The 60948-nt window shown below is 38.2% G+C and overlaps 1 protein-coding gene, 2 long non-coding RNA genes and 1 pseudogene across 3 annotated transcripts; 2 read left to right on the top strand and 2 right to left on the bottom strand.

Annotated features, from left to right (window-relative positions):
- Nucleotides 1–746: 746 nt before the first annotated feature.
- Nucleotides 747–34331, bottom strand: LOC149503565 (uncharacterized). Its single transcript, XR_016324119.1, has 10 exons — nt 33618–34331; nt 33368–33534; nt 31434–33105; nt 30733–31364; nt 30333–30490; nt 29406–29593; nt 29020–29123; nt 24557–24810; nt 1054–1114; nt 747–927 (listed from the first exon to the last, which is right to left on the bottom strand). It is a non-coding gene; the product is annotated as an uncharacterized LOC149503565 (long non-coding RNA).
- On the top strand, nt 10510–15424 carry LOC114252422 (uncharacterized). Its single transcript, XM_089727809.1, has 3 exons — nt 10510–11164; nt 11390–11572; nt 15280–15424. The coding sequence occupies exons 1-3, from the start codon at nt 10510–10512 to the stop codon at nt 15321–15323; spliced, it is 882 nt and encodes a 293-aa protein (XP_089583935.1). The 3' UTR covers nt 15324–15424.
- On the bottom strand, nt 25255–28705 carry LOC114241601 (uncharacterized). The gene is made up of 2 exons (XR_016324169.1): nt 26848–28705; nt 25255–26514 (listed from the first exon to the last, which is right to left on the bottom strand). It is a non-coding gene; the product is annotated as an uncharacterized LOC114241601 (long non-coding RNA).
- Nucleotides 34332–59721: 25390 nt separating the features above from the next.
- Nucleotides 59722–60948, top strand: part of LOC149503564 (uncharacterized) — a 1744-nt pseudogene continuing 517 nt past the window's right edge.

Genomic DNA, 60948 nt, shown 5'->3' with positions numbered 1-60948 from the left:
ATGGATACACTTTGTTTATTTCAATGTCATATATATTTTACTATTGGACGTCATCACTACATAGTATAAAACAAAGTAGCTTTTTCTGTCCCTATATCCCTATGTATGCTTAAATCTTTAAAACTACGCAACGGATCTTGATGCGGTTTTTTTTCATAGATAGAGTGATTGAAGAGGAAGGTTTATATTCTGTAGAATGACATCCATTAAATAGGGGAGAAATCAATAATAAACTACAGTTTCCGAAGCGAAGCGAGGGCGGGTCGTTAGTATTATTATAATATTGAAAGACAAAAACATTCTGATAGCATAAAAAATCGAAATGCTTGGAAGAAATTTTGTGCAGCGTTGTAAATGCAGAATAATCTCTCACAGGTTGTTGATTGATGATTTACCTACCTATGTATGTTTTAACATTGATTTAAACAATATTTACTATGGTCACATGACTAAAGGGATTACTAAGTTTAGGTACTGTTGTTTTTATGTGTTATTACTTATAATGTTGTCTATCTATACTAATATTATAAAGAGGAAAGATTTGTTTGTTTGTTTGTTTCGAATAGGCTCCGAAACTACTGGACCGATTTGAAAAATTCTTTTTCCATTAGAAGCCGACATTGTCCCTGATGAACATAGGCTACTTTTTTTATTATTTTTTTTATTATTTTTTTTGTTTCATGTGTGTTTTAATGTTTCCGAAGCGAAGCGAGGGCGGGTCGCTAGTAATATAATAAATGAAAGACTTTAATTTTATTTATTTATTAAAAAACTCTTATGCATAACTTGATTGCTATGGAAATGCTCCTGCATAGTAATGTAGTAAGTGCGTGAAGTAGAAAAATTGTCACGAATATCATATGGAGAGATATTTCGCGTTTCGCAAGTTCGATTATAGCGTGAAATGGTCATCCGATATTGTTTTACCTGAAATAAAGAGAGGGGTTAATTCAGAAACCGAAAGAAGAAAAAGTATGGGCTCCAGTAACTACTTAACACCAGGTGAGCTGTGAGCTCGTCCACATGTCTAAGTAATAAATAAAAAAAGCTTACTTTCGGCAGCATCAAGTTTGCTCGTTTCCTAAAGAAATCGCCAGTATCCTGAAAAGAAGAACTAACACAAATAAACTGGCAAGTTTGAATCCCTTTTTACAAATTTCAGATTACAGGCGTCCCTCGTATCCCGCGGGAGTTGCTGGACTTCGACCGGGTGGGTCCGTAGGTGCGGATAACGGGCTTCTGGGCACTACTCCCAGGGAAATCGTGTGGTCTCGCGTTGCAACACAACGAGAGAGGCCGAACGACGTGGACCAAAACCAGCACCGGGGGATCCAAGTCCTCCACATGTCGAAGGGTGGTCCTCCTGGAGATACGTGGGTCACTACTTTTTTTCCTTTTCCTTTGGACTATTTTGTTGTTTTTATTTACTGTCTTTTCGTTATTTTAATTTAGTTTATAATAGGGGTTAAGTATGAAATTGAAGATTTATTGTAACTAGAGGTCCCGCAGTAGTCGAAATTCGACTATAATTAATTGGAATTGTAAGTTTGTACACTATTGTGATTGTATTTTATACTTCTATAATCACAAATTTCGCCAAGACTACACTATAAAAAATATTAACAAAGACAAACCATATTTAATCTATTCTCAATTTGACAACAGACGTCAAGAATAAAAGTTTGGCAATAAATAGTATGCATGCGTGTGTGCGTCAAATACATGGTATGTAGTGTGTGTGATGTCGAGGCGATTGGCCAACCCCACGTGGGGGCTACGGACCGTCGAGGCGGTTTACCCGGTCTTTGATGACTGGGTGAATCGTGGCGAGGGACGTCTCACCTTTCGTCTGGTGCAGGTGCTGACCGGGCACGGATGCTTCGGGAAGTACCTGCGCCGGATAGGGGCTGAGCCGACGACGAGGTGTCACCATTGTGGACACGACCTGGACACGGCGGAGCATACGCTCGCTGTCTGCCCCGCTTGGGAGGTGCAGCGCCGTGTCCTGGTCGCAAAGATAGGACCTGACTTGTCGCTGCCTGGCGTCGTGGCGTCGATGCTTGGCAGCGATGAGTCATGGAAGGCTATGCTCGACTTCTGCGAGTGCACCATCTCGCAGAAGGAGGCGGCGGGGCGAGTGAGGGAAAGCTCTCCTCACTACGCAGAAACCCGCCGCCGCCGAGCAGGGGGTCGGGACCGGGGTCGTATCCGTGACCTGGCCCCCTAAGAGCTAGGGGTCCCACCCGTTTTGTGCGGGGAGAGACCCAGACGTGGGGTGGCGTGCTTTGCACGCTCACCCGCAATAGGAAGCCGGGTGATGGTAGACCGCGTTCCCCCGACGGCTCTGGGGGAAGGTGTAACGCGGCGCCATCAAAGCGGGCTCTCAGCCCGCTGAACGAGGGAACCGGTGGTCGTGTCGCTGGCGGCCACCGGTCCGGCGTCCGTGGGACGGTGGGATGGATGTAATGTGCTCTGCGTCAACCCTGTCCCGCCGTTTCAACAGCCCCGACTGGGCTCCGGCCCGGTCCGAGGTAGGGCGCCGGCTGTGAGCGGCAGGAGTTTTTAGTGAGGTTCAACTCCCACATACCCCACCTGCCGCGCGGGTGGGGATCCGGCGATTTTCTCCTGTGGAAAAAAAAAAATGTTGTGTGTGTGATGTTTTCTTTATGGATTTAAAGTATCTTTTATGCATTATTTTAAAAAAATATTAGCATTGTGCACTTCTTCTCTATATTCTCTATAAGTGTGGGAAATTTCATACTCCTCTGACCGCGCAATTTTCGTAAAAAAGGATACAAAGTTTTTGCTTCACGTATTAATATATAGATAGGTACTTCGAATTGACATAGAACATTCATCGTTTGGGATTTTTGAATGAATCTTTTATCAAATGGTACCTCCTGTGAGGTTCTTCTTTTAAAAAATGCGCAACATTGATTTATCGACTTTCAGTTGTTTTTTTATTCAGCTTACATAAGAAAGATGGATACTTCGAAAATTCGAGTGATTTTATAATACGAGTTCCGACGCGGAATACCAATGTTGCGTTTGGAGAGGGGACTGCTAATGAACGTACCGTGCGATTTTGGTTTAAACGCTTTCGTGATGGAAATTTCGATTTGAAGAATGAAAGCACGTGGAATAATAATGAATTGAAAGAGATGGTGGAAGGCGATTCGAGTCAAACTACCCAGGAATTAGCGGCATGGTTTAACGTTACCTTACCAACAATATTGACTCATTTGCGTCAAATCAATAAAATAAAATAAACCTCATGATTTGACTGGTCTACAGAAAGAAACGCGTGTTGAAACTTGTATTACCTTGTTGAATCGATATAGAAATGAAGGAATATTGGATCGAATTGTGACATGTGATGAAAAGTGGATTCTTTACGATAACCGTAAGCGAAAAATGCAATGGCTGACCCCAGGTCGAACGCCACAACAGTGTCCTAAAGCAAAGCTTACCAATAAAAAGGTAATGGTAACGGTTTGGTGATCTCACTCAGCATGGTGTTATTCACTATAGCTCTGTATATACTGTATTATATGTACTGTTTTAGGGTCTGTTCCTAGCACATGTAAAGAACAAGAACCCTGCAAAGGCCCTAATGACCTTAATTCACAGAGATCCATAATTCTATGAAAACAGCCGAACATTTAATTAAAAATAGATTTGAGCGGTATTTAAGAAAGGAAAAAACACTACCACCTGAACAACTTGGTCTCTGTAGCTGCTTTATCACAATATTGCGCAAAATTCATTCTCGCTCACGACTCGGTCGTGTGTGGACGAAGATTCGGCTACTAACATAGTGATTTATTATTTGAAAACTACTCCTTAACATATTTTTTAAGCAAGTACGATTTGTAAGTTTGTTTATGTTTTATAGGTGGTGAACTGGATCAAGAGCTAGATCAACCTGTGGTGGAAGTGGAAAGAAACAATAACTTGGATAATGTAGGCCCACATGATTCAAATTTAACGGATTGTGAACATTTGGGTACTAACATAGTGATTTTTATTATTTGAAAACTTCTTTTATTTTTTTTATGACAGTACGATTTGTAAAAATTGATTTAAAAGTGTCTAAGTTTAATAGGTGGTGAATTGGATCAAGAGCTAGAACAATCTGATTTGAATACCAATAATAAAAGATCGAGAAAGAGGAAGAGTCAGCCAGAAAAATGGCAAAAACATGTGAAAAAAAGTTTGACGAACACAGGAAAGTCTCATCAAACCCTTAAAGGACGCAAAATACCAGCTAAAAAACTAAAAACTCCATGTTCAACCAATTGTCGATTGAAGTGTACTGAAAATTTTATTGAAGAAAAAAGATTAAATATTTTCAACGATTTCTGGGGCATTGGTGATCTCGAAAGACAGCGCTACTTTGTTGCTAATTGTTTGGAAGTTGTTAAGCCAAAGTATGCGGCTACACAAAGAAGATAGTAAGCGATCCCTGAATGTGTCATACAATTTTACAATTAACTCCTTCCTTCACGTCAACGTTGGACATAGGACATTATTTTTTATCTACAGTGAATAAAAAGAAAGCAGAAGCAACGGGCGTTATAGCTGAAGATCTTAGAGGACGTCATGGTAATATCGGTAGATGTTTAACACAGGCGGACAAAGATGGTGCAAGGGAACATATAAATTCTTATCTGAGAAAAGAGTCGCATTACTGTCGGGCAAGCTCTACAAAAGATTATCTGGATGGTGACTTAAACTTGACTATGATGTACCGACAGTATAAGGAATGGTGCCATTAGAATAGTAAATCTATTATCAAGCATGGAACCTATGAATATATTTTTCGAAACGAGTTTAACATTGCATTTCACAAGCCCAAGAAGGATCAGTGTTCAATTTTTTTGTCGTATCAAAATGCTGTTGGCGATGATAAGTTACAACTGATGCACAATTATGAGAAACATTTAAAAGAAAGAGATTTGTGCAGATCGGAAAAGAAAGCTGACATAGAAACATGCAGGAATGATCCTAATAAGATAATTTGTTGTTTTGACATGCAGGCAGTTCTTCAGACACCATGCGGGAACGATTCTCCCTTTTTTTATAAAAGAAGACTTAATGTGTACAACTGCACTGCACCGTATATGACGTTGTATCAAAAGCTGCGTATTGCTACCTTTGGAATGAATCGTTAGGGTGTAACGTAATGTTACAACTGAAATCGTCTGCAAAATAAAAAAAATAAAAAAAATAAAAAAAAAACTTAAAAAAACTTCAGAGGTGTCAAGGGACACCCGGATGGAACGAAGTTCCTTTCGATTAATTAGTGAAGGAATTGTAATTTTTTTTTTAGTTATAATAATAAATTACGGCATTATGAAGAAGAAGAAAAACAATACTATGAACTAAATTACTATTGTTGAAACGCTATCTCGAGAAACTGTACTCATTACGCGGACCGATCGGATACGAGCAATGTCACGCGATAAGCGCCTACACGTTGATTGGTCAGAATGACGGATCTAAAAAGTGTCGTGACAAGTTTTCGTAAGAATTTTTTCCGTCCAGCCCCCTTTCACAACGCCCGATAAGGAACTTCGTTCCAACAAAAGTATTTATGTTCAAAGCAGTTATTTTACCGATTGTACCGCTGAGGTGAGAACAATAGTTCCCACCTCCACCCGAGACGTAGGTTCGGCTGGCGCAGACACTGCGCAGCCGCCGGCAGTCGTCACTAGACTTCCTTGTTAGTCTTACGTTTGTATTCGAATTCAGTTAAAGTTCGTTTTCAAACCAGACGACTTACCTACAAATAATTTATTTAATTTTTATTTATTTAGTACAGCATATCGTGTGCTTTGCTTAATATTAACGCTATTAAAATAACCGGATTCGACCCCGCTTTTAGGGTGAGTTGGAAATGGCATATTATATATTTTTTAACGCATTACTTCTTTTTTTTTTATATTTTGCTAATCATGCACAGCTATACTTCACTTGTTTTTTTTTGCTTTCATTTTTTATTGTGCATTTACTCCGTCCTGGTTGACTACTATACTAACTATTCTGGTTGAATCTCGCCACAAGATGTGGGTACCTTGCTCGAGTTCTCGTTGGTCAACCAGATCGGAAGGTAGATAAACAAGTTTGTGAAATTGGTCTTATCGCTTCCAGGGTTCATGCCTTGCTGCTTTTTCACGCTTCCTGCTTCTTGCTTCACCCGATAACTGCGTCTGTGCTGAAAAAGTCATCTCCGCCCAGTAACCCGTACCCTGGTGATCTAGCTAGCCCAGGAGACCTCCAGGAGTCCAGGCGTGGTGCTTCAGCGGGTCAAGCCACGTCCGTTGGCTGCCGGAATTCAGGAGGGTAACCTACAGAGGGAGCGTCAGATCGGCCGTACAACCACACCCTACAAATTTGTGTGCTCAACTGCTTGTTTTTTTTTGTAACATATTTTTTTACTGAGAAACTAGTGTTTTGTTTTTTTTCTTAAGGGAAAGACTAAGCAGTTATCGCAAGGGGGAACAGGTTGCGATGAAGTTGGGACGTGCATTTACAATTTTTTTAAAGACCACTGTGTTGGAAAAAAATTTCTTTTCTACACTGACAATTGTTCTGCACAGAATAAAAATAAATATTTACTAAGTCTCTACCACTATGCTATTAAAGTTTTGGGTGTTGTGTCAATAACACACAAATACTTAGTTGTTGGACACACCCAGAACGAAGGTGACAGCGCGCATAGCACAATTGAACGGGAGAAGACACAAATACTGAAAAATGGATCAATTTTTGTACCAACAAAGCGGAAATCGGTAATACAATGCGCCAAGAACACCGGAACTCCATACGCAGTACATGAATTAAACTTCAGTGATATATATTCTCGATCTAAAGGACCTCGTAACGCAGTTTGGTAAAAACTTCACGGTAAATAATGACGGTGATCGTGTTGTGTGGAATGACATCAAAAAAATCTTCATGCAAGCGTCTTCTCCATACTTAATTTTTTATAACGACACCTATGATCAAAATGCAACGATGAAGTGCTTAAATGTGCGCAACAAAATGAGAGGCAGAGGTGGTGTAAATGTTGAACTTAATTTACGATATAAGTACCACCAGCAGCCAAAGATATCAACCCTAAAGAAAAAAGATTTGCTTGCTTTGCGACTCAAATGTTATTCCAAGAGTATACCGAGATTATTACTCAAGTTTGGAGGCTGGAGACAATCATATTGAACCCGATGAGCATAACGAAAATTATTAATTTGACGCACCTAATTATTATAAGATTTAACTGATTTCTTTTATTTTTTTAAATATTAATAAACCATTAAGGTTTCTAAATTGATTGGTTGTTTAATTTCATTACTGGCTTATTTAGAAATATTCCAAATAGTCCTTAGATTTTCAGGAAAATTTTAATTCATTATTGGAACATTTTAAAAAAATACTGATAGCTCATTAATTACAAATTATATCTTGAATCTTAGTAATACACAATAAACTTGGCTATAATCTGCATATTATTCAATTAAAAAAATATTACTAAATGGTCTCTAGATAAAATAAAATGACACTGGAATATTTTCAAAATCTTTAAAACTTAATTACTCAGAACAGCTGAAGTGGCAGTGGGCTGGCCATATATGCCGTAGGACTGACGATCGCTGGAGCAGACGGGTCCTCGAGTGGAGACCGCGCAGCGGAAGACGTAACGTGGGACGCCCCCTAGCTAGATGGTGCGATGACCTCCGCACGGTGGCCGGCAAGAAGTGGATGAGGAGAGCAGCAGACCGGGCTCAGTGGTGTAGATTGGGAGAGGCCTATGTCCAGCAGTGGACGACTGTGGGCTGTTGATGATGATGATGATACTCAGAACAGGCCATTTTGAAATGTTCCATTAGTGTTTCCGACCGACGATTTTTAAAAATTGTTTTTACCCGGAATTTGGAACCGGTCATAAAAATCCACTATTTATACGTGAGTATCAACATTGGGGGCAAGCGCAAAGCCGACGACTCACATCAAGATGTCGAAAGTGCCGACTCAGATACTTCGACCGATACTACCGATAAGTATGCCATTTCTAAACGGGAAAATGACTGCCGTCAGTATCCAGAAGATGGTGGTAGCTTTGAAATTATTGTAATTTTGAAAGCTCCAAAACCAGGCCGATACGAGACAGAGACCTCCCTCGGCGCTTCGTTGAAACGAGGTAACATGGGCATCAAAAGATTTAAAAGAATTAACAAACATAAAATTTGAGCTTTATTCGAGCGACCAGGGTTAGCTAATAGTGCCCTTATATAATATTAAAACTTTAAAGGACCTTCACCTAAAATCATCAATACTCGTGTAGTGACTTACACACGTGATTGCGTAGTTCGCAAGTGGTAGTGTGAACAGCGCGAGGTGCGCCATCACAGCTTCCCGCGCTAGTCGTCCGCAGACCTCTGACCGTCAGTTACTTGGATACACCTGTCTCGATCGATTAAGATTATATTTAGTGCTTAATGTATACAGTGTATATCTTCCTCTGTGCCTGGACTCTCTTCTATTGTTGCTGTGAACTATCCACCTGTACTTGCTTGTTGCTTTTCTCCTTCTAATCGTTTGTAAAAGTATTTGTGTAATAAATCGATGTGTTTGTGAAATTGGACATAGTCATTACGGTGACAGACTTAAACCCCTTATTGTCTGAACCAAGACTCACGCAGCAGACCCCATAACTAGTGACCCCGAGAAGAACATTATAGCAAAATGAGCAGTGAGGATAGTGACAACTTTTTCGCAAACTACCCCACGAAAAAATTATCGAAAATGAAGTGCCTGTTTCTGTTGATCCATCTGGTAATCCAGCGGAACTTTTTCGGGTTGGTGTAAGGATACCGCCTTTCTGGTCGAAAGACCATCAATATCGTTTGGAGCCTCTGGGTCTGCGGAGGGACTTCGGTTCCCTCTGTATTTTATACCGTATGTTCCATGGGGAGTGCTCTGAGGAATTGTTCGAGATGATACCAGCATCTCGTTTTTACCATCGCACCGCCCGCCACCGGAGTAGAGTTCATCCATACTACCTGGAGCCGCTGCGGTCATCCACAGTGCGTTTCCAGAGATCTTTTTTGCCACGTACCATCCGGCTATGGAATGAGCTCCCCTCCACGGTGTTTCCCGAGCGCTATGACATGTCCTTCTTCAAACGAGGCTCTGCCCCTTGCATTGCTGAAGTCCATGGGCGACGGTAACCACTCACCATCAGGTGGGCCGTATGCCCGTCTGCCTACAAAGGCAATAAAAAAAAAAAAAAAAAAAAAAAAATATGGTTTTGTCAAATAGAAGGTTAATTTAACATGACAAAAATAACTGACGATTTAACAAAATTTCACTACGTGCTTTCAAACTTGGACCGGCAGTTGTAACGTAATGTTACAACTGAAATCGTCTGCCACTCAAACTTTTAAAATAGACGCAAGTTTGAACAAAAACCTTAAAATAAATGTGTGCAACAATGGGCGGCCTTATCGCTTAGAGCGATTTCTTCCAGGCAACCATGAAAAGTATTTATGTCTAAGCAGTTATTTTATCGATTGTATCGCTGAGGTGAGAACAATAGTTCCCACCTCCCCCCGAGACGTAGGTTCGGCTCGTGCAGACACTGCGCAGCGGCAGTCGTCACTAGACTTCCTTGTTAGTCTTATGTTTGTTTTTGAGTTCAGTTTAAAGTTCGCTTTCAAACTAGACGACTTACCCAGCAAATAATTTATAAAATTATTATAATAAAATTATTAAAAAATATTTAACTTATTTTAATTTAGTACAGCAATATCGTGTGCTGTGTTTAATATTAACACTAGTAAAATAACCGGATTCGACCCCGCTTTTCTACCCGATGATATGTAGGCGAAGTAAAATGTCCCTTAGAAATAAGGTGACACTACAAAACTTGCATACGCCCCGTCATGACCTATGCAAGTGTAGTGTTCGCTCACGCGGCCCGCACTCACTTAAAATCCTTTAAAATTATTCAATCCCGTTTTTGCAGGATAGCCGTCGGAGTAATATATATGTCAGAGGAAGCAATGAGTCGAGTTGATTCTTGTTTACATGCTTAATGTTTATTATTATTAGTTTTACGTTGTAATTACTTTTATAATTCCTAATTTTATTTTATCTTGTTTGTTACGTTTTTCTATAACTTTAAAACCTTTCATAAAAATAAACTGTAATAAAAGGTACCATAACTGTAAATCACGTAGGCAGCGACCAATCAGAGCAGAGCGTCTTGTCTCGAGCGTGGTCGGGGCGCCATCTTCACTTTGGAGAAAGCTTGTATGGTCGTGTGACGTATTTTGTGAGCATAAAAACGTATCGAGTTGGATCGTTGGATATAGTTAAAGTAAGATTGGTGTACCGAACTCGCTGCTCGGTCTAAACTGTTGTATTCCTACAATATTACCTGTATAAACTGAATTAAACTACTGATAAAACGGCATCCATTGTGTTTTGTGCTCGCATTTCATCCCAATGAAGCCCACTAAGCCCACAGCCACTAATGACGATGTCAACGAAGAGAGCCTTTCCCCGACATCAGAAGTGGGATCGGTGCAGGCACAAAACGTGAACGGACAGATAACGGCAAATGATGGGTGGCGTGCGTTATTTGAAGCACAACAAACTAGCATGAAGCTACTCGTGGAGGCTTTGACTAAACCACCGAATCTTGAGGATAAAAACATCACGCTGCCTAAGTTTCAACCGGATGATGCAAACACTGACGCCCTGGCCTGGCTGGCCACGGCGGACATTTGCTTATCGGATCGTGAGATACAGGGAAGTAAATTAATTCTCATTCTTAGTAAGGCTCTGAAAGGGTCGGCTGCAACATGGTTTTCTCAAATAGTTTTTCCTAATATGAAATGGGTAGAATTTAAGGAAATTTTTATTTCTCGATTTGTTACGTTAGAAATATGTGCAGCGACGTTATTGAAGATGCTTACTGGTAAACCACAAGAAGGTGAATGTCTTGCTGCATATGCAAGCCGTTTATTTACCTTACTCATGTCACGATGGAGTAATTTAGAAAAGGAAGAAATGGTGGTGTCTTTAATACTTGCACACATGGGACAAATTGAGCCACGGTTACAACGCAATATTTTTGCGGAAGAAATAACAACCCGCTGTAAAATGCAACGCGAACTAATGGCTTTTTCTTATCGCAAACGGAGCTACCAAGAGATGACAAAAGCCGTTGCAAGCAATACGCACGATAACAAACTTCCTAAATTAAGTTCTGGTTCCACAAAATGTTACGCTTGTGGATAGCTTGGCCATAAATCTAATGAATGTTTCAGTCGATCGCATGAAAAACAGCAAACAGCTCCGATATTTGAACACCCTGACACAGCTGAGGGTAAGCGTGCCCCTGTGACTTGCTACAAGTGTGGTGTTGAAGGTCATGTGGCATCGCGGTGCTCAAAAACATGGACAGTTACAAGTAATAATGCACAACCAACCGTCGCACCCAGCATCGTGAAGCGAGTGAACGTGTGTGGTATGAAGCCTATCACCGGGATAATTACACAATTTGGTGAGCAGTTCCCATTTTGTTTTGATTCTGGTGCTGACTGTTCCTTAATTAAAGAGAGCGTCTCTCGTAAGCTTGTCGGTACATTACAGCACGCTATTGCTACATTGTGTAACATATAACTCACAAAAGGGAATGCCCATTTTAGGCCCAAAGCGGACAATAGATTATAGAAAAAATACTTAGTGCATTAATTTTGTCATAAATAAATATGTATTTACTTTCTTGCAAATAAGCGCCACTATAGTTTACAATAAGTAGTTTTAAAAAAGTAACTCTATTGAAAAAACAAGGATTTTTATTTTTGCGGGAAAAATATTGCCAGCTTCAAAACCTTTTACGTATGAAGTAAATATTTTGAGTATATAAATAAAACATATAAATAAATCATTTCAAGTATTATCATTAATCAATCGATTTTAATGGATTTTATGCACATAAAATAACATCGAAGACATACCCATTGGACTTTAACTTGTAACTATACTTGAGACCTTAGAACTTATATCTCAAGGTGGGTGGCGCATTTACGTTGTAGAAGTATGTGGGCTCGAGTAACCACTTAGCAACACCAGGGTGGCTGTGAGCTCGTCCACCCATCTAAGCAATAAAAAAAACTTTACTAGTATTTTTATTTAAATATGTACAACTAAAACAAAAACATAAAAAATAATGTATACTCGTAAAAAAAAGATTAAGATAAAAATCAATAATCGGTTATTTAAAAAAACAATCGATATATGAATTTCATGTAATTATTTTACTTTATACTGACAACACTGAATTTAATCTGACTGACTGACAGTTGACACTTCGCTTGCTGCTTGTGGTGTTGTGCTTGCGTACAAAATGGATGTGTTTTGATTTTTCTTCGATTTATATTACTTTTATCAATAACGTTTCATCCTCCTCCTCGCGTCGTTTTCCTCATTACTGAGGGTCGTGACTCTCCCGCTGCATCAGTTTCTTCCGTACGATTTCCCTCCATCTTCTACGATCCTTAGCTTTGTGGAAGGCATTGTGAAAGTTGATGTCCAGAGAAGATCGTATTTGGTCCGACCATCTCTTGCGTCCTCTGGGACCTTTGCCATCTACCTTTCCTGTCACCATCAGCTGTTCAAGATTATGACCCTCTTTACGAGCAATATGTCCGAAGAATTCCAGCACCCTACGAAGGCATATAGTGGAAAGTCTGGCTTTGACATGAAGCTTTCTCAGAATAGACACGTTGGTGCGAAAGGCGGTCCATGGCATCTGTAGCATTTTTCTCCAGCACCACATTTCAAAAGCGTCTATTCGGTCTCTGTCGGCCTTCTTCATTGTCCAGGTCTCCGCGCCATAACTGAATATGGAGAAAACTAGCGAACTCACCAATTTGGTTTTAGTTTTTCGCGTGATGTTACGGTCTCTCCATATCTTATGCAGCTGGGACATTGCATTTTTGGCCATCCCTATACGTCTCCTTATCTCTTTTTCGCATGATCCTGTGTTATTAATGTTAGACCCTAGGTAGACGCATTCGCTCACGACGTCAAGGTTCAGCGTTCCCGTTAGTTCAAGGCTGTTGGTTCGATCCACAATCATCACTTTGGTCTTGCTGTGATTGACTTTTAGACCCAACAGCAAACTGATGTTCTCAATTCGAGCAAGGAGGTTCACCATCTCGATTTCACCTGCAGCAAGAAGTGTGGTGTCATCTGCGTAGCGGAGGTTGGTTATTTTAGTGCCACCTATTGTGACTCCGCCCTCCCAAACTTCACATGCCCGCCTGATTATGTACTCTCCATAGGTGTTAAGAAGAATAGGGGACAGGATAAATCCCTGTCTTACCCCTTTACCGAAACCAAAAAGCTCTGATGTGCAGTTCTCGACCTTTACCATTCCTTTATTGTCCAGGTATAGAGAGCGGATGAGGGCAACGAGGTGTAGAGGTACTCCCAGTTCACTATGTACCTTCCATAGGTCCGTCCACACAACACAGTCAAAGGCTTTACTGTAGTCGATAAAGCAAAAGATGGTGGGTGTGTTGAACTCCTAGGCCTTTTCGATCAATTGGCGAATGTTTAGAATTTGCTCACGGGTTCCTTTGCCCCTCACAAAACCCGCCTGCTCCTGTGGTATTTTCCAGTTCAGATAGTATCAAATCCTGTTATTGATGATATGTAACATCACTTTGCTGGCATGTGATATCAGTGCAAGGGTTCTATAATTATCGCACTTAGAAGTGGATCCCTTTTTGTGAAGAGGTAATATGATCGACTTAGTCCAGTCTGAAGGCCATCTTCCAGTTCGCCAGATGTTGTCGCAAATTCTGTGTAGGACTTTTACGGCTTTAGGACCCATGGCTTTTATTATTTCCGATATAACACGATCTGGACCAGGGGCTTTCCTGTATTTAAGCGCGTCTATAGCGGCGGTGATCTCTGATTCAAGGATGGGTGGTTCCAGCGTTAACTCGCACCAATTTGTTGTATCTTGTGGTGAGTTGCATTCACGTGAGATTCTATAAAGATTCTCGCAGTAGTAGCGCTATCTCCTCGTCACTGCCTCTAAGTCTTGCAAAGGCGTACCATCTTCATCTTCTACCAGCCATGATCTAGGTTTGAACTGTTTTGTCAGTAGTTTTAACTTCTTGAAGACGTCCGAGCTTTGCGATCTGAACGCATGCTCCTCTACCTCTTCACACATTGTCTTTGGATCATTCTAGAAAGCTCCGAGTACTTTACTGTCTGCTGGATCTGATAACCCACGGCTTCTAAGCTCCTTCCTATCCTGTATGAGTTTCAAGGTCTTAACTGACATCCAGGTCTGTTTAGGGCAGGGTGTAAGAGGGTGCTTGTTGCCAACCTTTTCGAATGTCTCATTGATCTGGTCCTTTAGGTGTCTCCATTGTTCGTCTGAGTCCGCGTTTGCTAATGGAGATGTTTGAACAATCGCTGCGTCAAGTGCACATTGGAACTGCTTTGCACATTATATATACACGTTGTAATAACGTTTCATACTACGACTAAAAAACATTGTGTGAATTGTGGTTTTACCCTGACCGAGATTTAAAACCGTGTATATGCTCTCTTTTGCTATTTTTAGATGATACTAATTGTGTATGAAGATGAAGAAAATATAGATATTTAAAGAATTAAGTGTGTTTTTTATACCCTATTGGATAAAAATACATTAGGAACATCTTAAACATTAAGAAAAGAAAAGTTCTTGAAGTATCTCACAATCCGACACTTATTTATATAGAAAATTAACCTCAAAACGAGTTTTTATTTTTATTATATTTTTTATAATAGTGGCGTCAATTTCAATATATTTTTTAGATATCCAATACATTCAAGAATTTGAATCAGTACATTTTTATAGTAATATTTGATGTCCATCTTGGGCCTAGCATACTATGGAGAGTGGACATTCCCCTTTGGATAGGATGGCGAGGTGGCCATAGGATGGCGAGGTGGCCAAAGGATGGCGAGGTGGCCATAGGATGGCGAGGTGGCCATTTTATTGCTATTAGTCTGTTAACGGCGAAGTGGCTGCTTAGATACTATGGAATTAATTTAGAATGTAGCGTGGAATCTATTAGGACTCAGATCGGAATACGAAACAGAAATGGAGTTATTGCATAAAGGATCAAACGTAAGGATCCTGTAATGTCCTGGGTCAGGAGTGGCCGAGACGTACAAAAATAAAGATTCTTTTTTTTGCAGATAGCGATGATGCACGGCCTTCAACATCACACGAGGACGTGTGATATGTCAGGACGGCCGTGTCAGAGGAAGCAATGAGTCGAGTTGATTCTTGTTTACATGCTTAATGTTTATTATTATTAGTTTTACGTTGTAATTACTTTTATAATTCCTATTTTTATTTTATCTTGTTTGTTACGTTTTTCTATAACTTAAAAACCTTTCATAAAAATAAACTGTAATAAAAGGTACCATAACTGTAAATCACGTAGGCAGCGACCAATCAGAGCAGAGCGTCTTGTCTCGAGCGTGGTCGAGGCGCCATCTTCACTTTGGAGAAAGCTTGTATGGACGTGTGACGTATTTTGTGAGCATAAAAACGTATCGAGTTGGATCGTTGGATATAGTTAAAGTGAGATTGGTGCACCGAACTCGCTGCTCGGTCTAAACTGTTGTATTCCTACAATATTACCGTGGAATAACGAAATATTGTATAAACTGAATTAAACTACTGATAAAACGGCATCCATTGTGTTTTGTGCTCGCATTTCATCCCAATGAAGCCCACTAAGCCCACAGCCACTAATGACGATGTCAACGAAGAGAGCCTTTCCCCGATATATATATAACTAGTCAGGTCATAAGTATTGTCACACAGTAAAAACTTTTCTTTTAGAATGCTGGCCACAAAAAAGTTTATTGAATTCGAATTTCGAATTGTTCATGAAAATAAAAATGTATACTTTTAGGATTTTACTCATTTTTAAATATGGAGTGGACGCTTAAAGAAGACCGTGTTGCAGTTATTGCGTTGCATCGTTGCGGTTACGCGCCAATTCAAATTTTTAACATACTGAAAAATTTGAATATAACCAAAAGATTCGTTTATAGTACCATCAAACGATACAATGAAGACTCTAGTGTAGATGACAGGTCAAGAAGTGGTCGCCCTCGGTCTGTTAGGACTCCAGCAGTGATAAAAGCTGTGAAGGCGCGAATTCAAAGAAATCCCAAACGTAAGCAGAAACTGTTGGCCCTTCAGATGGGGTTAAGCAGAACCACGGTGAAATTAAGACTTAGGGCTTCGGGCATATCGAAGAAAAACAGGACATCGTTTGAATGCTCGTCTAGTGGACCTGAGACTGAAGAGATGCCGCGCTTTGTTGAAGCGGTACGCGGGAAAAAAATATCGGGAAATTCTTTTTTCGGATGAAAAAATTTTTACCGTAGAAGAGAGCTACAACAAACAAAATGATAAGGTGTACGCACACAGTAGTGAAGAAGCGAGCAACTGTATTCCGCGTGTCCAACGAGGTCATTTTCCATCCTCGCTCATGGTATGATTGGGAGTTTCTTATTGGGGCTTAACAGAGATACATTTTTGTGAGAAAGGTGTAAAAACGAATGCAGTTGTGTATCAAAATACAGTCCTGACGAACCTTGTGGAACCTGTTTCTCATACCATGTTCAATAACAGGCACTGGGTATTCCAACAAGATTCGGCGCCAGCTCATAGAGCGAAGAGCAGACAAGACTGGCTGGCGGCGCGTGAAATCGATTTCATCCGGCACGAAGACTGGCCCTCCTCCAGTCCAGATTTGAATCCGTTAGATTACAAGATATGGCAACGCTTGGAGGAAAAGACGTGCTCAAAGCCTCATCCCAATTTGGAGTCACTCAAGACATCCTTGATTAAGGCAGCCGCCGATATTGACATGGACCTCGTTCGTGCTGCGATAGACGACTGGCCGCGCAGATTGAAGGCCTGTATTCAAAATCACGGAGGTCATTTTAAATAAACTTTAGTGTCATAAGAATCTATGTTTTGTTAAGTTCATTTTGGTATATGAATGATTACATAATGAATAAACTTGTTTCAATTATTTTACATTAAACATGTGACAGAATTTATGACCTGACTAGGTATATATATTTTACTTGAGACACTAGTGTTTTGTTTTTTTTTTAAAGGAAAGAACAGGTATTTGTCGCACAGTACGCGGTTGAAGTAGAAGACGTCATCACTTCACCACCGGCTATAAAAAAATATGAGTACCTTAAAAGTGAACTGATCAAGTGGCTCTCCGTGTCTAAAGAAAAAAAGTTAAAACAGCTTTTACAATCGAAGAGTTAGGTGACCGTAAGCCTTCACAATTCTTACGACATTTACGATAGCTAGCTGAAGCTACCATATCAGACGACTTTCTTCGGTCCATATGGGCAAGCCGTCTACGTAATTTTGTGTGGCGCTTTACGGTAACTGATGTAACTAAAGCTATCATTGGCGTAGATTTTCTGTTTCATTTTAACCTTATCGTAGATATACGTAATAAGTTTTTAATTGATGCTAGTACCAAATTGACAACTGTAATTGCTTCTGCTGTTATTAATATTGTTTATTAATATTATTAATATTGTTATTATTATTATTTTATTGTTAATTAATATTGTTTTTTCAGCGCATGGTTCTGGTTGTGTATATTTAACAATACAACATAAGATTATAATATCCTAATTCTATTGTACTTCATATATTTTTAACAGACGTCACCACACAAAGCGAGCAGAAAGAAAGTCAAATAAAAAAAAGAAAATTAGAAGATGTAGGTGATTTTTGTATTTTTAACGCCATCTACTTATAGCACCACTTTTAACGATTGGTTAATAAGTATTCATGTAATTTTTTTGTTTTAGATCTTACACCACGGAAAAGGAGGCTCTTAAGTGAATTGAGAAAAACAAAGTGCACATTGGCATCTTTAAAAAAGAATGCGAAACTAATGGACAATTTAACGTCAGAATTTCTGAAAGAAATTGTCACGTCCGCGTTGAAAAATCAAAAGCGTAAGTAACAAGGTAAACGCTGGACTATTAAAGATAAAATATCAGCATTAGCCATCTTCAAGCGTTCACCAAAAGCTTACAGATAGATATCTGCGATATCTCGCACCATTTCCGAGTATCAAAACATTGCAAATATTAATGAAAAAAATACCTGTTGAGCCAGGTTTAAATACAGCTGTACTTGACCACCTGAAAAATCTAGCTTCAATTTTTTTTAAAATAAGGGCAAAATTATGCTCGCTAGCTTTGACGAAATAGTGTTAAAAAAAGATTAACTTATAGTGAAGCTACAGATAAAGTGTAAGGGTTTATCGATTATGGATATGAGAGGAAAAATGAGCTAGCAAACCTAAATGCCTTAGTCTTCATGTTACAAGGTATTGGGAGAAAAATTAAACAACCGCTGGCATTCTATCTCGTAAGAGGCACAGTATCTTCAGAAAATATAGCAGTTTTAATAAAAGATTTAATTAAAGGAATTAATAACACGGGATTTCAAGTTTTATCAACAATATACGATCAAGGGCCCACCAATATGGGAGCGTTAAGATTGTTAAAGGAGTGAAACAATGGTGGACATAATTATTTCGAATTTGAAAATAAGAAAAATTCTATAATTTATGATATTCCACATTTATTAAAATCACTGAGAAATTACTTTTTAAAACAAGGATTTCTGAAAATGGAAGAATTGAAAGATCAATGAAGCCATTTAGTTGAGGTAGAGGAACGATATAGATTTTTTTATATCTTAGCAAACTCAAATCAACTCAAGTACAACCAAAGTTCAGAGCTAAGATGAAAGTTAAATATGCCGTACAAATATTTAGCCAAACAGTGGCTGCTGTTCTTAAATTATTAGCCACAAATGTGGAAAATATTCACTGATCAGATGAAATCTTACAGACTGGTTTGTTAATTGAAAAATTCAATAAACTTTTTAATTATACAAATAGACCATCAGGAGATGCTGACGTGAAAAAAGGTATACAGGAAAACGCATCTGCTAAAACTGACCATTTAGCTGTTTGGACAGAGTTTAGAAAGCAACTGTCTACTTTAACATTTTTCAACCACAATGGTGTGGTAGCAAAAAATGTAAAATGTGTTCAAGGTTACATCATATCATTATAATCGCTGCGTGATATTTGACTCGAAGTTCAGGGTTTAGGATATAAATATTTGAATCTACGGCAGTTAAACCAGGATGCGTTAGAAAATTTATTTGTTTTAAAAGACAGCATGGTCAAACAAACAAGCGTCCGACGTGTTCTACATTTATAGCTGCTATGAAAACCTCTATAATATCAGGACATACCGCCCCTCACAACAAAAACTCCAATTGTGAAGAGGACAAAAAGAAACTCATGACAGATTTTCTTTAGTTTTCGGGTTTGAAAATGAAGATGATCAAGGTCAACATATTAATGAGTTTTCTAGTCAAGTTTCCACAGAAAATGAAAATGAGGAAGACAACCCAGTTCTCAGTATACCTGAAGAAGAAGAATATAATGAAATAGTATATGACTAGCAAAAATTTCAAATGAACCAGTGGTCTATATAAGTGGATATTTAGCTTATGTTAATCAAAAAAAAAAAATGGCAGGTCTGTAGAGAAACTTTGACGGTTGCAGATCCAGAGGAAAATAAAATATATGATTTAATTAAATTAAGGGAGTGGTGGCAAGATAAAAAATGTTTGACATATCATATCCATCATTGCAGTTGTGTCAAACTGTACACATTGCGTTTACAATTTTTGAACAGTTTTGTATACCTAACCTACATAATAACAATATTTGCCAGTGGACAATTACTATATTTTATTCAAATTGTAATACAGAGTGGTTATGCATTAATCATCGTCAGCAAATGTCAGACTTATTGTTTACAAAATTGGCTCTAATGCTGATTCGGCGACACTGCCAGATAATTAATTTAAATCAAGTTTAAAAAAAAGAGGATTTGGCGGACGCGTACAAAAGGAGTCAACAATATGGTGTTTCAAAATAATTACATAATTAGTTTGTTGCGGACCCCTTTGCTATTTTGATAGTTGATGTAGTTTTTTATTCTCTTTTTTTACGTCGTCTCTTCATTTTACCTATTTCTTTCTGTTTGCTTGATTTTCTATTTTTTATTAAAAAATAATCATACTTCAACTTGTAATCATTTGTTTTATCATTTGCAGAGATTAATTTGGTTTGCTCATTTCATTTAGGTACTTCGAGCCGGATAATTTTCCAGCATACCTATTTTTCATTACGTAACTTTAGTTATTCATTCATTTCGTAGTATTTGTTTTCATTTTCACTGCTTTATTTTATTTTTATTTCTCACTTAATGATCACCCGCAGTAAAAGTAAAATCATGCCGACAAACCCTGCGACTAGTACTGGTGTGCAAGATAATATTATGCAACCTAGTACTTCTCATGTAGACAGCGTTGCCCCGAGTGAGACGTCTAAGTCAAAATCATCGTTCGTCGTCCACAATTAAAGCTCAAAAGGCCGCCGTAGAAGCCCTCGCCCTGCGCCGACGTCTTGAGCACGAGCAGCTCGCTGAAAGTCAAAGGCAACGTGATCTATAGCTGGCCGAACGCGAGAGGCAACGTGAAAGTTGACTGGCAGCATTCCGTCAGCAGGTAGAGGAGGGCGAACTGCAGGCCGAACTTGCCGCTCTCGACGCGGAAGCCGCGGCAAGTCGCTGCAGTCGCAGTGGTTCTGCCAGGGTAAGCGTAGAAAGAACAGAAAGATGGGTACAAAGTTTAGGACAGCCAGCCGCGGCCAAGGCGCTTGCTACTTCGCACCGTCATAAACATAAGCTCGAATTGTTTCCTTTCGACGGAGACGCCTTAACATGTCTACATTTTAAACATATTTTTGATTTAACCAAAAGCAATTTTTCAGATATTGAAAAGATTAGTCGGCCGGAAATTATAGTATTTAAGGAAGTCTCCGCTCTAAAAAATCTACCACGTTTGGGAAATGACTTGAAAGAGTTAATTACAATAACGACTAACGTACGTAATTCTATATCTTTTTTTAAAATACTAAAACAAGTTGAGTACTTGCACTCTCCAGAACTATTTCAGGCCGTCTTAGGAAAATTAAACCCGGTTACTAAATTAAGATGGAAGGACTTTGCTATGCAAGATACTACAGGGCGTCCTAAATTAGAGATTATGTCCGATTTTTTGAGGCGCGAGTTAGATCAACTTATTCGGTTCAGTTTATCACCGGAATCTTGCTCGATCTAACATTCATCACAAAACTTTCAACTAAACAAACCGTATAAACGGGAAAATATTCACTTAGTTACACACTCTTAACCAAATTCTAAGGTGGTGTCTACACAAAAGCTTAAAAATGCGCGTTTTGCAAAAAAGATTACAATATTAAGTTATGTTCTGAGTTCAAAGCCTTATCTGTTTATGAAAGGTGGGTCTGGCTGCGTGAGGTAAAAGCGTGTTATAGATGTCTCAGGCGTAGTTCACATCAGTGGAAAAAATGTACAGTTAACCCTTGTGGTGTTGATGGGTGTCTAATACATCATCACCCGTTACTGCATGGTAAATAACCTGCCTCTTCTGTCAATACTACGTACGACACACAATCCACCGAAAACGATCATGCGACTACGCACCACGAACCTGCATCGGTCGAAAAGGTAATAGTGTCTACCACTTCTACAGGTGTTCAAGAACCCAGCTCTATTTTAACTCTATGCCCACGTGTATTTCTGAAAATCTAACCCATTACTGTCTCTGGTTCCTCAGGAAGTTGCAATGTTTACGCACTTCTCGATGACGGTAGCACTGCTACGCTCATTGACTCAAGTATTGCTGTTCAAATCGGTGCGACAGGGCCTCATCAGAAAATAATGGTCAAGGTTATAGGCGGTCTTAGTAGAAACGCTACGATATCGTATGTAGATTTTCACATTAAAGGTAGGCACACACGAGACATATTTTTAGTGAAAAATGCGAGAGCTATGGAGTCTTTGTCTCTGCGTCCTCAAACAATTAGGCAGGAAACTATTACTTATTTCGCACATTTAGCGGATTTACCTTGCAAAGTAACTTACGAAGATGCTATTCCAACAGTTTTAATTGGGGCAGAACATTGGCATTTGTCAATCAGCAGCGAGGTAAGGTCTGGTGGTAAGAGTGAACCCGTTGCCTGTTTAGCTGCCTTAGGCTGGGAATCGCGACCAGTAAAACTAAATTAGTGGACTTTGTTAAACACTTTGTGTGTATCAAACCTTCCGATGGGGAGAAATTAGACTCTTATTAGGGAACAATACAAAATTGACTCGTTAGGTATTTCTAAAAAAGAAACTCTACATTCTAGGTCAGATAAACGTGCAGTCAAGATTTTAGATAAAACTGCTAGAGGTCTATCCATTTCTGGTTGATTTGAGGTTGGTATGCCGTGGCGTGACGATATACAGTGCATTCCCGACAGCTACGCTCAAGCCATGTCACGATTTTTAAGTCTAGAAAGGCGCATGGCTAAAGACGCTAACTTTGTAAAAGCATATAACGTGTTCATTTCAAATATGATCGCTAAAGGTTATGTAGAAGAATGTGCTCCTGAGAACGCCAACCACACTAAAAATAAACAATCTTCTTTTGTGAGGCTCTATTTACCCCATTTTGGCGTTTAGCACCCTCAGAAACATAAGCTTCGTGTAGTTCACGACGCGGCAGCCACGAATGAGGGCGTCAGCCTAAACTCTTTGTTGCTACCTGGTCCAGACCTGCTTCAGACCTTGTTAGATATTTTACTTCGGTTTCGCGGGTGCCGTATTGATCTCACTGCTGATATCCAGGAAATGTTCCCTCAAGTAAGGGCTAGGGAACAAGATATGGACGCCCTCCGGTATCTCTGGAGGTCAAGCAGAGACCAACCTATAAAGGAGTTTAGGATGACAGCCATCGTTTTCGGTGCGTGCCGCAGCCCATTTATCAAAAATAAAAACGCTCGTGAGCACGAAGTTTTACTTCCTAAAGCAGCTCATGCTATTTTGTACAATCATTATATAGACGATTATATTGACTCTCTCGATGACATTCAGTCATCGAAGAGGCAGCACAACTGGCGGCAAATATTGTTGGGTTCACAATGATGCCTGCTTCGAGCTGCTGGTCTGGATTTCCAACGACCCATCAGCGCTAAAATTTATTCGTGCTAATCTTAGGGCCACTCAACTGTCGTCGGAAATCAATCTTGGCAGCTGCTCTGCAAACAATATTAGAGCGTTAGGAGTATTGTGGAATCCCACAATACAATAATCTTTAGTTTATTGTCAAAGTCTGTGTTCAAATTGAGAATAGATTAATATTGTTTGTCTTTAATATTTATTTGTCTATTGTGTAACATTGGCGAAATCTGTGATTATAGAAATGTGACAATAGAACCATAATACTCGTAATGTTCAAGCTTATAATTTAAATTAATTACGGTCGCATTACGACCACCGGGCGATCACTAGTGTTGTGAAAAGATTTGTAACGATAGAACATAGAACCTCTTGAGATTCCGCGCGGGTAGGTACCACCACCCTTTTTTTTTTTTTTAACGCTGGGGAATCCATTTACGGATACCCGGTCGAGGGGGGTAACGGACCGGGTTATGTCGGACTCCGGCGCCTCCTGAGAGGAAGAAGGGGAGAAGAGAAGGGCCGAGGTCCTTCACCTCCCCCAATTTCTCACAGGAGACTACGCATTGATAAAGGCGCGCGAAGCACTTGCCCCGCAGAACGACTACCGACTAAACCCCATCGAGCTCCACCACACCGACTACACGAAACTTACGGTACCTCGTCTCGGGAGACACACCGTGAGCGGCACACAGGACCCACCTTGCACCGCTTCACCACCGGACCAACAGTCGAGTGCCGGGCGCCCCCGCACCCGGCACTCGATAGTCCCTACGAGGGCTGAGCAGCGGCCTCTCGCACGCGCCGTCAGGTACCACCACCATGCCTATTTCTACCGTGAAGCAGTAATGCTCGGTTTGAAGGGTGGGGCAGCCGTTGTAACTATACTTGAGACCTTATAACTTATATCTCAAGGTGGGTGGCGCATTTACGTTGTGGATGTCTATGGGTTCCAGTAACCACTTAACACCAGGTGGGCTGTAAACTCGATCACCCATATAAGCAATAAAAAAAAACAATTTGTCAGCGGCGTGGTTTAATATAAAATTATAACAAAAGAAGGGTAAGAAGGGTTATTTTGATAATATTCTGAAAAGCACTCCACGCTTTTTTTACAATAAAATCTATACTAATATATATCTTTACAATATATATACAATGTAACATATACAAGAATTGCTCGTTTAAAGATATAAGATATATAACAAATTTATTTCTAGTCAGTTGTTAGGGTCCGCCGAAATCTACTCCAAGCTTTAATAAGGCAAAATTTAAAAACTTAAAAGTATACCTAGTCCAATGATAGTAGCTGGTGACTTTAATGCACACCATACGGTGTGGGGTTGTGGTAGTATTGATTCTCGTGCCAGAGACATTGATGTTATGGAGGAGAATAGCTTAGTGCTCTTGAATGACAGAAATCCAACTACAAAAGGCTCTAATCGTTGGAGGCCAAATGGTCTTGACCTATGGTCTCATCATCCTTGGTCCTTTCTTGCGAATGGCAGGTCTGTGAATCACCTCTTGGCAATTATCATTTTCCCACTGTAACAAAATATTCTTTCTCATCAGTCAATTATATCCCTATAGCTAATTCTAGTAGTGATGTTTAACATATAAATCCTAATTTTATAGATTGGGCTAAATATATCGCACCCTTAAAATATAAATGACACTATACGAAAATGTTAATTTTACAGTATGGCCGTTTTAAGTTTTTTTAAGTATTGTATGGGTGATATGGAACTTAAAAAATGTAAATAAAGCTTCGTGATCGGCTTAAAATAACAGTTTAACTAACGCTGTTTCAGAATCCAGTGGCATACCATAAAATTATTGATTATTTATCAATGGAGAAGCATTTAAAAAAAAAGTTTTGTATAGTGTCGGTTATAGTTTGATAGTTATTCAATAATTTTTGCTTAATGACCTCTAAGTCGTTATTTTACCTACATTGTAATGATAAAAAAGAGAAATAAAACAATATAATTACTGAAATATTAAAGAATACTATTTATTTGACACACGCTCACAGTTTTAGGTCAAAACTACCGCAAATAATCATAATAAAAAATCTGTCTAAATCTAGACAAAGGTATTGTCAAAAAAACAGAAACTTAGGATTTGTGTTTGAATAAAATTCGTAATTTTATCATAATTAACATTATATTAGAATCTTGTTCTTACTACTTACTAATAGAGGTATTCCAAATTAAATACCAAGGTTAAAAGTCTTTCAAAGTAGGAACTGTAAAAGTTACGTATAAATAAGTGTATTAAAGGCTTAATCACAAGAGTCAGCAAAAATATTATTTATTATAACTTACAGTAGGTACTTAACTTAAAAATATTGTTTTTCACATTATGTAGGTAGATACATCCAGAAAATCTTGTAAAACTGAATTTAAAACTGAATTATGTAAGAACCTGTCGTCTTTTAGCAATTCGGTCTTTAAACATCAAGTTCTAGAACCGAGAAAAATATTAATAAAGTGACAGTAACTTAAAAACATTTCCGTAAAAAAATCCGTAAAATAGATCACAAAAAAACACCTATCAAAAACCTCTTCCTACAAATAATAATTAATCAACTACATTTTTAAAGGGTGGACACTACCCACCTAGTTCAAAACTCTGTCAAAGTAGGAATTGTAAAAGTTGGGTATCAAACCAGCATCTAGAAGGCTTTTCACGTCACTCTTCTTTCTTTCGGATAAATCTAACTTTTGGTTATACAGATGTTGCAATTCTTCAGTCCTCTGGTTCCTTGCACTGGCTCTTTTAGATCCCAGGTTAAGTTCTTTGAAATCATCAACGTAGGATGTTTTGTAATAACATTTTACCTTATTATCTTCAACTTTCACCACTTTGATGACTTTTATATCAGACACCTTTACAAGCTCACTTTCAACGCTTTTGTTCAGTCTAGGAAAGGGCAGTTGTTTGATGTCAATGAAATCGTTATAAGCTATTTCGTTTACTTTGAATGGTGTGCCATGTTTTTTTGCACTTCTGATGTCGGTTACGTACTGGGAAGGCACATAAATGGGTCCAGATTTAAGTATTATTTTTATTTGTTGCTCAATCGTTGAATGTGCTGCATCTCCTTCGTTCTGTGTGTGTCCACGGATTTAAAACTTGTGTGTTATAGATGTTACTTTTCAGTTAAGTGCACATCATCGGTATGTACATCTATGCAAGATGTACATACCGATGATGAATTGATTTTTTGCTGGCCGCAGCAGTTATCTGTATAGAAAACAAATCTATGTTTTTTGTCAGCTAAATCGGATTTTTTTGCAAGTATTTCAAGACACAACTGCCTATTTCATTTGCTCCACGGTTACCTTGCGATTCGTCCGAGAAAAACATTCAGTGTTATGTCTTGCAAGCTCAGAGATGGTAAAATTCAAACAATTTATCTTTGACTTGTAGAAGACAGAAAACAAAATCCTAATTAAAGTTATTAAATAACTGACGTTAAACTCAAACTGCCACTTATGCACTTACTCAGTGTAAATATTCGAAAGTATATTTATTTAAAAGGTGACACTTAACGAAATGTGCCAGTTTTTTACTCACCTCGACAAGGGATCCCTCCGGTGACTTGTCGCGATCTGGCATAGTGCCGATTTATTAATTACCGACCGTGCAAGTTGTTACAAATTCATAAGTGACACTAGCAACATCTAGCGAAAATTAAGCGCATTAGAGCTACAGGGGTCTTTGCATTAGGCGCGTTTCGTCTTACGCATTTTGACACTATACTTAACTAAAAAATAGCATTTTTTGTATAGTGCCATTTATGTTTTAAGGGTGCGATATATAATATGTTAATAACAAGCTATACAAATTTGTAATTTCATCTGATCTTATAGAGCAGCGGTAGGGGAACTGGGATAAATTACTCCAAATGGGGTAAAATGAAATTTTGGGGGGTAAAAATGAAACTTTTGTGAGTAAAAAGTATAAATTGAAGTGAAACTTCTTTAGAATCGTTGTGATTTCAAACTCGATGCAACGAAATGAAACGATGCGAAAAAATAAGTCTATAGAGACACAAACATAAATGTATAGGATTCAGCCGGCGAGAGAATGAGATAGAACACATTATTTGAAAGCACAAAGTTCGTAATTGACCCAGGTATTTTATTGTAAGAGAGGAAAGAGACGTGCTGGGCGAAGAAAGAAATCATGGCTCCGGAATATCCGGGAGTGGACCGGTATTGCCTCCGTCGAACAGCTGTTCCGGCTGGCTGCAGATAAAAACGAATATAGAAAGCTAACGGCCAACCTTCAGGATTGAAGAGGCACTGGAAGAAGAAGAAGAAGAATTTTATTGTAGACATCGTGTGCCGCGATTGGCTTGCCGAAACGGCTCCGAGCGGCGCCGACAAATCACGAAGCGCTCTCCACATGGTCTCGCGTCCCCGACTAGTTCAGTGTGTTGTTGACTCCCAAAAAAAAATGATTTAAATTAAAAAAGCTTTTTTATGGGGGCTATATGTAAAATTTAAACTAGTTTTTTCGTCTAATAATCCAAGAAAAATATCATAATATGAATTATAAAATAACAAGAAAGTATCATTTACTTAATTTTTCTGTGGGTGCTATTTTTTTCCTCAACTCTATATTACATATTATATTACTATTATTACCGTTATGTATTACTAGGTATTACATTGATAAATTGAATAAATGATGTTTAAATTAAATTTTTAGTTATTGTTTTCTTTTCAAAATTATCATGGGAGCTATAATATGAAAGATGCTAAAAAGAAGAGATTTGGTTTATTTTTCTTCGCCATGGGGTTATATCTACTTACACAAAAATATTTTGGGGTAATAATTAAAATAGTTCCCCGACCGCTGCTATAGAGTTGTAATAGGTTTTGCCTAGTCTTATATTGTGCAGTCGATTTTTCTGTATTTCACAAAACTATTGTAAATAATAATCAAGGCAATAGGTTTTATCGTCGTCGTGGCCTAAAGGATAAGACGTCCGGTGCATTCGTTGTTGCGATGCGTCGGTGTTCGAATCCCGCAGGCGGGTACCAATTTTTCGAATGAAATACGTACTTAACAAATGTTCACGATTGACTTCCACGGTGAAGGAATAACATCGTGTAATAAAAATCAAACCCGCAAAATTATAATTTGCGTAATCACTGGTGGTAGGCCCTCTTGTGAGTCCGCACGGGTAGGTACCACTGCCCTGCCTATTTCTGCCGTGAAGCAGTAATGCGTTTCGGTTTGAAGGGTGGGGTAGCCGTTGTAACTATACTGAGACCTTAGAACTTATATCTCAAGGTGGGTGGCGCATTTACGTTATAGATGTCTATGGGCTCCAGTAACCACTTAACACCAGGTGGGCTGTGAGCTCGTCCACCCATCTAAGCAATAAAAAAAAAAAAGGTTTGAACAAGGTAAAGGTAAGAAAAAAAAATTCACCTCTGCCTTGGTGAAATGAGAAATGTTCTAAAGTTGTTGAAAATTGCAAACAGGCTTATTTGTCTTTCAAAATAACTCCTTTAGAAAATTACATAGCATTCAAAAAAGCTCAAGCTGTAAAAAAGATTACGATTAGAAATGAATGTCGCTCAGCCTGGGAAGAATTCTGTTCCTCTTTAAATCGTTTAGTCCCCATGAAACATATTTGGGAAAAAATGAGAAAGTTTAATAGGACATATAACTACAATAACAAAAAAATTCTCAATAGTACATGGTTACATGACTTTCTGCATAAATACACACCTGATGCTGTAGAATATGATCTTCCTTACTTTTGTTCTTTGAACTTCACATCTGTTAACACATATTTTATTGATAACTTCACCATAGCACAACTCAAATCTGCCCTGAAATCAAGAAAAAATTCTACTACTGGACTTGATAACTTAACTTTTAGATCTTGCTAATTTACAGATTTTTTTGAGTATTCTGAATAGCTTGTGGGAATGTAATTTAATACCAAAAGAATGGAAAACTGACTGCTTAGTTCCAATCCTTAAACCTGGAAAATATCCTAATTTTGCTGACTCTTATCACCCAATTATTCTCAAGCTCTTGTGTAGGAAAAATTTTTAAGCAATTAATCAAATAAAGATTGGAATTCTTTATTGAACACAATCACATCTTACCTACTAATCAATTTGGTTTCGATCGTGGCCGTTTTGCACCGGAGTCTGCCTAAGTAATTTGTTTCTTGACATTGATGGTGCTCTGCATGAGGATAAAATTGTAGCTGCCGTCTTTTTAGATATAGTTGGTCCTTTAAACAATGTAAATTTACACATACTCTCTTCAATTTTATATCCTATGCCTTTACCTGAAAGTTAATAAATTGGACCTTCAACATTCTACATGGCAGAGAGCTGTTTGTAAAATATAATAATAAACTGTTTGGACCTCGGCTATCTTATAAAAGTGTTAGTCATTAAGTTCAATGTTGTTTATACTTTATATTAATCAGTTTAATATGGTTCTTGGTTCTGATGTCAGCAATCTTGTATTTGCTGATGACTCGTCTGTTGTACAGGTTTTAGCTTATTTTATTTATTACTATTTTATTTTTATTTTTAGCTCTCAAGAAATTAATTATAAACTTACAGCACTTTAAAGTCGGTGATCTTATTTTGACTCTCTTAACTTGGACGTCAGTCATGAAAAGAGTAAAACAATGGTTTTTCATGCAAATTTAACCAGGTCTATAAATATATATTATAATCACAATCTAATACCATTAGTATCTTTCACAAAGTTTTTAGGAGTACTGTTCCCAAATAATTTCAAATGGAAAAAATATGTTGATTTATTATCAGATAGAGTTTTAAAAGCATGTAATATCTTCAAGTCCTTAGCAGATACCTAATGGGGTTGTGATCCCAAAATATTATTAATTTTATATAAAAGTATAGTAAGACGTCACTTTGAATGTTTTTTTTGCTACTATCATAAAAATAATTTAGTAGATGTATTGAATAAGATACAAAACAGATGCTTGCAGGTTATAATGGGTACTATGATATCAACCCCCATTATTCCCATGCATATTGAAGCTAACTTACCTCCTTTACTGCTCTGTTTTAAATTTCTTCTCATAAATTCCTTCTGAAACTTTCTTCTTTAACTAATCATTCTCTAGTCGCCAAGTTACAGTATGCTTCAGAGTATAATGCTTCCTCATTTCTTGCTCACTAACTTCTGGAAACAATAGAACTGAAAACTAATTGTGTCATTTATGAGGGTAATACTTTGGCCTGTTATAGTGGCTCCTTCTTTAGCAAATTTTGCTACATGATTACTATAATTAACAACTCGTTAAAGTTTAAACAAGATGTTTATAATGAATGAATTCATAGGTTTAAGGTTATTATCATACGTACACTGATGGTGCGATAAATAATGAAGCAGTTGCTATGTCGATTTATGATTTAAAATTGAGAAGAGGTGTGTGCTATAAATTACCTAGAGCTGCTAGCATTTTTACAGCAGAATCTTCAGCGATTTTGGCTGCACTTGATTATATTCAGCTACATAATTATGATAAATGGATCATAGTCACAGATAGTATGAGTGTCATGAAAGCTTTGGATAATCCTAAATATGATGCTAAATCCAACTATATTATTCATCTCATTAGAGAGAAGTATTTTCAGTAAGCTCAATTATAAACCTTAATTTTTTTTTTAATCCATTCGCATGTCAGAATTTTTGGAAATGACTTTTTTTTTAAGCCCAATGGTTACAAGACCTTATGGCCTATCTTAAATTAATTTTCACGCAAGCAGTAGATTTACAAGTGGTTATAAACAAAACAGCATCAAATTGAAGTATTTTCAATTGGTGCTTAACATTATTCGTTTGTTTTTAAATATTTCCTATTGTGTTAACAATATATCTATAAATTGGTTTGAAATGCAATGGGTTTGATAAAATTACTTGTAAGTCCATCCTTACGCCTGTTTATAAAGGCGAATCACCCTTATAAGCATCGTCCAGCTCAAACGCTAAAATTAATCTATTTACATAACATAAATTTATGATATTTCATTTCATTAAGTTTCTACTATATAGGTCTATGGTTTCAGATCAGCGACCTCATTGACATGGCCTTTGGCTTAAAGGTCTAGATACCAGGCCATAAACTCCACAAAAAAAAAAAAGACCTCATTGACACGAAATTGACAGTTTTTGTCCGTTGCTAAACGTTTAAACTTTAAACAAATGAGCAGGAGATTGAAAAAAAGCGCGGGAAGCATAAAATTTGGCAGTCGTGTTTTTTATTTAATTTTTTTTTTTATTATCGTATAGTTGGATTAGGATAAGTTTCTACATATTTTTATATATATTTAATTTTTCTTTATTTAGTGTATTTAATTTCGTCGTCGGGTAAGTCTTTTTGACCTTGTTTCGTAAAATGGACCCCCCGGGAGATCCCGGGGACTCTTGCTTCTAATAGTTTTAATATTTTACAAGTAAATGACGAATGTGACTTATCGTCAGTGCCCGCAGTGGCGCATAATGTTGTTGTCGAGCATGACGATTCTACTGTAGATACCGATTACTCCGGACATCAAACATCTGTAAATCGCAAACGTGCATCTCGCAGAATTTGTAGACACTGCAATAGGAAAAGGAGCAAGTGTGACTCGAAAGGCAACACCGTCTGCCAGTGCCAATGTGAGGAAAGTGGTCCTATTAAAGCCTTAAAGATTAATAGCTCTGTTCATGATCCAGTGTCTACTAATATATTTCCTAATTATCCGACTCAAATGGAAAGTAATTATGCCACTGCTAGATTTATAGGAAGACATAAATATTGTGACTCGGATGCGGCTCCTTACGTCATTCATATTCAAAAACAAATACAGGCATCTAATGACAATACCATTTTACACCCAATTTCTTTTGGTGAGTTTTTGAAAAAATATTCTATTAAAAAGAGAATTGGTAGAAACAGGCTATCACTAGCATTTGAAAATTTTAATGCGGCTAACATAGATTTAGATATTTTAGAGAAGAATAAATATAAAGCATTCATTCCTACCTTTCAAGTTACTCGCACGGGTATCGTTAGAAATATTCCTACAGAATGGTCTGAAGAAGAAATAATTAATAACATCAGTGTTCCGTTAGGTTGCGGAAAAATCCTAAAAATTAGGAGATTAAGAAGAAAAAGCACTGTAAATGATAATAAAACTTTTATTGACACGGAATCCGTGGTAATAACATTTGGACAGGTTTTACCTAAAAGAGTATAAATGTGTTTTACATCATTACCAGTTGATTTGTACATTTATCCTACAGTTCAATGTTTTAATTGCTGTAGATTCGGTCATGTTAGAGCTCAGTGTAGATCGAAACCGCGTTGTTTTAAATGTGGTCAAGATCATACAGGAGATTCTTGTAATGTAGAGGAGGAACATGTTTCCTGTTGCCTTTGTAACGGCTTACACTTTGCTATAAATAAGAAATGTCCAGAATTTGAAAGACAAAGGGCCATAAAGCAGACAATGGCGAACAGTTGTGTGTCATACTTGGAAGCATGTAAACTTCATCCTCCAGTGTATAAATCGTATGCTGATGTTCTTTCTTCAATTCCATCGGATTGTAAGAATCATTCAACGTTTCATGAATCTATTGCCCCCAGCCCAGTAATTGCCAGTAAAAGTCCATCGTCATATAAAAAAACAGTTTTTATGAAACCTCGATCTCCCTTTAAAGGTGATAAAGGTTTTGATCAAAGGGCCCATAGAAATCTTACAAAAGATTACGATGCTCCATCTCCTTCTAATGACTGTGCTTTAAAATTTAATGAAAATTCTGAATCTCCTGTGGCTGAAATAATTATTGCTCTTATTAATTTACTTGCTCCTAATAATGCTACACCGTCCAACGCAGCTGATATCATAAGACAAATTTTAAACAAAACATACAATGGCTCCACAAATAAAAAAGATAATTCAGTGGAACTGTCAAAGTATTCTAAGTAAAAAGTCTGATCTCATAAATTTAATAAATAAACACTTTCCAATCATAGTTTCTTTACAGGAAACATGGTTGAAAATTATATATATCCTTTCAAAATCAAAGGATATACCTGTATCCGTGAAGATCGTATTGACGAGTACAGCGGTGTTGCTCTTCTTGTAAATAGTGTTCTTAATTTTAAACTTATAGATATACCTGATCATAGTTTTGGTTTATCCATTATTGCGGTCATTGTAAATAATATATGTATAGTTAGTGTATATATTCCCCACCCTTCTGTAGAGATTAACAAAGAGTTTATAACTATTATTTTAAATCTTCCTAGACCAATCATAATAATGGGTGATTTTAATGCTCACCATCAGACATGGGGAAGCTCAATATCTAATGAATTTGGAGATATAATTCTTGATTTTGTTAATGAACAGAATTTGTGTATTTTAAATTCTGGAAGTCCAACCCGTAGAACTGGTCCTGATCAAATTGTTAGTGCTCCTGATATATCTATTTCCTCCCCATCTCTGGTGCCGTCTTTGACCTGGGAAACATTAAAATTAAGTTATGGAAGTGACCACTATCCTATTATTATTTCATTTTCACACAATAACATAGTAATTAAGGATCATTCTAAACATAAGTCTACAATAAAGTACAATCTATCTCAAGTAACAGATGAGGATTGGATAACGTTTCAATCGCGTTTGGATATTAAACTTGCCAACTGTGAAAATATTAATAACTTAGATTCCGATGCACAAGCAAAAATTTTAGCTTCTGCTTTTATAGAAACAGCTGATGAAGTTTTCCCTTCTAAAAGCCCTTCTGGTATTTTTATTCCTTCTCCTCCTTGGTGGGACAGGGAGTGCACTCAGGCGGTAAAGGAGAGAAAAGCAGCCGAGTTATTATATTTAGAAGAAACTATTACAGCAAAAATTGATATTCTAACAGAAAGCATCAATAGTACTCGGAATCTTTTATTAAAAATAAACGAGAAGATTTTAAAAAATGTTGTGCTTTGATTTGTCCTAATATCTCACTTTCTGAAGTATGGAACCAAATAAGAAGATTTAGATCTGCATATAAAGAAAATACAGTCAAAGTCTTGTCTTATGATCTGGCTGACAAGTTTCTTGATAAATTAGCTCCCCCTTATGTTCCAGAAGAATGTTTAGTTCTTATCCCGTCTGTCCTTCCTTTCTCATGTTCAGATCCAGTTTCAGATTTTGATTTACCTTTTTCATTTAATGAACTGAAGGGGGTAATCTCGAATCTTAAGGACTCTGCTCCAGGTGATGATAAGATTCCTTATTCTTTCTTTGCCCATTTGAGTGATTCTAGTCTCACATATTACCTAAACCTTATAAATTCTATGTTCATTACATTCTCAAACCTGGTAAATCTTCATCAGATGTATTGTCGTACAGACCCATAGCTCTCTCATCTGTAATGTTGAAAATTTTAGAACATTTAATTAAAATTAGACTAGAATGGTTTGTGGAAAGTAACAGTTTACTCAGTGGCAGTCAAAACGGATTTAGAAGGGGTAAAAGCACAATGGACAATCTTGCTCTCTTTATAGCGGATATTTTGGTAGCTTTCTTCCTCAACAGTTTTAACCTAAAATTATAATTATATATATTATTTATTCTTCCTAATTATATTAATCCTAATCCAATTTTCCTGCCTAAACCTTATCTAACTTATATTTTCTGATTTGCTTTTTGCTTCCTAACCTTTATTTTGAAAGTGGCAAATAGCACTTGGTGTTGGGTCTAAAAAGGAAAAAAAAAATGAGCAGGAATTCTGCAATGGGCAATGACCCAATCTTAGTCCATTATTGGTGGTAATGAATTGTCTGGAATTAGCTTCTTTAAATATGATAAACCAAGGTACATGTGGCGGGGTATTCTGTATCTTTGTATACCGTTTCCCTTTTTCTTGACTTATAGACTTCCAGTGTTCATACCACAGGGTTCTAGCATTTTCCGATATTTTCTGCTGAAAGTCAGTAAACGCTACTTTTGTTACATTAGTGTGGTCTTCATCACATGTACCTCGTACTGTACAGTCTACAGCTTCATTGCCAAAAATACCACAATGAGCAGGTACCCATTTAAATTGGACATTCTTTCCTCTTTCATTTAATTTTGCCAATATTTCTTTTATTCTATAAATAATATAGTTCATATTAAATCTAAAAGGATGACTTTCTAGTGCTAACAATGAACTTTTGCTATTAGTTAAAATTAAAAAGTCAGAATTATTTGCATTATTAATATGGAAAGTGCTGTATAGTAAGCGTAGCATTCAGCAGTAAAAATACTGCAGTGACTGTCTAGCTTGAAGCATCATCTAGCTAGATCTATCTTGTCGTGGATCTTGAATCATCTTCCGTTGTGGATCATAATATGCTGAAGCTACTCTACTTCTCTACTAATTTTGATCCATCTGTATATAATTTATAAATATTTATGTCAGGTAAATTGTTAATATACTCCAAAAATACAATTTTAATCCCAATTTTTTGGCAATCTGTTTCTACAGCCATATTTACAGTGGTATAATTGTTGATTTCATATATAGGCAAAAGGTTAGATGAGTATATATTTTTGAATGTATTTTTAATGCTAAGAGAAATTTGGAGCATCTCTGGTCAGGGACGTCTTAAACTAGGATGGGGCCCTTGGGCACATGAGAATTTGAGGCCCTTTTGGAAAGAAACCTTTTGAAAAAAAACCGAATTATAATAACATTTTTTTACTGATTAAGACCATTTATTATAGGTAATCAAATAGAATATAATATGTCATTAATGATATTAGAATGCTGCTGGTTTTTTGGTTACGATTTCGATAACGGTTTCTTTTGGGATTTCTGTTGAGCAAAATCTTCTATTATAGGCATAGTATATGCCTTGTAAATACCTTCTGATTACTGATTTGTGAAAAAAGTGTAATGTGCCCGACAAAAATGTTTTGAGAATAAACGTGTGAGAGAAATTGTCGGTCTTTCGGGGCCCTGAGTACGGGCCCTGTGTGCCCTTATGGTAAAGACGGTATTGTCTCTGGTAAATGATCAGACATAAAACTGCTCATATTGATATTAGAAATGCCCATAAAATCAATAGGCAAATCTTTAGGTATTATCCTGTCAATAACAAAAACATGGTCAGTGGCCAATAGCTTCAGACAAAATCTCTGTGCGATCTGAAGACGCCTAAATTTTAATGGCATAATGCATGCTTCAGATTCCATGGCATTAATTGGAGTTGAGCACATTGCTCCTGTAATAATTCTTAGTGCTTTGTTGTAGATTACATCAAGTTTTCGTAGATATCTAAGATTTGCATTCTTGTAAGCTAATGAACTATAATCAAAATTATTCCTGACAATGCTTTTATATAACAGAGACAAAACCTTAGGGGCAGAACCCTAATGAACTCCAGCCAGAGATCTCAGAATATTTAGTCCTTTGCAGGCATTTCCAATAGTGTTATTAATGTGTGTTTCAAATGTCAGTCTTGTATCTAACCAAACACCCAAGATTTTTTTATGTAACAACAAAGACAATGGACTATTGTTGTATAGTATAAGTGATATCTCATTTAGGTTGACAACCTTTTTACTGTATAACATTGCCCCACTTTTATTTACACTTATATTTAAATTTAAGCTATTGTAAAAACATTGAATTTGAGACAATCCATTATTCAAATTTCTAATGGCCCTATTAACTTCTTTATTTACACTATATACAAAAATATCATCAGCAAACAACAGGCATTTAACAGAGGGGTCTACTAAATATCTGTTTATAATAAAGAAGAGATTATAGTACCTTGCATTGTGCCTATCTAGGTCCATGTAGGATATTGTTATATTTGACATACATTAACCATTTATATAAAAATTTAAATATCCAATTACAGACTTTGCCAGGGACATCAATATCACTAGTATCTGTATAAGTAAAGAGGGATTGACATTTTGAAATGCGCCACTTATATCAAGGAAAGTGCAAGCTGTGTATGAATGGCTGTGAAAAGAATTTTTAATATCTGTAACCAGAGACATATAGTTTTCTGCTGCACTTTTACCTCTATTGAAACCAAATTGCTGTTCAGTTAAAAGTTTATATTTTCCACTATAAAATTCTAATCTCAATTTGAGCATGCATTCAAATAGTTTGCCTACGCAGGATGATAGGTCTATAAGAATTGTAATTATTTTCAGGTTTATCAGGTTTTAGTACTGGAATAACACACTGTGTTTTCCATGAATCTGGAATCTTTTGAGAGGACCTTAATAAATTATATATCTTTAATACAGTCATATGGGCATTAGGGTGCAAGTTACAAATCAATTTATAAGGGATGTCATCGAGACCAGGAGTACTATCATTTCTAGATTTTAAAGCTATTTTAAACTCATTAATACTAAAAGGGTTTGACAAAAAACAGCGTTCAATGTGTCCAGGTGAATTAAAAACTTCATTTAACTCAGTCATGTCTATATACTTCTCCGGTGGAGATATTGGAGCTAGTTTATCTAAATAAGAGGTGATGCATTCATCATTCTAGGTCTATTTTTTAATCCTATCCTTTTAAATTTCCGCATGTAGTTCCAAATAATAGTAACAGGAGCGTATCTATTAAAATTCTCTCATAATAATTTCCAACCACTCTTTTTTTCATTTAGTAGCTTTTTCTTAATTGCATCAATTCTTTTGTATTGAATGTAATTGTCTATTGAGGGGTGGACTCTAGTTTTTTAGAGCTAATCTGGAATTGTTAATAGACTTGAGACAGTCATTGTCCCACCAGGGAGCTGGACTTTTTCGTTTATAAGGAACCTTATTTATAATTTTAGGTATATTTTCTGAATTTATTCTATACAATATGTTACAAAATTCATTATAAGTTTCTAGGGGATTGTCAGATTGAAATTTTAATTAAGAAATGACTTTTCACTTGAAGAATGGTATGTTAACCAATTGGTCTTTGTATATATGAAGTGCTCTGATGGCTTACCTGTTATATATTTTTCTATGGAAGTCTAGATATGTTTGATTGTAGGGAAATGATAACTCCCCATAGGATCGCTATGCACTGTCCATTCACATAAAGGTGCAACATTTGGACTAACACACATTATGTCAATTGCAGATGGGTTGTGATGAACTGTACCTATGGTGGTTGGAGATCCAGAATTTAGAATGCAAAGATTACATTCATCTAACAGATTGAATACATCGTTGCCTCTGGAATTTGATGAAGCACAACCAAATGCAACATGATGTGCATTCAAGTCGCTGGCGAGGAATACTGGTTTTGGCAGCTTATTGATAATAGTTTTTAAAGTTTTGTATTTAACCCGTCCACCTCTAGAAAGCCTATATGCACACAACAAGAACAAATTTGCATTCTTGGTTTTTAAAACAACTGCAGCTGTTTGTAAATATTTATGGCAAGGTGTACAAATCACCTGATATTTAAATGTGTCTTTTAATAAAATTGCCACACCATGACTGTTGGGTCCATTTTGAAGAACAATTTTGTATTCAGGTATATTGAAGGGACTGTTTTCTCTCAGCCATGTTTCATTTAGCATACAGATATCAATATCATACTCAGAAAGAAAGTTAATCAATATAGGTTTTTTGTTACATACACTTTGAATATATAAATTTGAATATGAATAAATAAATAAATGTTAAATTGATGAAAATTGTTAGAAAGGGTTTAAAGTTACTCTGTAAATTGTTAAAACTAAAGTTTGCCATTGTTTAGACTAGGTTTTTTAAAAATAACTCCTTTATTTTATTAATTATTATACATCATTAGATGAGTTCGCTAAAGTAACTATTGATCTTACAATAGAGTTTAATATAATGTCATTGTTGGCAATTTGTTCTTTGTTCATTATAATATTATAGAGCAAGAGCCCGCGATAGCCAGACTTTCGTTATTTTATAAAAGCTGAAAGTTTCTCTGTGTATGAACACATTTTAGTTTTCACTTTTTAGTATGCATTAACTGTAATGTGGGACATCTAGCGGTCTTCCGTGACTGCCCCATAAAAAAGAAAAAAATAGAGTTAAAACGTTCACAAATTCACAAACAAAACAGTACATTTGCCTCAGTAACAAATAATGATAAAAACTTTCCATCTTTAAAATCTAAGAAAAACATCTATTGTAAATAACAATAGCAATTCTACTCATGTTTCATTTAACAAGAAAGATAATAGCCCAAGTGCCCGCGACAGCCAGTCCTTCGTTATTTTATAAAAGCTGAAAGTTTTCTGTGTATGTCTCCAACACAGGTAATAGTTTCGATTGTGGTTACTTGGGCAAGTAACAGGCAGTAAAGGTATATAAAATAGTAGCTTAAATTTTAACAGACATCAAAGCGCGCGAACCGCGATCCTTCGAATAGTCTCCCACACATTCGTCATTCGTGGGACCAGTTGCGCCCACGATTGCGAAGGCAACGGACGTTTCGCTATTTTCATAGATCGTGACGTCTACTGTGTAGCGTATCTTCATCAAAATAAATCCCATAAAAACAGCATGGTTGTTAATGATGTCTGGGAAAGAATTTTGAAGAGAAAAAGGGAAAGAACGTTGAAGAGAAAAAACTCTTTTTCTCTTCAACGTTCTATTGACGAATTAAAAAGGAGGAGAAATTCGTGAGACATTCGTAAACAAGTGTAGCAAGCGCAAACGGGTTCGCAAATTGAGTACCGAACCCATTTGCACAGCCGCTAAGTTTGCGAATGAATGTTTGACGGCCCTCCACATGCGCGCAAATATTCATACATTGTACGAATGTTTGCGCGCATGTGAGTAGCCGGCATTACCATCTTGCCAGACACATTAAAAGCCCGCTGTAGGTGCGAGCGCGAGGTAGCAACTGTTGAAGAGGTTGTGAGTGAGATAGAGTGCTTAGTCTAGATTTCTAGATGATTAAATTTGAAACACTTTATTAGAGGTGAAATATATGCCTGTACTTCGCAGCGAAACAAGTTGAGATACAAATAACGGGGTAATGGAGTTGTAGAAAAAGTTATAGCGGCAGAGCTCATAGGGATTAACTTCTTGTCTGCATGTCTTTTCATAAACCTCTTAACAGATATGATTTCAGGATCGCTACTAATATTTTTATAGATGTCTTCGTTAGATAAGTCTGTAGGCCCAAATTTAATCACACCCACCTCTACTAAGTGAGCAGGTATAAAGGCGCGAAATTTGTGCTTTCTGAGCAAGTTGCCAAGTTTGATAAAGCTATTAGCGTCTGTAGCTTTTTGGAAATTCACACCAATTTTATATGCATTAATTCGTGAAACACATGTAATGCCTTTGACATTTTCATTTAAATTTCCGAGTTTTTCTTTTTCCTTTGACTCCACATAAAGGGTATAGTTTGCAGTCGTTTTCCAAGAACTATCTAGTGTAATTCGTTTTAAAATAGATTTTATATTTCTCTTCTTCAAAACTACTACTTACATCTTTGGATCAATAATTGGAAAATTTTGCGTGGGGAAAAGTTGTCCAAGTGGGCGTAAATTGAAAAGTATAAATAAAGATCCACCTTAGTCTTTGTCCTACTTCCAGCCAACAGATTTGTGTACAGTTTAAAAACCACTCGAAAAAGTGACTGTCCAGATTAGTGCAGAAAAATATCTGACAGGCAGCCTTGTTATAATTTTTAACAGATTATTACTTAATGTATATGTTGAAAAAATATCACAATAAAACATTACATTTTGATGCTATAGCCGATAGCAATAGGACTTTACGCGGCTGAACCACAATACTCAATAATATAGGCACAAATTTCAGGGTAGCTACTTTTCTCGACCCACGTTTCAAAACGGCATTTTTAGTGACAGCCGAAGCATCAAAAAAAAGGTAGTTGAATTGACGGTTATTGAAATTAACAAAGAAAGTGCTAGGCAGGAGTCATCTTCGTTAACTTTGTCAATACCAACACCAACACTGACTACGTCATCCTTCAGACCAAAAGATAAGACTTAAACGTATATCGATATTTGGGAAGATATTTATGTTCAAGAGGTTTCCACATTAGAGTCGACTAATGACAAAAAGCTACCTAGAAATGCATATCCCAACTTTAGCAAAGTATTTAAACAGCACTGTTGTGTACTAGCCACCTCAATACAGAGTGAGAGGATTTTTTAAAAATCTGGTGAACTCATTTCTGACGGACGTGCCCGTCTTTCGGCAGAAAAAGTAAAAAAAATCTGATGTTAATGACCGCTAGGAAAGAATTTAATTTTTTTTTCTCTTCTATGTTCTATTGACCAATTAAAAAACAAGAGAAATTCCCTAATGGCCGCTTATAGAGAGCACTTAAAAAAACTCAAATATTCTTACACCACTGGTTCAAGTACAGATGATGTACCAGCCAACATGGTTTGCATTTGTGGCAATGCACAGTTTCTTGGGGCCAGTGTACGAATACAACAACACCAGAAATACTGAGATAAGCACTAAATAAAAGTTATTTAAGTTGATACAACTTAATGACAAACTTTAAAAGATGACTTAGGACTTGCAGCCTATAAGAGACGTACTGGTCATTTCTTAACTGATAATTGAAACGAGAATAGGGTGGTAAAATCGAAACAACGACTGAAGCGGTACGCAGGTGACTGAGCAGTCAATGATGAAAGCAATGAAGACAAATGGTGGTATTGCTCGAGGGAGAAGTACGAAAGAGAGTGTCATAAGTAAATTATATATATAGTATTATAGTATGCATGCTATGAATACAGTTTGTGAAAGGTTAGAAGATCTCGTAATGTTAGAATGGATACGACCGAGCAGCATGTTGACGCCAATGATTCACGAGCAAAAAAGATGCTAAAGATTTACGGAAACTTCTTGAATGGTTCTCCACGCATGATCCTTTTCCAGAGGTTGATAAAATTGTATCTATTGCAAGTGGTATCGTTGGTGATAGTAAAATTAATTGTTATAAAGCTCGTGAAGTTGGGCTTAACTCTATGTCAAAAATAACAGGACTAACATTTAATAATATCAAATTAAAACGTGCTGACAAAGTAGTCCCTCTTTTAGCAATGAATAGCACCATAAAAGTTCACGATGAAAAAGTACCAGTTATACCTGTATTATTGTTCCAACGAATGAGTATTACTGCGGCATTTCAAGATTAAATTGAAAAATATTTTGAGTATGAACTGGCTCCTTACCCTTTAACATTGTTTGATGACATTGGGATGCGTAAAACACAAAAGTCTGCCATTTACGATTGATATTAACAAAATAAATGCGACATACATCATTGATGGAGGATATTTATTACACCGCGTTGTGTGGGATAGCGAAGAAACATTCAGCGTTATCTTGGATAAATACATTCAGTATGTACGTCGACATTTTGGTCCCAGAGTTACTGTCGTATTTGATGGGTACAATGACTTTACGAGAAATATTTAAGCCGCAGAACAACGTCGTAGAACTTCAGCAACATCTTCATCTTCTGATATTTTATTTGATCAATCTATGACAATTTCTACCAGTCAACAAAAAATTCTTGCGAATATCCACAATAAATCTCGATTCATTTCAATGTTGAAAGAAAAAATTACTGCTGAAAATATATTGGTAAAACAAGCCAATAATGATGCTGATGTGATGATAATTGAAATAGCAATAGAGCAATTCAATTCAACAAATACAACTATTGTTGTAGGTGAAGATTAGACTTACTCGTGTTACTCACTACTCGAACTCCAATCGAAAAAACGTTTTTTTTCTTAAAACCTGGAAAAGCTCAACAACAATCTGTAATATATTCATCAAACAGTTTTGCAAAGTAGTCAAAATCACGCACTATTTTTACATGCAATAACTGGTTGTGATTCAACATCTGCATTTCTCAGGAGAGGTAAAACAACTGTTTTTAAAATGTTTGAAAAACAAAATTTAGTTCAGTGTGTAAAAAAGATGTTTTCCCGATGGATACCGCATTCGCTCTGTGAAGAGCAAAAAGCGGCTCGCGTTACTTGGTGCGTCAGAACTCTCGAAAGATTCCACGCAGGATCCTCAAATGCTGTATACAACATTGTATCAGGTGACGAATCCTGGATATACGCGTACGAACCCGAAAGAAAAAACCAGTCACGAGTTTGGGTGTTCGAAAATGAGTTAAAGCCAACAAAAATTGTTCGTTCACGGAGTGTTGCAAAAAAAATGGTGGCCACGTTTGTCTCCAAAACCGGCCATGTTACGACTATTCCTCTTGAGGGACAAAGAACGGTTAATGCAGAATGGTATGCTAGCATGTGTTTGCCACAGGTCGTTTCTGAATTCCGTAAAGAGAACTGCAACCGCCGCATCATCCTCCATCACGACAATGCGAGTTCTCACACCGCGCATAGCACAAAAGAGTTTTTAGAGCAAGAAAACAAAGAATTATTAGACCATCCGCCGTACAGCCCCGACTTAAGCCCTAATGATTTCTATACTTTCCCTAAAATAAAGAATAAATTGCGTGGACAGAGATTTTCATCACCTGAAGAAGCTGTGGACGCCTACAAAACGGCCATTTTGGAGACCCCAACTTCCGATTGGAATGGTTGCTTCAATGATTGGTTCCATCGTATGGAAAAATGTGTCAAATTTCGCGGAGAATACTTCGAAAAGCAATAAATACATTTTTAAATAGTAATGTTGTGTCACTTCGTTAATTCCCGAAATTTTCAGTGCCGCCCTCGTACTGGGTCAAGATGGCGACCAGGCCGAACTATCTTCGTGTCGTTCAGGTAAATAATTTCTTTGAAATAGTTTAATATACATAAAATGTGAAAAATACTATGTAAATCAGTTGACGTATATGTAAATTGTGTTTTAATTTATTTTTCAAGTGTTCAAATCATAAAGAAAAGCTATGACAGACTTCAGACAAAAGTGTTAAGTCCACTCAACAAAGATCGATTATAGGTAAACAAAGCTTCGATTAGCTTGTGTTGAGTATCCTCAACATAGTTGCTTGATGTGGATTTTACTTTTTCTTTTTTCTTGAGTTTGGATATTTTTTTTATGTCTGCTTCTCATACTTTTAAGCATTATATAACTACGTCATTATTTATTTATTTGTTTTAGAGTGATAATTTTATACAAAACTGTCTATCAACTATCTTATTACCCCTTCCTATGGCAGACGCCATCGGAAAAAATGTGCCATGGTGGCAGCCTCCCGCTCCGGCCATGATAAAATAAACGCTTAGCTGGCAGGCGACCGGAACGGTCAGTAATTTGATGCCGCTGTTTTCATTCGAAAAGCGCACTTTAAAACACGTTCTGCACTGTTCTAACGCATACAACTGCTAGAACGTTAAACAAAGACAGAATATAGACGCTTTCTTAGGTAAACTTACATATGTTTTTAAGAAAAAAAAACTCATTGTTCCGGACTTGCTAACGCGGAGTAGTTGGAAGTGTTTGTGCGTCTATTTTCAAGTGTTTTAAGTGGTTGACGACAGTATAACGAGATAAAGTTATGAAAAAGCGATGGAAAGGTATGTAATAAGCATATTTCTTTGTTTTTGTACGTGTTGTGACACGCTTTTCGTGGTAGAACATTGATATCTAACACCTACTCAGGCTTATCACACGCTTATGTCGGCCAAACAAACCATTCATTTAGCACCAAATATTGGTAGATTTGTGTAATTTATGGAAACAATGAAATAATTACTTAACTATTAACCTTTTCCAAATTGTAAATTTATTCAAATCTTTCATTAATTAGTGAAATATCGAATAAAAAACCACGCGTCCCTCCACTGACCGGACCGGGACGATGACAGTTAGGTTATTTCGGGCAACGCGGCCATTTTGTTCGCTCGCTATCATAATATGGATAAGACTTTTGGATCTACTTTTATATGGTGTTTGGTTTACTTTGAAAAATAATTTTGAAAAACTTTTTTTTTATTTGCATATTTGCATTTTTTATTTGGGCATGAGTCGCAGACGGGGTATTTATGGCGATTTAAAATCCATGCCCATAAGGCTTCGCCTACAGTCTCAGAGGCTGATCCATTCACAGCGCCGGTGTACGGCGTTGGTTCTTAACCTTATCAAAGGTTTAGAACACAAAGGGTACACGTTGTGGATGGATAACTTCTACAATTCCCCAGCACTTGCCCGAAAACTCAAGTCGATTGGGTTTGATTGTGTCGGTACGTTGCGAACAAACCGCAAGTATGTCCCGACGGAACTGACCAATCTGAAAAAATCTCAGATGAAGCCCGGGCAAGTAGTAGGCTATACCAGTGGAGATGTCGATTGTATAATATGGAGAGATCAGAATCGCGTAGCGACGATCTCAACGTACCATGGCAATGCCGTCTCCACTAAAAACGGAGTAACAAAACTTATTTTGATACGTGACTACAACATCTGCATGGGTGGCGTGGATAAAAAAGATCAGATGTTGGCTGCATTCCCAATTGAACGCAAGAGGACACAAATTTGGTACAAGAAATTGTTTAAAAGGTTACTTAATGTTTCTGTGTTGAATGCCTATATCGTACATAAACAGACCGCCACGGAGGTCCTGGACCACAGGGGCTTTAGAAAAAACCTGGTAGAATCCCTTTTGCGTAGGCATTCAATGAAAATGCAGCCATATGTCTTTTCTGCCAGGATACAAGATACCATTTTCGAGGTGAGCCGCCATCACCCCGCCGAATATCCGCGGCTAACTTCATTAAACAGCCCAAATCGCCATCGCCACCCATGTAAAGTGTGCGGCAAGCGCACGGTAACGTATTGCGTAGGGTGCGACAAACCTGTGTGGTATTCACATGTTTTGTGAAACTTCACAATTAATATAATAATAGGGTAAGGCCAAATAATTTTATGTACCTATGTTAATTATTATTTCTTCTCAATTGTAAGTAGCCTTTTTTTTTTTTTTTTTCGGGTAGAGGGCCGAACCTCCTACGAGGTCCCCGCGCAAGAGGGGCGCGCGGGGTATGTGAGAATCAACGATCTGCATGGTGTTGTGAGCAGACCAAGGATTTTAGGACCCACCCACTAAACGACTCCCCTGCACTCTTACACCCGACGTCCGATCCCCTCCGAGGTCAGAACCCGGATGAGGTAGGGGGGGCTACCGCGGTCAACACTACGACCAGACGGCGCGGCTCACCCCAAGGACGCCCAGCCGACGGAGCCTTCGAGGCGAATCGAAGGCTCTGAAACGTCGGCCGTCTCGGTACGGCAGCCCGTCGGGCCGCCCAGACGGTGCCGCTGGTGTCCCGGAATACCCCGCTGGACCAGAACCAGCCTGCTGGGTCGGGACGCGATACACCGTCGACCGGTCGCTCTATTCACTCCACGGCAGCGCGCTAGAGTGCTGGTAGCGCGCCGCGCGGCCTCACCCCCTCAGGTCGCCCCTTGACCTTCACCAGGGGGAGGCCGCCACCTACAGGGGCCGGGACGTACGGGCGTATTCCCGCCTCCGGCCCCCGGCTCGACGGCGACGGATCGGTGCGGAAAGGGAAGAGCTCTCCCTCTCTCGCTCCGCCGCCTCCTTCTGCGAGATGGTGGACTCGCAGAAGTCGAGCATCGCCTTCCAGGACGCGTCGCTGCCGAGCATCGTAGCCACGACGCGCGGCAGCGAGAGGTCCTCTCCAATGACCGCGACGAGGGCGGCGCGTTGCTCGTCGAATCCAGAGCAACGCGCCAGCGTGTGTTCCGCTGTATCTTCCTCGTCGCGGTCCGCGCAGTGGTGGCACTGCGCCGTCGGTTCCCTTCCGGCTATCTTAAAGAGGTACCGGCCAAAACACCCATGGCCGGTCAACATCTGCGTCAGCCGGAAGGTGAGGCATCCGCGGTCGCGGCCCACCCAGTCCGCGAGAACCGGGCGGACCGCCTCGACGGTACGGAGGCCGGCCGACGGGTCCGCCAAGCGGCGAGACCACGCCTCCAGCACGGACCGCCGAGATTGGAGCCTCCGCGCTCGAACTACTCCTTCGCTGGGGCGCCCTTCCCCCCTAGAGCGGAGGTCGCTACGTCACCGGTAATCGGCAGCGAGCGCCTCCGCCTCCAGATCCCAGGGTGGCGCCCCGGCGAGCAAGCACGCCGCCTCGAAGGAGACGGTGCGGTATCCTCGGATCGCCCTGACCGCGATCGCGCGCTGCGGACGTCGCAGCGCCGCGACGTTCTCGCGGGTCAGGGCGTGGCACCATACGGGAGCGCCGTATAGTGCCATCGACCGCACCACCCCCATGTAGAGGCGGCGCGCCACCTGATCGGGACCCCCGACGTTTGGAAGAAGCCGGCTCAGAGAGCCGGCCGTCGCCATCAGCCGAGGGCCCAATTTTTCGAAGTGAGCGCGGAAGCTCCACCGACCGTCCAGTTCGAGGCCGAGGTACCGAAGACCGGTCACCCCGACCCCGACGCGGACGCCTCCGATCACGAATTGTAAGTAGCCTACATGTTAACTTTTTTTAAGACTATCAAAACATTGTTGACATATTTCAAGAGTTTATTTTTTGTCTGATTTTTTGTCTTAAAATTTTTCGTCTTAAGTTCTTAAGAGTATTTTTTTGTCTGATTGTATGTACATTTTTTGTAAGAGTAAATTTGATTTAGAGAGAGAATTTGAATTTGATTTTTGATTAAATAATCTGAAAAAAAAAACTTTTTATACATTTTTTTTTCTAAGAACAAATAAATAATATTCTGAAACAACAGAAATAATATAAATAAAGTAACTGACCGGACCCGGTCATTCGCCAGACGGAGGGTAAAAAGTCGCATCCATGTTAAGACAGCCGTTTTCGCGTGCCATCTTAGTAAATAATTGTTGTTTTATTTCATCATTTTCTAATAAATGTTGTATGAAAACACCATCTTTATATCTTACAAGCCTTTTGCAAATTTATTCATGTTTTAGGAAATACATTATTAACTCATAAAAATAATTGAATACTACAGTACAGATCATTGTTTGAATATATGATATATGAACCTATTTTTTCTTAGTTTACACAGGTTTTATTTGAATCTTAATATCTTTATAATCTTACATATTTCAGACGTAAATATTTAACACAATTGAGATTATGAACCAAACATCAATAGAAACATACATTTCAATCTCACTTGATCAATATATTTCTCAGATCTAAGCTTGTAACATGAGCTATTTTCAACATCCGGCGCAAGATCTACCACTGCGGCCGATTTTTTGTAAACGTTCTACTGATATTTTTTTGTATAGAATGATGTGTAATTCTTAGGATTATGTTTTGAAATAGTGTTTGTCAAAGCAAATTAAATACAAATATGATCGCTTAAACTAAAAATTATAATTCGATTCCACATTTGACATTAGCTACTGTCATTTTGTAAAATAATGATACCACATATAATAGCGTAGTGATGAACACAAAAATCGATAAACAATCGCGATTTATGTTTATGTAATCTTAATATTGGTGTGCCAATTAAAGACAATTTATATATTTTTTTATTTAAATAGATACATAATTATTGATAATAATTATTTATTAATGGTAATCGCTGCTCTATTTTATAAAAAGTTTATATTTTTGATTTAATATTAAAAACAAAACTTATACATAATAAAATAGCCTAGATAGTTTTCTGTATTGGCGGCTGCCGGTAGCTGCACGTACGCGCTCGTGCAGCTACCGCCATTTTGTTTATCTTGTCATTCGGCTTCATTCTCCCAGTCTGACTGCACGAATATCTTATTTCATTGCGAATCGATATTTTGTTGGGTTTTTGTTAAAGTGTTGTTACGTTTATAGTTTTTTGTGAACTTTGAGTGAATCTGTTTGTTTTGGTTTTCCATCAAAATGGATCCTCAGCCAAGTACATCACAAAAAGACGTGGACGTTTTCTTGTCCCCAAGAAAAAAACGTGTACGAAAAGCTTTCACTGTTACTGAAAAAGTAATGATCCGCAACGCCTACAAATACGTGAAAAATGAAATTTCTGCGCAATTGGAGGCCTTTGAAGTTGTGGAAGAAAATGAATGTATGAGCAAAGTTGCTGACATATTGGGAATAACCTCACGCTCTGTTTGTAACGTTTTGAAGGAAGTAAATAAAGGTGCGCCGCCAACTCCTCCTAAAAAAACTGGACCAAAGCGAAGTTTCAAAGATAAAATTGATGAATTTACATTCTCTGCAATACGAAGAATTGTTCATCAGTTCTTTTACCGAAATGAACCTCCAACCATTGCAAAGGTTAGTCAATCAATCAGAGTATTATTTTATACCTACATCTTATATATAACTAGTCAGGTCATAAGTATTGTCACACAGTAAAAACTTTTCTTTTAGAATGCTGGCCACAAAAAAGTTTATTGAATTCGAATTTCGAATTGTTCATGAAAATAAAAAAGTATACTTTTAGAATTTTACTCATTTTTAAATATGGAGTGGACGCTTAAAGAAGACCGTGTTGCAGTTATTGCGTTGCATCGTTGCGGTTACGCGCCAATTCAAATTTTTAACATACTGAAAAATTTGAATATAACCAAAAGATTCGTTTATCGTACCATCAAACGATACAATGAAGACTCTAGTGTAAATGACAGGTCAAGAAGTGGTCGCCCTCGGTCTGTTAGGACTCCAGCAGTGATAAAAGCTGTGAAGGCGCGAATTCAAAGAAATCCCAAACGTAAGCAGAAACTGTTGGCCCTTCAGATGGGGTTAAGCAGAACCACAGTGAAAAGGGTGTTAAATGAAGACTTAGGGCTTCGGGCATATCGAAGAAAAACAGGACATCATTTGAATGCTCGTCTAATGGACCTGAGACTGAAGAGATGCCGCGCTTTGTTGAAGCGGTACGCGGGAAAAAAATATCGGGAAATTCTTTTTTCGGATGAAAAAATTTTTACCGTAGAAGAGAGCTACAACAAACAAAATGATAAAGTGTACGCACACAGTAGTGAAGAAGCGAGCAACCGTATTCCGCGTGTCCAACGAGGTCATTTTCCATCCTCGCTCATGGTATGGTTGGGAGTTTCTTATTGGGGCTTAACAGAGGTACATTTTTGTGAGAAAGGTGTAAAAACGAATGCAGTTGTGTATCAAAATACAGTCCTGACGAACCTTGTGGAACCTGTTTCTCATACCATGTTCAATAACAGGCACTGGGTATTCCAACAAGATTCGGCGCCAGCTCATAGAGCGAAGATCACACAAGACTGGCTGGCGGCGCGTGAAATCGACTTCATCCGGCACGAAGACTGGCCCTCCTCCAGTCCAGATTTGAATCCGTTAGATTACAAGATATGGCAACACTTGGAGGAAAAGGCGTGCTCAAAGCCTCATCCCAATTTGGAGTCACTCAAGACATCCTTGATTAAGGCAGCCGCCGATATTGACATGGACCTCGTTCGTGCTGCGATAGACGACTGGCCGCGCAGATTGAAGGCCTGTATTCAAAATCACGGAGGTCATTTTGAATAAACTTTAGTGTCATAAGAATCTATGTTTTGTTAAGTTCATTTTGGTATATGAATGGTTACATAATGAATAAACTTGTTTCAATTATTTTACATTAAACATGTGACAGAATTTATGACCTGACTAGGTATAAGTAATGATTCCAAGCTATTATAAAATTTACTATTTTAGATTTTACAAGTGATGAACGATGATCCAGAAATGCCCAAGATTTCCAAAAACACCCTCAGTAAATTTTTGAAGCATATTAATTTTAAATTTGTTGCACGGTCACGCAAGAGCACACTTATTGATCGATATAATATAATAACATGGCGCCAGCGTTACTTGCGATCTATATATCAGTTTCGACGAGAAGGGACACATATATATTATCAAGATGAAACTTGGATTAACGCAGGTAAGGCTAACATTTATACATAAAATGAATTTATATACATTTAAACATTAAATTTTATAGTAATATTGAATGTTCATGTACTATATTTATTTTAAGGTCATACTGTAGAAAAAACTTGGGTGGACAAGAAAGTCACATCATCTCGACAAGCGTTTTTGGAGGGACTGACCACTGGATTAAAAAATCCATCTGGAAAAGGCAAACGTTTTATAATTAGCCATATAGGTAGTGAAGAAGGCTTCCTGGAAGAGGGGCTCATGATTTTTGAAGCAAAGAAAAATTGTGAAGATTACCATGATGAGATGAATGCAGTTTGTTTTGAAGAGTGGTTCGCTGCAGTCTTACCAAAATTAACACGTTATACGCCGATAGAAAAAAATAAAAATCGTAAAAATACTTTTGGTCGTAATTTGTTTATTATGTTACGATACGTATAGAAAATAAGTTTTATTCAATTCTGTACATGGGTTACATAGTTACAGTCAAATACATAGCTGAGGTCACCGGTGCACCCCATGGCGCACAAATACAGAAAATATATTTTCCGGTACCCGGCGTCGCGCCGGCCACCCGCTACACCAGTAGTGCGCTCGCGCTTACGGTGATAGAACGTGTGTTACTAGATCAATTACGTTCGTACTATCTTAGCTGTCATCATTTTCTTATTGAATAGTTAATGTGCGAGCCTTTAGATATGGATTTAGCTATGGAGGACTTCGAATTTACGCAGGATGAATGGAAGCAAGTCAACGCGTTAGAAATTTCTTTTTCGATCGCTTCTATAAACAATGACGCTCTCGTAGAATCGGATAGTGAACCCATGCAATTACCGAAAAAGAAAAGACATTTGGTTATCGCAAGTGATAGTGATAGTGACAGTGAGTCGGCTGAAAATTTTGTTGCCGCCAATATATCGCAAAATGACCGTATTTCCTCAAAATGGTCGAGGCCAAAAAGACGACAGCCATCAGTGATTTCTTTCACCGAGTTCGATATTCTAATTTGCTGAAAGAAGCTGGCCCTGACCAGTATTATGATCTATTGGTGCCTGAAGAAATTCTTGAAATGATTGCTGAGCAGACAAATTTGTTCGCAAGTCAAAACATCACAGCCAGGCAAACAAAGCCTGAATCAAGGTCTCATTCATGGAAGCCAACAAACAAGACAGAAATAAAAGTTTCTTGGGCTGGTCTTGTTTATGGGCGTAGTAAAGCTGCCGAAATTAGCTTATTATTGGAGCAAAGACAAGATACTTGGACAAACTTTTCCAGCCACCGTTATGAGTAGGAACCGCTTCGAGTTACTACTGCAATACCTACACTTTAGCGACAATTTATCTGTCGACAGAAACGATCGTATTGCCAAAATAAGACCTTTAATCGATGCTCTCAATGCTACTTTCCAGAAATATTATTCGCCTAAAGAAGATGTTTGTGTGGATGAAAGCCAAGTACCTTTCAGAGGTCGAATAATATTCAGGCAATACAATAAAAGTAAGCGACACAAGTATGGCATGAAGCTATTTAAGTTATGTACTGTTCCCGGATATACTTGCAAACTTAATTTGTATAGTGGGAAAAACATTGACGCAATAAATACTACGCCAACAAATTTGGTGATGGCACTATGTGAAAATATATTTGACAAAGGACACACGCTAGCAACTGATAATTGGTACACTAGCTTGCAACTGGCTTATCGGTTATTGGAGAAGCAAACCCATTTAATTGGCACATTGCGAAAAAACAGAAGAGGATTGCCTAAGGCTGTTGTTGATTCGAAACTGCAAAAAGGTGAAACAATGGCTATGGAGAATGAAGATGGAGTAACAGTGCTTAAATGGAAAGATAAGAGGGACGTGCTTATGCTGTCGACAAAGCATTCCGACAAAATTGCTGTGGTGGTGAAAAAAGGCAAACAGATTCGTAAACCAAAAGTTATTTTGGATTATAATAAATCGAAAGGGTCTGTAGACATGAGTGACCAGATGGGTGCCTATTCTTCGCCATTGCGGAAAACCGTAAAATGGTATAGAAAATTGGCAATAGAACTACTTCTAAATACGGCAGTTTTTTTTTTTTTTTATGATTGAAGGATTACTGGTGGCCCGGAGGCCTTTCCAGTTTCACCAGGACAGGTGGGCGAGCAAAGGCTCAGCCAGGAGGGGTGGGATTTGCTAACAGCTACCCGAGCGCCTCCGAAGGAGACCTAACAACTCAAGAGTAGCTGCTTCGCGAATGAATCTACTACCGGATCGGAATCGCGACCCGCTGAGAAGATCCGGCCAGAAACTCAGCGAGCTGATTCATGGGTTAGGTTGCACGGCGAACTCTTTGTCGAGTTCGACGAGTACGGTTACCGAGGTCCCTAAGCCTGCTCCTAGAGCTGAAGGCGTCTAGTGCAAACGTTATTGGATCTGAGGGATCCGTAAGGACGTGTCTAGGGCGTCGACGGTGACTGGCTCCTGCATGATCAGGATTCGGGGAGTAGTCAGCGGCGGCTACGATAAGGCGATTATCATGACGCATAGCCTTATCGAAGTACCGTTCCGACGCTGACTTCATGTATTTCTGGATAGATTCGAGGCCCAGGTCGTCGTGTAGGTCAACGTTCCTCACGAACCACGGAGCTCCGACGGCTAACCTGCAAAAGCGGGATTGTAGAGATTGAAGGGTGTCTATGTGTGTGCGGGCCGCGTGAGCGAACACCACACTCGCGTAAGTCATGACGGGCCTTATGCAAGTTTTGTAAAGTGTCACCTTGTTCCGAAGGGACATTTTACTCCGCTTACAGATCATGGGGTAGAGTCTACCGAGAATAAACGCGGCACGGTCACGGACTGATTTTATATGCGGGCGGAATGTCATCGATGCATCCAGGGTAACGCCCAGGTACTTGACCTTCCTGGCCCAGGGTATGGATTGACTAAAGAGAGTAATCGGGGGTGTGAGATTCCTCCTCCTAATACGGGAGGAAATCCGTGTGGAGCTTACCCTCTGAAATAGCACCGCAGTACTTTTCGCTGGGTTGATGTCTATGCGCCATTTTCGGAACCACTGTCCTAGGGCTAGGGCTGCGCTCTGAAGCTTCTTCGCGATTAGGGACTTGTTTCTACTGGAATAGTAAACAGTCGTGTCGTCGGCGAATAAAGCTAAATGGGTCGGCGGCGACCGGGGAATATCGTTAACGAATAAGCTAAATAGGAGGGGTGAGAGGACAGAGCCTTGCGGGACTCCAGCTGTGAGAGGTCGTGGGGAGGAGCGGGTTCCCTCGACTCGATATCGAAAAGAGCGGTTCGACAAGAAGTCCCGTATGATGAGCACGAGACTATCCGGCACGCCCATGTTGAATAGTTTGAAAATCAAACCGTTGTGCCAGACTTTGTCGAACGCTTTTGCGACGTCGAAGAAGAGAGCTCCCGTGTATAACGGTTTTGGTCGATTAAGCCCCACAAGAATGTGCTCCGTGAGGCGGTGCACCTGTTGAACGCATGAGTGATTTGTACGGAATCCGAATTGTTCATCGATGAGAATGCCCTTGGATAAGACGAAGTCTCTGAGGCGTTTGTAGAGCAGACGCTCATACAGTTTGCCTAAAGACATGAGGAGGCTAATCGGGCGGTAGCTCGTCGGATGATTTTTTGGTTTACCGGGTTTATGTATGCCGATAACGTCCGCTTCTTTCCACACCGCGGGAAAGATACAGTTCGCCATAGCGGCATTGAAAATAGATGCCAACATCACGATGAGTTGGACGGGTAGAAGTTTAATAACGCGGTTGGATATACCGTCGGAACCGGGAGCCTTGCGAGGACGTAGGTCTTTGATCAAGTCTTTAACTTCCATCGGGGTGACGGGTGGTAACGCGTCCGAGGGTGGCAAGGAGACTCTGCGTTCTACCTCACTGTCTACTAATTCTACATGAACAGGGTCCACGGATTGAGTGCTGGGCGTGCACTGGGTTTGCAATGTATCGGCCAGCAGCTCTGCTTTTTCATCATCATCGAACGCCGCGAGTCGGCCTGTGGGGCCTACGAGGGGGGGCATAGTTACTACCGTATCCGATTTGAGAGTACGAGCTAAGCGGTAGTAAGACCTTTGAGAGGGCGCGAGTCTTTCTAAGAAATCAGACCATCTGGCATCTCGGACTTCGGCGATGCGAGACTTTACGTCGCGTTGTAGGGCACGCATTCGAATTCGATTTTCCGCGGTAGGATACCTGTCGTAGGCGCGTATCGAGGCGTTCTTAGCTCTAAGACGGCAGTTGTAAATGCTTGGGTCATGTACAATGAAAATAAGCAGAGCAAATCTTCAATTGTCGACTTCAGGAGGGCTCTCATAAATTATTTGACTCGGCCAGCAGATTCCCAAGAAATAATTATCAATGAAAGACCTAAAAGACTCAAGCATATTCTAAAATTAAAGGAAGGAAAAGTAAGAGACGCGTCGTTTTTGCGTGCAATGTTATAAAGATTCAGTACAGGAATTTGGTCGTAAAGTAGCTAAGAATAAAGCTAAGAAAGTGAGTACGTACTGTGTGCAATGTAAGGGGGAGCCTCACTTTTGTCTAAAATGTTTCAATTATGTCCATCGCTAATATGTTGATGCTATAAAAGGTTTCTTATCTCATATTTTACAGCATGTTTTGTCAAATATTATGGCTAATTATTTATATTTCTAATGGTTGTTTGTAATTATGCTTACTAATGAGAACTTTATTTTATTTTTCAGTAAAACTGATTTTTATGTTTGTATTTCATTAAAAAATAAAGACTGCTAATTTTCGTTTAAATAATAAAGACTAATTTGAATTATATATCCTGAATTTTTATTTAGGTTACTTTTTTCGCTATCTTTCATTTTTTCAATTCCTTACAAGGTATGTTTGTCCCACTGCGCAGTATAGTTCTACAGCGCCGTGCCGGTCACGGAGTACGAATAAAGTAACAGTCAGTATGGCCGGCGGCGAGAAAAAGTAGTTTGAATATGACTATACGTTGAGGTCACCGGTGACCCCCATGGCGCTATGATAAAGGAAGGGTGAGGTCACCGGTGACCCCATGGCGTTTAGCGTGTTAAGACCAAACTCAATTGTGGTGATGGATAATGCACCTTACTACTCCCGAAAATTGGAAACGGCACCAAAAATGAGCTGGAAAAAAGCTGCCATTCAATATTGGCTTTTAAATAAAAATATTCATTACGAACCAGATATGGTTAAAGCTACGCTTTTTCTGAACTGTTTCCACATAACGAGTCTTCTAATAAGTACGCTGTAGACGAAATGGCAGCACAACATGGGATCACGGTTTTAAGACTGCCCCCTTACCATTGCGAACTAAACCCTATCGAATTGATATGGGCGCAGATAAAGGGGCATGTAGCTCGAAATAATAAAACCTTCAAATTGACAGACGTGAGAAATTTATTTCAGGAAGGCATTAAAAAAATTACGGCTACCGAATGGTCTAAATGCGTATCCCATGTTGTCAAAGAAGAGGAAAAAATGAGTAGGTTAGATGTGTTAATTGACAATATCACAGACATATTTATAATAAATGTTACAGAAAGTGACAGCGATAGCGATAGCGATGACGGCGACAATTTATAAAATAAAATATTACCATAATACATCTATCTGTTTTATTTCTCATGTTCTTTCATGATCACATTTATTTATTTATTTCACACACAATTATTAAAGAAAACTCTCAGATCGTTAATTAATCGGTTCAGAAATATTTAATTTCCTGATATGTTTAGTTTACGAGAATAAAATTATAAACGAGAAAAATCGATCCGGAAATATTCCATTTCCATATCGAATAATTTCACAACGTCACTATTTAGTACTTGTCATAACATTGCAACACTGAAATTGTCAAATCTGGAATCGAATTAAAATTCCGACTTTAGTTGTTTTATTAAATATTTCTGTCAGTATTTATACCTAAAATTGGAACAAAATCTAAATCTGCATATTTGACTTAAACTAATTTACTATTTTCACACCTTTGCAGTTATTATTAGTATAAAATATAATAGCTTGGTCCTTTGTGATTCTAAACCTATAGCATAATGCACTGGTTTTGAACAATAAAGCAGTTTAATTACAGTTTTTCTAAAAAGTATCTTCTAGAATTAAGGGGGAAGATAGACCTCTGCCAGACAAGGTTTTTTTTTCCATTATGGCGGCCGCCAGATAATATAGCTGACCGGACCGGGACGCTGCCATACGAAAGTTTATTTAGTATTACTTTGATTTTAAAACTTCTACTTCATACATTTTTAATAGTTTTCTATTTACAGAACACGAGGTCAAGACGAATACTTGCTTTAGTTCCACCGGAAAATGCAGCATCTGATTTTAGTGGAGCCTCAAGTTCCGAAAATGTTGATGAAGAAGAAATAATGGTCATCAATCAATGTCGAATTTCAGAGTCATCTGAAGCATGTTGTCTGCGCTACGAACATACTCAATTTTATTTGTAGCTATTTAAAAACATCGCATATCTCTGAAGTTTATTCGCAGAAACTTCTGGTATGCCTCGATAAGAGCCAAAAATCGATAAAGTGGCTTATGGTCTGTGCGTAAGATAAACGAAACCGTACTGCCACATAGGTACTGGTGGTAACGCCTAACTCCGAAAATAATGGCGGTTGCTTCCTTTTGGACCCGAGAATAACATTTCTCAGCAGCATTAAGGGTTCGCGACGCAAACGAGACCGGTCGCTCAGCTCCATTAGGTTCTATCTGCGACAAAATGGGCGAAGACCTGATGGTGACGCTATGATAGTTAAAATGATGATCGCGTTATGATTCAAACGAGCCAATACTTGATCTGACGCGAAATATTTTTTAATCGCGCTAAAAGCGTCCTCATGTTCCTGTTTCCAGCATCACTTATTTCTTTTTTTTAAAAGCTCATATAACGGCTTTAAAATTGCAGTTGCATTAGGAACAAAAAAAATTATAAGTTATATAACAAACAAAAGATAAAAATAGTGAGAACGGCTGGCTTAAAGCTTGTGGAGCCCGTAAGTTAGCTACCCGAAATAAGATCAAGCTATTGTTAAGCTAAACTCAATCGACGGAATCATCATTCGAGATTACTTGTTAGCCCTTTCCGCAGTGACCAAATCAACGTCAATGCACTTCATTTCTCGCATTTCCAACTCCAGAATCTGCATGTACTTGGACCCAAAACAAACAGTTGACGAATTGGTTGACGTCATTAAAAACCTTAAAGTGAAAGACCACGTATTGGAAATTTGGCCGCTTATAACAAGAAACAAACGTATCGTTTTATCCAACGTTTGCCCCATAATCCCGCACGATATCTTAAAGGAAAATTTAATGAAATGGGTATTAAAGTATTGACGACTCCCATAACGTTCATGATAGTAGGCATCCCGGACCCCGGTTTTTCACACATAATGAGCTTTAGGAGACAAGTATACGTTTCTCCTGAGCATGAAAAAAATTACCAGAATCGATGCAAATCAATTATGATGAAACCAATTATTGGAAATATATTACAAACAAAACTATGAAATGCTTTGTATGTAATGGAATAGCACTTTTGGCAAAATACTGTCCGCAAAGTAGTCAACAGGTTCATGGTACCAAATGCCCTAACAACTCCACGCAAGAAAATATAACTAACCTTAGGCCAACCAGACGAGATAATAAACGTAAACAAGCGGACCGTTACTGAGTTACATTGCGATAGCGAGGGATTATTATCTCTGTCCTTATCACTCGTACGCGCAGTTATGGCGTCAGTTGGTCGACAACAGCTGTCGTTGTGTGTTTCGTGGTACAGGAAAGCACTGAGTACCATGACATGGGGTAAATTGGGACAAACCTGCGGAAGATTCTCAAAGTACCTGTAGCACGGAATCTACCTAATTTTCTTTAAGGTAATATTTATCAATGTATAGAAGAAAAACCAAGTTAACTAACTATGGAAGTACTAAATATGAGTTAAGTTGGTCCCAAAAATTCATCAAATTAAATTGAAAATAGTGGTTGAAAAGTGCGTTTTAAAACAGCTTAAAGAACTTTTAAAAAAAGTAATATTATCGTTGTTTTTTCAATAAGAACACAGTTTATATAAGTTTTGAATACACCTGGAAATACCAAAACAAACGGTAAGTTGCAATATTCTTATTTTAAATACAATATTTCGACAAAATAAAAAATGTATATTTTTTCCTTTCTTTTTGGAGAAAATTGGGACGTTAAAACACAAACTTGGAACGCCAAAAGACAAAATAGGGATGGCTTGTTAGGGTTGTCACTCATATCTTATAATAGATTTTTTAGCCTATACTATCACTCAATTGCGTGATGTAAAGAAGGTTAATGTGTTTATCAGTTAGTTTATGTAAGTATTATAGATAAAAGAAAAGTATATATATAATTACTTTTTTTTCAAGTTCATTCCTGTTTGGATTGCGTTCAAAGTGATACATATTTTTGATTTTTGCTGTTGATTACTGTGAGTACTTAGTTGTTGATTTTAATTATGGAATCACAGCTGGCGGCTCTAAAATGAATTCACCACGCAAAAAGCGTCAAAAGGTAAGTTAATTTATTAATTCATTTGTACTTGAACCACTACCATAATTTTGATTTTTAAAGTTCCGTACCAAAAAAGATTCTTTTTTATATAATAAGTAATAAGAAAATAGTCTAAAATTTACCATTCCTCACCATTTTTATTTTATTTACAGCGGACGTATTTTATATCGAATGAAAAAGGAATGGTCGTTAATGTGCACAAATACGTGAAGCAAACTTGGCCTACAGATGAATATCCGTAAAAAACACGTATAATGGAGAAAACAGCGAGCATTTTGGGCATCGGTGTCGCTTCCGTATATAGAATAATAAAAGAATATGCAACAACTGGGAATGTACAAAGCCCATCAACAACCAAAAAAAGGCTCACATTCTCGGAAAAAGTGGACGAGTTTGATAAACAGGCCATACGAAAGAAAGTTCATAGCTTTTATCTGAAAAGCGACCTACCTACATTAAAAAAAGTACTCCAAGCTGTCAATGATGATGAAGAATTACCTAACTTTAAGAGATCGACATTTCAGAAAATACTTAAACATTTAAAATTTAAGTATATAAAACGACAAAGAAACAATGCTTTAATAGACAGAGACGGTATTGTACTATGGCGAATGAATTACTTAAGAAAGATTAAAAAATACCGAACGGACAATCTATATGGATGAAACATGGGTGAATGCAGGTTTGTTATAGTTATATAATTGTGCCTTTATTATACATATCTTCACGTCCGTTATCCCAAATCGGGGTGGACAGAGCCACAAGTTGCCAAAGGCAAACTTGCAGCCACCTTCGGTATCATTGTCCTAAGATGGAAATGATGAACCATATGGTGACAGGTTACCAGCTCATCGCCCATGTAGTAGTCCATCACGTTTAGGAGGGATACTATCCCTTAGTCGGCTTTTACGACATGCCCAGGATGAGAAGCAGCTGAACGCATTCTATGTTGTTAATCTCCCAGTTCAGCAGAGGAGCCTTTATTATGTTAGTAAATACTAGCTCTTGCCCTTACTTTAACTCTTGGTGATAACTGCCTCCGTAGTTTTATTTAATTAGAATATTCGGCAGTGCATATCATTGATAATGTAAAACTGATTATTTCGTTTTCAGGGCACACTGTTTCAAAAACTTACGTGGACACCACAATAACTTCAAAACGGCAAGCTTTTATTGAGGGACTGAGTACGGGTGCAA

Source organism: Bombyx mandarina, chromosome 01 (assembly GCF_030267445.1).
Source record: "Bombyx mandarina strain Sakado chromosome 01, ASM3026744v2".
NCBI classification, from domain to species: Eukaryota; Metazoa; Arthropoda; class Insecta; order Lepidoptera; family Bombycidae; genus Bombyx; species Bombyx mandarina.
The sequence above is the reverse complement of the archived record's forward strand: the minus strand, read 5'-3'. Positions and strand labels throughout refer to the sequence as shown.

Excerpts from the sequence above, each read along its gene's own strand:
- LOC114252422 (XM_089727809.1), top strand. The coding sequence starts at position 10,510 with ATGAAGCCCACTAAGCCCACAGCCACTAATGACGATGTCAACGAAGAG. Across the intron at positions 11,165-11,389 it reads GGAAGAAATAACAACCCGCT|CTGAGGGTAAGCGTGCCCCT; the intron begins GTAAAATGCAAC and ends ACCCTGACACAG. Across the intron at positions 11,573-15,279 it reads CGGGATAATTACACAATTTG|ATAGCGATGATGCACGGCCT; the intron begins GTGAGCAGTTCC and ends TTTTTTTTGCAG.